The sequence below is a fragment of the Loxodonta africana genome, chromosome 6 (assembly GCF_030014295.1).
Source record: "Loxodonta africana isolate mLoxAfr1 chromosome 6, mLoxAfr1.hap2, whole genome shotgun sequence".
NCBI classification, from domain to species: Eukaryota; Metazoa; Chordata; class Mammalia; order Proboscidea; family Elephantidae; genus Loxodonta; species Loxodonta africana.
In genome coordinates, this window is record NC_087347.1 from 83,872,044 (window position 1) to 83,944,132 (window position 72,089).

Consider the following 72,089-nt stretch of genomic DNA (forward strand, 5'->3'; position numbering starts at 1 on the left):
AAGTCAGGAAAGGTGTGCGTCAAGGTTGTATCCTTTCACCATACCTATTCAGTCTGTATGCTGAGCAAATAATCCAAGAATCTGGACTATATGAAGAACAGGGAATCAGGATTGGAGTAAGACTCATTAACTACCTGCGTTATGCAGATGACACAATTTTGCTTGCTGAAAGTGAAGAGGACTTGAAGCACTTACTGATGAAGATCAAAGACCACAGCCTTCAGTATGGATTGCACCTCAACATAAAGAAAACAAAAATCCTCACAACTGGACTTATGAGCAACATCATGATAAATGAAAAAAGATTGAAGTTGTCTATTTTTACTTGGATTCACAGTCAACAGCCATGGAAGCAGCAGTCAAGAAATCAAAAGACACATTGCATTGGGTAAATCTGCTGCAAAGGACCTCTTCAAAGTGTTGAAGAGCAAAGATGTCAACTTGAAGACTAAGGTGCACCTGACCCAAGCTGTGGTATTTTCAATCACATCATATGTTTGTGAAAGCTGGACAATGAATAAGGAAGGCTGAAGAAGAATTGACATCTTTGAATTGTGGTATTGGTGAAGAATATTGAATACACCATGGACTACCAAAAGAATGAACAACTCTGTCTTGGAAGAAGTACAACCAGAATGCTCCTTAGAAGCAAGGATGGCAAGACTGTGTCTTACATACTTTGGACATGTTGTCAGGAGGGATCAGTCCCTGGAGAAAGACATCATGCTTGTCAGAGTACAGGGTCAGTGGAAAAGAGGAAGACCCTCAACAAGGTGAACTGACACAGTGGCTGCAACAATGAGCTCAAGCATAACAAGGATTGTAAGGCTCAGGGCCAGGCAGTGTTTTGTTCTGTTGTGCATAGGGTCGCTATGAGTCGGAGCCAACTCGACAGTACCTAACAACAACAACAGACAGCATAGTGTAGAACTCACTCAATCATTAAATAAATGTTTATTAACTGCCTTCTATGTACAAGTCTGTTAGATGTAGAGGTTGTTAAGAAAATGAATAAAATACTCCTGCTTGCTTTCTGAGACCTTACCGATTTGTAGGGAAGATGTGTCTGTGACATTGAAAGTTAAGTATTATAGTAAGTGCCTGTGGACTGACTGACTAAATATCTTACTGTATAGAGCTATTTCAGGACCATCTTTTTCACCTTGGTTTCTTGACTGTCAATAATGCAATTTATGTGCACATAGCTAGTAATTTTAATAAGGTTAAGAAGTTGCTCATCCAAAACTACATGCTATTTAATGTTTAACTATAAAAATATGTCAGTCTTATATAATGCATATTTGTTTCACGGTGTTCATTTTTAACCACACTCTTGAGGTGATACTCAAACTACATTTTTTCCCACTCCTTTTCATTTATTATTATCCAAAATACTTATACTTTGTTCTTTTATTTAAGTCATGTAGCATGACTCACAATGGTTAAATAACAAAGCAGCATATATCAAGATAAAGCAGTTAACTTAGTCCTTCCTTTTTCCTTTTGGTTGTGATTCTGTACTGCAAACTATGGATAGTGCTATCACTCTAAGGAAACACAACCTGTATGTGTGTGTGTGCGGTTGGTTTGTTTTTTATTAACCTCCAAGATAACAAAGTAGAATATTTTAGAAGGATTTTATATAGTAATATGTAATGGAGATATCAATTATTTGATCTATATGTACGATGTACTCTATATACTGTACATAAGTTATCTCTAAGTATATGAAACATTCCTTGTGGCCTGGCCAAGTCATATGATGCAGGCAACAAAATGAATATACTGAAATTTTGACTATTCTGTAAAGAAACAGTGAACGTTTCTTTGCAGAAATTTCCATCTATGTGATGCTACTGATGAGTAGAGAATTCCATAAGACTAGCTACCATCTTCTGCATGTATCTCCCCTATATTGGTACCTGAACTTTGAAAAGAAACATTTGAAAGTATAGAAATCATAAAAAGTGAATATCAGCTCCCTACTCGTAAACTCATTTAGATAGCTTTATTGTCCTGTTAGTTAACTACATAGCAATAAATAAGCTTTAAACTCTATTTCTTAAACTATCAACCACAAATGACTTCCACTGACTTCACATTAAGAAAGATAAAAAATTTATCTCACTTAAACCCTTCCAATGTTTGTGAATTATATCTTTATCTTTAGTTATATTGGTTACCCTAAAAATTAAATACTTTCTTAACCTTTTTTCATCCTGATCCATAACCTTTTGGTGTCCTATCTTGACTCTGCTATGTGTAAGAAGACATTGACACTTCATCTCATTCTCCATCCCTCTTCTTCTTGATGCTCCCAACTTTTGTTAGTGTGCCATTAGTTTTATATTGCCAATTTTAGTTATATTTGTATTATAATTTTGCTTTCTATACTTTATGTCTAGATTAATTCCAAAAATTGGTAACTAGTGAATAGTGTTTGAAATTATTATTATGAAAATATGAGTTCTGGGCAGAACGGAACTCAGTATACAGTGATGTCTTCTGTAGAAAAGCAGGTACAATTTTAGGTACCAAATTCCTTTCTCTTAAAGAGGAATATATACATGTGAAGGCTAACTGCCTTTCTTTTCTTGTTAGCTATCATCAAGTTGGCTCCCTACTCATGGTGACACATGCACGTCATTACCAGATCCTGTGCCATCCCCATGATCAGTTGGGGATCGATAGTGTTGTGACCCAGACTGTTGTGATCCATAGGGTTTTCATTGCCTGATTTTTGAAAGTAGGTGGTAGGCCTTTCTTTCTAGTCCCTCTTAGTCTGCAAGCTCCATTGAAACCGGTTCATCATAATAGCAACGTGAAAACCTCCACTTACAGATGGGTTGTGGCTGCATATGAGGCGCATTACCAGGCATTGAACCCAGATGTCCTACATGGACGGCGGAAATTCTACCACTGAACCACCACTGCTCCCTCTCTTTTCTTATACTCAATCAATGGCCCAAATTTATGCCATTATCTTAGTTGCATTTTTACTCGGACTAGGACTTTCTTGGACAGCTAGAGTTTCTAAATGCATTTTTTTTCCTTATTAAAAATTGTAATATATACTACTGGTTGGAAGGTAAAATTTTCACAAAACTTCTAGGTCTCAAAGCACTTCTGGATTATGTGAACAATTTCTTGGGTCTTGTGTCTTTCTTTCTTAGATTTCATTTTCTACCTATGCTGTACCCTGAACTTATTTTTTATTTTTAAGAAAGACTGAGTGATAAATTTCCAAGGCCTTGCATTTCTTATAAAAAAAAAAAAGTCTTTATTTCACTGTCATTCCTGGCCCACACACCAGTTGGTGCGCTGGACCTAGCTTATACCAGCTCACTCAATTCTGTGGCCTCATGTTGGTAGCTTGAAACTGGCCATGGAAATCATTAAATACTATCATTCAGGCAGGCTTTTTTTTTTTTTTTTTTGATAGCTAGTTGTTAAACTTTTACCAGCATATCCCTCACGCACCAGGATGCAAAATTATTTTCACTACATGCTTAAAAAGGAGCCCTGGTAGCACAATGGTTAAGCACTTGGCTGCTAACCAAAAGGTTGGTGGTTCAAATCCACCAGCCGCTCTATGGGAGAAAAGACCTGATGATCAGCTCCCATAAAATTAAAACCTAGAAAACTCTTTGGGGCAGTTCTACTCTGTCCTATAGGGTCACTATGGGTCAGAGTCAACTCAAAAGCACACAACAACAACATATACTTAAAAGTCCTGGGAAATGTTCTTCTATTGGTTACTTAAATTTATTTTTTCCCTATATTTTACCTTCTGTCTCTGCATTTGGAATGCCTATGAGTATTATTTATCCACTCCAACTGAATGTAAACACCATGAGGGCGAGAACTCTTTCTTATCTACTACCATGACAGACTTTATGAGGACAGTATGTGGCACATAGTATGCCCTCAATATATATTTACTGAATAAATGAATCAAATCCTATTAGAAAAATGTTGACCTTATCAGATTAATCTCTAAGTATGGTGAGATTTCCAGGAAATTCTGCTCTTTCTGTTGTTTTTCAATTGGTTGGGTTTCATGAACTATTTCTTGTTCTCTGTTCCTTTTTCATAGCAGCATGTTTTTGTTTTATGATAAATTGTCATCTCAATTCTCTTTAAGGGAACTTTGGGATTCTTTTAACATCCCTTTTCTTTCTTTTAATTTTTTCTGCTTCCTCTGATGTTATTTTTTCTGTTTCCTCTGATGTTATTTTTTCTGTTTCTTCATCTCACTAGTTTTCTTTTGTACTGCTGATTTTCCCTAGGTCTTATGAGTCTTCAGTGGTTGGTTTGTATTTATGAATAAAGAAAGTATTTGATTAATATAAGGAACTCCTGTGGGTTTCTTTTGTTGTTACTGGTCCCTCGCCTGATTTAAGAAGACTGAATACAAAACTAATGTGTATGGATGGAGTTTATTAACAGAAAGGCTTCATTTTGTTCTAGGAGATGGGAGGTTGCCCCATTTCACCCCATGCAACATGCCAATACTAAAAGTTCCTACTCTGAAGAATCAAAACTCTGTGTTCTTTGGTATAATCAAGCCAGGGTCACTATAAGTCAGAATCAACTTGATGACAATTCACTTTATATATATAAAGTTGCTGTTGATTCTGCCTCATAGTGACCCTATAGGACAGAGTAGAACTGCCCCATAGGGTTTCCAAGGAGTGGCTGGTGGAGTCGAACTGCCGACATTTTTGGTTAGCAGCTGAGCTCTTAACCACTGCACCATCAATCCTCCCTCTCTCTCTCTCTATATATGTATATGTATGTATATACATACACACATTGACACACATACATACACAGCACACATACATATATAACTGTCTTTTAAAATTAGTTGTTCCTTCTTTATCCATAGGTTTGCATCCATGTTTTTACTTCAAAGAAATTATGCAAAACCATTAGTCCTCTGATATTTTTGTTCTCCTTCTACATACAGTGTCCACCTCAGAATTTTATAATTTTTTTTTTACCTTTATACTTTTTTATAGTCAATTCAATGGATCTTAATGAGGAAAGGTAGTTAAAATGTACGGATTGATATAAGTATTCTGTCTTAAATCATACACTTGGTTTGCGTCTTAATTGCTTTCTCAACAACATTTTAAATTCTGGCTATTTGGGAGACGTCTTTACTTCAAGGAAATAGATCTGCAATATTATATAACACATTTGTGAGGAACAGAATTTGAATTGTCAAATTTACAGCCAATATTCTTCTTCTTCTTTTTTTTTATTATTATATGTATATTCTGAGATACACCTGTAAGTGAAAATTATCTATAGCACATCCTATGATCTCACATTTTATACCTTCTTGGGAGAACTAGGATGCAGGAGAAGAGTTTGGCATGTGTGAATTTCACAGCTAAGGAAAGCTGTCTATTCAATGTCAAAGTTCTATGTAGTATATTTGGACATATGACGTTGAGCTATCACATGAAAAAATGAATAGATTTATTTTGATCGTAGTAATTAAGTTTACAATATAAAATTAAAGCTATTTCCTTTGGAAAAGTTTTAGCCTATTATAGATATTTAAGTAACCATAACTACTTAGTGAGTTAGGACAAGAGGAAACTTAAATAAAACCTCTAAATTGTACGTGGTTGGCTACTGTGATTAGACACAAAAAAAGGGACACTTGGCTGTTAAGATTCTTTATTGGCCCTGCTCCTAGAGTTCCTGGAACTTTTCCTCTATTAATGCCCTTAGCTTGAATTTAGCTATGACAAATGATCATTGGCATGTCTGTCTGTTTCCAGTAATCGAGCAGTCTATAACTGCACATACTATAGATTTGTTGTGTCATAAGAATCTGAGTATATTAATGCCATTCGTTTAAATTTCTATCTTCTGATCGTGATGTTTCCTTGGCTTCTGGAAAAGGTGTAAATCGATTACTTAATCCACACAGCACATGCACAGTGATCTTCTGGATTGCTGCCACAATCAACACGTTCAGAACATGAGGCATTTTACAGCTCTGTCTCTAAGAGATCTAAGACTCTAAAGTTTTGGTTCAAGGAAAGTGGTTCTATGGATTACACTGCTAGGTTGCTCAATCTGGGCTAGTTACTACTTCTAAATTCAGTATCGCTTTTCACCTATAATATGAAGGAGTTGGATTAAATATGATTTTGTGTACCTTCTCATGTTAAAATTTTATGTTTGAAGGACTCAGAGGTGGTATCAGAGACGGTAACACAACAATAATATACTTATCACATCATATAGAAACATAAGAAAGTTATTCAAATTTGGGTGGATTACCTCATATAAATTCAAAATTATGAGAACAATCCTGGATTAGTGATAAAGTTTTTCAGTTGAAAACTCTTCCAGTGATATTAATGTAAAGCTTTCTTGAAGCTCCTCTTCAATTTTGGCAAAATGTAATCATTTTTCAATGTATCACTAGCATATTATCTGCCAGGAAAATGATTAATAAAAGTTGAAATCAGCTAGTAATTTCATTAAGTTAAGTGAAATGGGAGATCAGTGGTACAAAAGGTGAAAAGTAAATGCCTCTTTCATGTTCTCATTTAACTCATAAATAATGCAATTAGAGCTTTGTCTTAAATGTTTATTGAGACCATGCTCCCTCATTGAGAACTTTCAGATTTTGCTCTCCTGGTGCTTAAATGTTCAATTTCATTAATATAGTTTTGGCATGAGTAATAAAGTTTAAATATTTTACAGAATCCAAGCTCTAAGAAGGGACTGTGAAACAGTTGGTGTGTTTCTTAAAGTAGTTCCCTTCAAATTAATTTAAATTGGCTCTGGAATGAGCACTGAAAATTTACTTAAGGACCATAAGAAAAAGGTAATTATAAATGGCAGAGCATCTGACTTAGGGAGCTGTCTGGTGGGGTGCTTGGTGTGCATCCAAGTTTTATCTAACAACTTTATTAATTATCTGGAAGAAGAAATAAACAGCATGTTAATTAAATTTGCAGCTTATAATAATTGGGAAATGTTGCCAACTCCAGTGCAAAGAAAAAAAAAAAGAAACAAAGAATAAAGAGAAAACTAGAATAGGTTGATATATGGTCAGAAATATGTATTGAAAAAATAGAATAAGATGACAAATATGATAGGAGAGGAGGAGAGAGATTAAAGTGAAGAATTCCAGTCCATGAAAGAAAATAAACAAAGATTTATAGTATTGATAGTAATACAACAAATAAATATTGTAAGCTTGAATGCAGTAAAAATACACGTGGCTATCTGTAATGCCTTTATGTCTTAAAATTATGGCCTATCAATGAATTTCATACAAGAAGGGAAGCCGTTAACAACAAAGACGTGTGAAGTATTAGTGGTTGAGATCTGGGGACATTTATGTGGTAAACTGGGTAAGGTGATTGCTTATCTAACTGAGTCATGTTTAGGCTTTTCTACCTAATCTCCATTTGAATACTCTATCACTAGCTTTTACACAGTCTTTACCTATTCTTGAAGGCAAACAACTGGGAGTTTTCAAGATCCTAAATTGTTTGCTTTTTGAATGACAACTGTATTATGTAGCATTTATCTGGTATACTGTCAGGGTTCTTTGCTCACAAAGAATAGTTTCTTCATATACTCAAGCCTTTTTTAAATAGCCATAAAATAAAAAGGAGAAGAGAAGGAATAGCAATTCTTTTTTCCTTACTCCCCACAATGTATTGTTCTCTTAATCATGATATCCATATACAGGAAGGCCTCATAGATTAAACTCTCAAAACTTCTTATAAATAGATCTTTACACTACTTTTCACATCACAGAGGTGCTCTGGAGGTGCAGTGGTTAAAGCACTGGCCGCTAACTGAAAGGTCAGCAGTTCGAACTCACCAGCCGTTCTTCCAGAGAAAGAGATGGCAGTCTGCTTCTGTAAAAATTGCAGCCTTGGAAACCCTCTGGGGCAGTTCAGCTCTGTCCTACAGGGTCACTATGAGTCAGATTTGACTTGATGGCAATGAGTGTCATGTTCAGGGGTGGATTAAATAGTAAGCAAGGCACAGAGGGGCTGACATTAAGCAAGGTACTTTACTACAGACTAGTAAGTAAAAAAAAAAAAAAAAATTTTTTTTTTTTTTAGTAAGTAAGCACAAGTAAGCCAGTATGTACTTGCTTATTGGGAAATCTGTCCCTGAAATATTACATTACATTTTAAGTTTTTGCTTATTTGTCTGTCTCTCTTCACTACATAGGGAAGTCCTTAGGAGAGAAACCATATCTTAAACATCTGCATAATTTTCAGTATCTAGAGCGATGCCTGACAGCTAGTAGGTGCTTAGGTAAGGGTAAGTGATTGAATGCGTGCTGCATGGTACACTGGGAACCTCTCTTGGCTACTTGTAAGCTCTGGAATATTAAGCAGATTTTTACCTCTCTGAGTCTCAATGTTCTTATTCCTAAAAGGGAGAAAACAATATCCTATTTTATAAGAGTTTAGACAAATCCTGAGTGCAAAATACAGTGCCTGACCCATAAAATTCTAGCTCCACTCCCTTTGCTTTCCTCTTTTTTATTTTAGGAATGTTAACAAAAACAATCTGAGTGGAGATTATTTTTCCCCTAAAATAAAATGGTTCTATAAAAAATAATTTTAAATGTTCATGAATATCAGTATGTTAAAGGAATAGATGCTTCTAAGAAAATTGAGCTTAACTATATAAGCTGTAAAACCAAAAAACCAAAAAAATACAAACAAACCTGTTGCTGTCGACCCTATAGGAAGGACAGAGTAGAACTGCCCACACAGACTTTCCAAGGAGCTCCTGGTGGATTTGAACTGCCAACGCTTTGGTTAGCAGCCATAGCACTTAACCACTACGCCACCAGGGTTTCCAAGACAGCTATAATGGCCTTATACTTCTTAATACTTACCTTTTTCTTGAAACTTTTATTTTTCTTTTTTAGATTTTATCCAAATTCTATGTTCAACTCCCAATGTGTTGTTAAGTAAGTGTTAAGTGACTTACCTTGACTTCTCATAATGATAATATGTGAAAAGATCTTATGATTTATGTATTTAGGAATTTTAAGATAATTATTACTTGGAACACTATATGACCACTCCATAAAAATACACATCACCATAAAATAACTGCATATGGAGTATTTAATCCTGGACTTCTAAAGATGAAAAGTGAAAGTAGTTACAATAATCATTATTTTCAATTTTATGTAGCTAAGTGGTTTTACACAAAAAAATTAGCCTTCCAAATGACATAGTTATAATGTGTTAATGGTAGCATAACGTGTTATTACATTATGCAACATAATTTCATGGATATTATGTATGGCATTTTAGAAATTCGTGTACTTATAGTTATTAGAAGATACTCAATTTTTCAGACCATATTCTTCTTAACTCTATTACTTAATGTAATCCTTGAGTGGTTTCCCTGCCTTTTGATAAGAGATCTTTGTATGGATTATATAACCTATGTTCTAACAGCAGTTTAACTTACTGCTCCCCAATTTCTTCATTATCATCTTTTTTGTCTTATTCTTATTTTCAACAGAATGTTTATAGTATTTAGAGTCTTAAAAGGATGTCAGAATCAAAAGAAGCAGTTATGATCCAAGATATCTAGTTTATCCTTTTCAAGACCCAGTTATGTTCTGCTTTGAATTTTTGTTGATAACCGTGTGTTTTCATTAATGGAAGCTTGCTGAATCCTTGAGCATTGTTGAATTTTTGGTAGGTAATTTTTTTTTTTAGTATGGATTTTTTTCTTCTTGCCACCTCCCAGAAGTATACCCTTAGAGTCCAGGGGGACATACTTGTCCCTCTAATTCTATCCCCAGAGTCCCCCCAAGACCTCTGGGACATATGTGTCCCCCCAAAAAACTTACAAAATTTCTATTTTTTCTACCAAAAATGTCTCATACAACACCTCATACAACCTCATACGACACCTCATACAACACCCTGTAGAAACAGTAATTTGCAACACACCTGTTTTTTTCTGCTTGAAACAGTGATAAGAGCCCTTGCCTTGTGGTAGCACACACTGTCAGTGGGAAACAGCTTCCCAGTGAACCTGAGAGGCAGAAAATGTTGGTGGGAAACCATCTATCCTAATGGTCATAAAAATGATAGAAAGAAGAGAGCTTTGGTATTGAAAGTTGGCTATTTATGTCATAAATCTTAATACATTTGGGTGGAATTGGATATTTCTTTTATCTTCATTAGCACCAAAACCAGTGCTGTATTCTCCATAACTCATTCAGCTCTTTAAATACAAATAATCATTTTTCAAATTCTCAACATTCAGTTAAAATCACCACTTGGTGAGTACCAAAAGTCACTTTTTGTGACTGTATACAGTGGTTAAGAACATGGATTTTCTCTTTACACAGGCCTGGATTCGAGCCCCTTTGACACTTAATTCTAATGTTAATTTAGGCAAATTAATCTCTTCATTATTTGGGTGTTTGTGGGGTGGGGTAGGGGAGAGAGACACAATTTAACTCATAATACCAAGTAACGGAGCTCATTAACGTTTGTCCCGAAGTGCCTGCACCAGGCAGACACAAGTTTTTTCTTTTGCCATAGAAGTATTTTACCTTAAAATATAGGGATAATTCGTCAGACTTTTCCATAAGCATAAATTTAGCTCCCGTGGAAATCAAATATCTTTGTTTCTATTCTAGTCTAATCAGCCATAATATCTTCCTTGATAGTGGAAACCTATGTTACAGTAATGAACTTTTCATTAGTGAAAAGTTAAAATCATCAATGAAAATATATAAATTAACCTTCTTTTTTATCACTCTTGTAAGTCAATCCTTTAGAATTTCTTCAGTTAATAAAGAAGATTCACTGACCTGCAAAGTTGAGAAATGATCAGAACGTATCTGTATTGATTCCATCTTATGAACAGCTCTGCTTTCATTGATAACTTCTATTTCTGTAACCCTGCTGGCATACTGGTTAAGAGCTATGGCTATGGTCAGCAGTTTGAATCCACCAGGCGCTCCTTGGAAGCTGTATGGGGCAGATCTACTCTGTCCTATAGAGTCACTTTGAGTCAGAATCCACTTGATGGCAATGGTTTTTTTTTTTTTGGCCACTAAAATGTTAAACTCTTCAAATAAAATTAATTCAAAGAATGATGTTAAATCAACATGGATATGAAAAATGATGCTATGATTTGAAGTTTTTACCACTCTTCTTCAAAGCATGTATTTTTCTCTTTTTATACTTATTCCTGAGGCATATCAACCCTATATAAAGTTATTCTCTTAGGAGTTTCCCTTTTGCAATATTAAATTATTGACCACACATTAAATAATTATTCGAGACACTTCAGCAGTGTGTATTTTCCCCCAACAAATACGCAAAGTCACCTAAGACAGAAAGCCATTTGTTCTAACCATCTGTTCTATTTGTTTCAACACTGAATCCTCATCATGCCTTTGATTTCAGTTTTTGCTAGATGTCTTGTGAACAAATAAGTTATAGAACAGTCCATACTCCTGATGTACAACCACGTCAAATAGGTCAGCTAGTAAGGCACACCGACAGACTGAAAGGAACAAAAAAGTGTTAGCCGAAATCCAGGAAGATCTCGTTTATTTTAAATGAATTTTATTTAAACCTATATTACATTAAACACTGCAATTTAATATAAACCAAAAAAAAAAAACCCGTTGAATTTGAGTTGATTCTGACTCATAGCCACCCTATAGGACAGAGTAGGACGGCCACATAGCATTCCCAAGGCTGTCATCTTTACAGAATCAAACTGCTACAATCTTTCTCCACAGAGCAGCTGGTGTGTTCCAACTGCCAACCTTTTGCTTAGCAGCCAAGCACTTAACCACTGAGCCACCAGGGGATTCTAATCCACCTGCCACCTTCTGCCTGAAATAAAAATTGTTAGTGGAAATCTGCTGCAAACCTTCTGAAATAGGTTTTCTTTTCTAAGGAGAGAGAAACACTGCTATAAGGTTCTCTTGCAAGTCGCTCTGCTTTCCACTTTTGGATGTAGTTGTGCGAAGATATGATGATTAGAGTTGCAGCAGCCATGTTGTGAACATGAGGTAATATGCCTAAGAGATTCTGAGGACATAAAGACAGCAGAATGAAAAGACTGAGTTCGCGATAACACAGAGCTGATGAATTAACCATGGGATAACCTGACTCCAGATTTCTTGTTTAGTCAACAAAAAATGCTAAGTACTCATTAAGTGAAACAGTGTGGTTCAAACCCTTGTTATGGAAAGTATGATCCTCATTAACGCAATCTGGGAGGTTGTAAAAAATACAGACTCTCAGGCCCCACCCCAGACCTACTGAATCATCTATGCACTTTAACAACATCTCCAGGTGATTTGTATGCAAATTAAAATTTAAGAAGCATTAGCCCCCTAAGGAGCCCTGGCGGCAGTGGTTAAGTGCTCGGCTGCTAACCGCGGAAAAGGTGGTGGTTGGAACCCACCAGCCACTCTGCAGGAGAAAGACATGGCAGTCAGCTTCTGTAAAGATTACAGCCTTGGGAATCCTATGGGGCAATTCTACTCTGTAGTATAAGGTCACTGTGGGTCGGGATCGACTCCACGACATTGGGTATGGTATAGTTTAACCCTGGTAAATTGAGTATTGTGTTACTTGCAGCTGTAAATTATCTTAACTGATAAAACTGCTAAAGTGCCAAGGATCTATTGTAGTACCTGTTGTATAACATATGGTACCCTGACCCGAGAAATATATCCTAACATTTCTTATTTTTCACCACATTGTTGTTGTTTTTGTTAGACACCATCTAGTTGGTTCAACTCATAGCGAACGAAACACTGCCTTGTCCCGTACCATCCTCATAATCCTTGTTGGGCTTGAGCTCGTTGTTGCAGCCACTGTGTCAATCCATCTCATTGAGGGTCTTCCTCTTTTCCACTTTACCAAGCATGCTGTCTTTCTCTAGAGACTGGTCCCTCCTGATAACATCCAAAGTATGTGAGATGTAGTCTAGAATCAACTAGATACTATATTTCTGTGTTTCTTAGTCTTTCAAAATTAAAAACTGAAATCATTTTAGTTATTCTTTCTTTTCTATTGCCTTCTATTGTTGCCCACTTACTAGAGGAAAAGTTTTCATTTCCATCTTCTTTTCCTTCTTCATTTTTTAATTCATCCATTTTTTTCAAGGATTTCTCAACAATTATAAACATATAAATATATATATATTTGCTAGCACTGAGATTATAAAATTAAATAAAACATGAATTCTACTTGCATTCAAGACACTACATTTATGTTTCTTAAACAACTCACTTTGAGGAAATTAAAAAAATATAAGTTCAGATCAAAGGAAAAAGAAACACATGAGAATAGGAAAATAATTGGTCATAGTTTAAAGGGAAAGAAAATGAAATCCACCTCCAAAGCCCTTAAATGTATTCCCTGTAAAAATTTGCACAAAAGACTTCATTTTCTTCTCAGGTGTCTTTAATTAAACCTATCAACATTAAGTATACATATTATTAAGCACAATATTTCTTATTCATTGATATTTAACAAAATATATTTAAAGCAGGATTTATATCTGTTATCCATTCCTGAATAATGAGATAGAAGTTCATAAATGTTAATGCCCTTGTGGGATGGCCTGAAGCATTAATCGCTACCAATAGCATTTTGTAGGAGAATCCAATTTAACTGATCATAAACAAATTTGGGGAGTCAAATCTGTTTCTTTGCAAGTGATATCTACTGTATTGCCTGGAATGAGTTTGGTACTTGTCAATATAATGCCATTTCATTCAAGTTCGTGGGATTTTATTCCTTGCTCTTCAGAGTTAATAGTGTTGCTACTTATGGAAGGTTTATTTTGCTCAAGATCTTGTTCAAGACACTTTCTATGCATTCTTTAATTTAATCCTTATAATATCACTATAAGAAGTAGTGTCAAAGATGCAGATATAATTAGAAGATGATGCAGGTAAAATAGCAAATGAATATCTAACAAAAGAGATATTGCTCATTTTCATTATCATGTTGGATCCCAAAGATGTATTTAAGGTGAACTTTTTATGCAAAGTAAACAAAGTTTATATATATTTTTTCTCACTCTACAATGAACAAGAATTTTCATTTTCTCGATTTTCAGGAAAGAAAAAAAAAAAACTTCCTCTGATATTGAGACAGATGATTCCATGGGGTTTCTTCAGCAAAACAACCTTCATGCTCTGTGGCATTTTATGGGGTTCCTGGGCTTGTCGCTTGAGCTAGAGCTGGGAGGTGCAGGCAGCTCCTCCAAAAGCCTGTGGAATCAGGCCCACCATTGCTGGTGCCCTTTTCGCTGGCACTTCTGGGCACCAGATGCTTCTATCTGGTGTTGTGACAGTTGGGCAGGCTCTGTGTCTTGATTCTTTTCATCATCCTGCTGGGCCTGTACCTGAACTTTTGACAGTAGCTGCAGCTTAATGACAGCAAGGCTGTTGGTGAAATAGCTGTCGCCTGTGTTAAATGACCTACAAATCTATGATCAAACACTGTGGTCTGGAGAAAGTGGGTGTAGAGTTAAAGGTGGCCCAACCATTTAATAAGATGAACTGTGAAAAATGTTGCAAGGAAGACCGAGTACAAACAAGGCTTAACACCATGGTCATCAGAATACAAAGATTTCCTTATTACAACATGGGGATGACCTGGCTGAGGCTTTCAAATTCAGCAGTCAGTTGCATTTTTGATTGGGTCTCAGAAGTCAGAGGGACTTCCCAATAAGTCCATTTTCCTAACAGCTAAATGCTAGTTATCTGCCTCTTCTCTGCATGCTGCCATTCTCTAGGATCTCTGCTGGGCAAAGTAGAGAGTGTCCTTTACTTCATAAAAGTTAATCATTAAGAAGGTTTTATGTTTTACCATTTTTAAAAGATTTCAGAAAGGCTGTCCTAAAGAACTGGGTGAATATGGGAGACTTAAAGATAAGGGGAAAACCATGAGTTATTTTTAATCGGTAAAATCCATTATTGGATTTCTACACTGAAGGGACTTAGATGAACGAGAAGACTTTTTTCCCCCTTCTGCTTCAATTTTGGCCTGGGTTTTTTAGAGCCAGGTAAAATCTAAAATGCACAAATTCAGGCTTTTCTTATTCGATCAGGGCTTTGGTGCCCAACCTTGTTTTGCTGGTTAGGCCCCTGTGCACCCAGCAGCCTGAATTCTTAATAGGCAAGGAATACACACAGGGAGCAGTAACATGAGCCTGTCTCTAACAGCATAGGGGTTGCCTTGAAGGCCTATTAGTTCAGATCTGCTTTGTTGTTGTGTGCCAGCGAGTTGATTCCGGCTCATAGCTACCAGATAGGACAGAATGGAACTGCCCTGTAGGGTTTCCAAGGCTGTAATCACTGCAGAAGCAGACTGCCACGTGTTTCACCCTCAGAGCACCTGGTGGGTTCCAACTACCAACCTTTCGGTTAGCAGCTATGGCGCTTAACCACTGTCCCGCCAGGGTTCCTAGATCTGCTTTAGCAAATGGCAATTACCTGACAAGGGAAATATACAAACTTAAAGGAGAGCATAAGACTGAAGATGATTTTTGTTTTGTGTTGTTTGGAGACAGGAACACTATAGGCTAGGTTTTAGACAGTGTCAAAGAGAGAGAGAAAACAAAGGGCCAGAAAATGAGCACCTCCTGACCTTATTCCATAGCTACTTGCTGGACAGACAAGGCCTTTTCCATGAAATTTAAATGAAGTGTTTAATTTGGCTCCCTGTATAAATTACTCTACGCAGTTGTTCTCCTATTTGACATACATGCTGACTTTAGATCGGTACTACTGTCACATGGAATGTAGTTTATGTAAAATGGGTAAGGATTGAGAAAAGAGTATTTTAGCTTGGCCCAATGAGCAAGTTAAACTCATTCTCTGCTCCCAAAGCTTACATTATTTGTAAAATTAGATGCAGAAAGATCTTACATTAATGAAAAATTAAGTCTGAGCTCTTCATTATCAGGAAGTAAGGAATTTACAAGTTACAATAGGATGACTCTGTTAATAGAAGAATCTCTGGGTTCCAAGAGCTTACATTGTTTCATTTGAGGAAAAAGAGAAGAATTGTTTTAAAGACAAAATGTATCAGAGCCCTGATGGTACAGTAGTTAAGAGCTTAGCTGCTAACCAAAAGGTCAGCAATTTGAATCTACCAGCCATTCCGTGGAAACCCTATGGGACAGTTCTACTTTGTCCTATAGGGCCACTATAAGTTGGAATCAACTTGAAGGCAATGGGTTTGGTTTTTGGTTTTAAGAACAAAATGGAGCCTAGAAAATGGGGATTAGATCATTCCATGCCTCTCATGAGCCCCATGGGTTTCCTCTGTTGAGAGGTGACCATTGCCCACAATACAAAGTACAGGCTCATCCATTCTGTCATATCCATCCTTTGGCTGCCTACCTCCTCCAAATACACCAAAGCTGCTCTTCTTCCTCTCCTGTCTCACCTTTGTTTCAGAATCAGTACAATAGTTCTGCATGTGAAATTCAACTAGAAATGTCTGCCCTGAGGTCAGTTTTAAGGGAGAGGCATCAGTTCTGCAGAATAAAGATTTGCTGCCTAAGTCATGTTCATCATTAACATGACAATGCTGATTATAGAAGTATTTTTAATTGCTCTGCATTTATTGTTTTTGATAAATGCAAGCTCTTTCCTTATTGAAATACATAAGAAAAAAATCTAATAATTATACTGACTCTGAAGAATCTAGTATATTCCCATATTTTTGATTCTCTAGAATTTTAGAATATACTTTCCTCACAATACACATTTTACCTCTTTGCATACTTTAAATGTTGTTATGGAATGAATCGTGTCCCCTAAAATGTGTGTCAACTTGTGTCTTAGTCATCTAGTGCTGCTATAACAGAAATACCACCAGTGGGTGGCTTTAACAAAGAGAAATTTATTCTCTCACAGTCCAGTAGGCTAGAAGCCTAAATTCAGAGCACCAGCTCCAGGGGAAGGCTTTCTCTCTTGTGGACTCTGGAAAAAGGTCCTTGTCATCAGTCTTCTCTTGGTCTGGGAGCGTCTCTGCACAGGAACCTTAGGTCCAAAGGATGCGCTTTGCTCTAGGCACTGCTTTCTTGGTGGTATGAGGTCCCCATGTCTCTCTGCTCACTTCTCTTTTGTATCTCAAAAGAGATTGGGTTACCACACTACCTAATCTTGTAAACCTCATCTATATAACAGCTTGTTATTACAACATAGTGATAGGATTTACAACATATAGGGAAATCACATCAGAAGATAAAATGGTAGCAATCATACAAGGAAAACATGACAAAAAATATGTGTCAACTTGGTTATGCCATGATTCCCAGTATTAGGTGGTTGCCCTTTATTTTGTGATTGTAATTTTATGCTAAAGAGACTTAGGGTGGGCTTGTAACACCACCCTTACTCAGGCTACCCTCCTGATCCAATGTAAAGGGAGTTTCCCTGGGGTGGGGCCTGCACCACTTTCGTTTCTCAAGAGATAAAAGGAAAGGGAAACAAGAGTTGGGGACCTCATACCACCAAGAAAGCAGCACCAGGAGCAGAACCCATCCTTTGGAACCAGGGTTCCTGAGCCTAAGAGGCTCCTCGATCATGGGAAGTTTGAGGACAAGGACCTTCCTCCAGAGCTGACAAAGAGAGAAAGCCTCCCCCTGGAGCAGATGCTTCAAATTTGGACTTTTAGCCTACTTTACTGTGAGGAAATAAATTTCTCTTTATTAAAGCCCTCCACTTGTGGTATTTCTGTTATAACAGCAGTAGATGTCTAAAACAATGACCTAGCCAAGTGGACAGATATTTTTGGAAGACACAATTCAACCCATGACAACTTGGCTAGGCCATGATTCCCAGTTTTGTGTGGTTGTCCACCATTTTGTAATCTGATGCAATTATTCTATGTATTGTTAATCCTATCCTCTATGATGTTAATGAAGCAGGATTAGAGACATTTGTGTTAATAAGGCAGGACACAATCTACAGGATTAGGCTGTACGTTGAGTCCATCTCTTTTGAGATATAAAAAACAGAAGTGAGCAGAGAAAAAGAGGGACCTCCTACCACCAAGAAAGAAGAGCCAGAAGCTGAGTGCATCCTTTGGACCTGGGGTTCCTGTTCTGAGAAACTCCTAGACCCAGGAGAAGATTGATGACAATGAACTTTCCCCAGAGCCAACAGAGAGAGAGAGCCTTTCCCTGGAGTTGACACCCTGAATTCAGACTTCTAGCCTCCTAAAAAATAAATTTCTCTTTGTTAAAGCCATCCACTTGTGGTATTTCTGTTATAGTAGCACTAGATAACTAAGATGAATGTGGACTTGGAAAATTGTTTAAAAATACATATAATAATCTTAAAAAGCTATTACTTATAGTCTCCAACGGAATGATGTACTCATTGAACACCAAGGAACTAGTGATTTCTGAGGATATAAACATTAAGATGATAAGTCACATTGTTTTATAATGTCTGATGGAATCTGAAACTCAAGATGTCTTTAAATTGCTGGAAAAGACATACAAAATCCAGGAATTCTAAATGATACTACAGGAATTTGAGAGAGTTAAAGTCTTTCCTGAATTGCCTCACCTACTCCACCCTGAAATAGTAAACTCTGAGACAACCTGACTGATTAACTCATTCAATAATTCATTAATTAATTCAGTCTGTCAGCAAGTATTAATTGAATGTTTTCTATTCATTGCTCACTTGCTAGATTCTAGAGATACAAGAAAGTCTTCTCAAGGAATTCATGGTCTAGTAGGAAATACAGACATGTTAAAATAATTGCTAGTCAACGTGAGAGATATCAGAGTGAATGTGTTCATTCCTTGAAACATTCGTCCATTTTCTAAACCCCAAACACACTTTTTTAGATGCTACTCTGAGCTAAAGGAACATCAAACCCCCATGACAGGACATTTCAGTATGTCCATTCTCAGTGTGTATTATTGCCTGCCAGCTGGATGTCCCACCAGTGCTTCACACCTAAACCTCCACAACTGTGCTGATTATCTTCTCCAACCTAGCTTGCTCCCCTCACTGATTCCCTCATCTTTTTCCATGGCACTCTCATCCATGTAGTCATCAAGCCTGATGACACTTCTCAAACACTCTATACCTTATGCTTTATTTTAGGGCTTCATCATCTCTTGCCTAGATCACTATAGTCTGTAAGTATTACAGCCTACAACCCATGATCTAGATTATATGTTATAGTCTATAATACGAGGACTTCTGTCCTCTGTTGCTTCTAATTATAATCCTCCTGCCACATTGTTATGGATTGAATTGTGTCCTCCTCCCCCCAAATATGTGTGTCAATTTGGCTAGGCCATAGTTCCTACTATTGTGTGGTTGTCCACCGTTTTGTGATCTGATGTGATTATTGTATATGTTGTAAATCCTAATCTCTATGATGTTAATGGGAGCCCTGGTGGCACAGTGGTTAAGAGCTTGGCTGATATCCAACAGGTCAGCAGTTCAAATCCACCAGTTGCTCCTTGGAAACCCTATGGGGCAGTTCTACTCTCTCCTATAGGATTGCTCTGAGTTGGAATCAACTCCACGGCAATGGGTTTGTATGATGTTAATGAGGCAAGATTAGAGGCAGTTATGTTAATGAACAGGGTTAGGTTGTATCTTGAGTCAATCTCTTTTGAGATATAAAAGAGAGAAGTGAGCAGAGAGAAGAGGGACCTCATTACCACCAAGCAAGAAGAGCCAGGAGCAGAGCGTGTCCTTTGGACCCAGGGTCCCTGCTCTGAGAAGCTCCTAGATCAGGGGAAGATTAATGACAAGGATCTTTCTCCAGAGTCACCAGAGAGAGAAAGACTTTCCCTGGAGCTGGCAACTTGAATTTGGATTTTAGCCTCCTAGGCTGTGAAAGAATAAATTTCTGTTTGTTAAAGCCATTCACTTATGGCATTTCTGTTATAGCAGCACTAGATAACTAAGATACACATGTATAACAGAGTTATATTTCTAAAGTGAAAACATGCATATGTCACTTCCTGGCTCAATATTTTATGACTGCGTACAAGATGTAGCACACACTTCTGAACCCAGTATCCTGGTGTATGAGACCTTCCTTGTGTGCCTCTCTGATCACACTTCCCATTACTTATGTCCTAGTTATAATGAAATTAAGATTTTGAAATATTAAACATAGAATATAAACCTGATAAAATTGTTGTAGCTGTTGTTGTTATTAGGTGCCATTGATTCAGTTCTAACTCATAGTGACCACAGGTACAACAGAACAAAACACTGCCTGGTCCTATGGCATCTTCAAAAGAGTTGCTATGTTTGAGCCCATTGTTGCAGCCACTGTGTCAATCCATCTCATTGAGGGTCTTTCTCTTTTTGCTGACCCTCTACTTTACCAAGCATGATGTCCTTCTCCAGGGACTGGTCTCTCCTGATACCATCCAAAGTACGTGAGACAAAGTCTTGCCATCCTCACTTCTAAGGAGCATTCTAGCTATACTTCTTCCAAGACAGATTTGTTTGTTCTTCCTGCAGTCCCTGGTATATTCAATATTCTTTGCCAACACCATAATTGAAAGGCATCAATTCTTCTTTGGTCTTCCTTATACATTGTTCAGCTTTTGCATGCATATGAGGCAATTGAAAATGCCATGGCTCTGGTCAGGTGCATCTTCGTCCTCAAGGTAGCACTTTCATTTTTAACACTTTAAAGAGGTCTTTTGCAGCTGATTTGCCAAATGCAATAAATACATCATTTGATTTCTTGACTGCTGCTACCATAGGCATTGACTGTGAATCCAAGTAAAATGAAATCCTTGACAACTTCAGTCTTTACTCCATTTATCATGATGTTGCTTATTGGTTCAGTTGTGAGGATTTTTGTTTTCTTTATGTAGATGTGTAATCCATACTGAAGGCTGTCGTCTTTGATATTCATCAGTAAGTGCTTCAAGTCCTCTTCAGTTTCAGCAAGGAAGTAAAATTAGAGGGGTGGGAAAAGAAAAGATTTTTTTTTTTTAAGCAATTGTCAAACTGGGAGTGTGCCCATCCTGGATCTTAATATTCATGTGCCTTTTCAATATTTATGATTTGATATTAATTAAATGAAATATTGTTGTCTAGGTCTACATCATTCTTTTTATCACTATTAACCCTGCAATATGCATACAGGACTTTACTAGATGTAGTGCTGGGAAGTAGAGGGTTGGGTGGCAGGGGAGACTACACCATCCAAAGAAAAAAATTATGATTATAAATAATTGAGTAGGAATTATCTCTGTCTTAAAGTGTCTTACTATGCAAGTTGAAAAACATCGGTGCATAGAGGTGCACAACAGAGTAAGTAAATTCAATTAAATTTTCCTCAATTGCATTTGATTTTCTTAGAGACACCCAGCTATATAAAGCTACATAACAGACTCAAAGAAATGTAATCAATTAACAAATCTCCATATGCTTTTCTGACAGAAAAAAGAATTTCCAGTCAAGAATATTTTAAAGAAAAAATGAAAACATTCAAACCTTTTATACTCAATGAAGGCAAAAGGAAAATATATTCAATTTTTCATAAATGATGGAATATTATGTCTTATGACCTCCAGATTTTACATGCCATATATGACCCAGAAGCAGAACCAGGGAGTTACTGATATAGTTAATAATTTGAATAACTATTTTTTCTCACAGTAATAAGTTTGTTAAAGTAATATTTCATAAACCATTTCTTCAGAAGACTAGATATTTGGGGGAAAAATACTGACATGTTTAAAATCACCCAAAGAAAAATTCTCTCAATCGTTTCAAAGCAAAAACTGACAACCTAAGTCTTTATACATTAAATTCTCATTTTTTTCTCCATCCGAAATCAAATTGCTGGTATTTCTAGACTCCCCTTTGGCATATATCACATTGTATAAATCAATAAATATTAAGAAGTTCTTTTCAAAAGACTAACAGTTTCAGGCCATCCAACCATGAATATCGTCTTCAGAATTTCCAACCTTCTGGAGCCAGCCGTGGAATTCATGAGCGTTCTGGGAGCGAACAGTCCAAGGATTGCAAGGATGTCTGAGGATAAAGGCCCCGAATACTCTGCTAAGAAGTGCTGATCATCAAAGGGAGAAAAAGAACCCAGCTTGATTTTAATGAAATCTTTTTAAAGTGCAGGAAAGGCAAGGAATGTGGAAAACATCAGTGACTAGGAAAGCAGGTTGGAGGAGGAGGCTCCCAGTCTATTCAGAAGATTAGTTGGTACCAGATGATAATTAGATAGTCTCTTGGAAATGAGTTAATGGACAGCCCTTACTCTGGACAGGTATGCGCCCTATGAACAAACTCCAAACTACAGCCCCAAATGGATCCGCCAAAACCCTCCCGCTTACATTCCTAACAGGAAGGATAGAGCGTCAGTTGGGGTTGGAGATGATAATCTCTTCATTGTCATTTCCAGGGCTTCTAAGAAAGCTTTCCTTGCTCTACAGGTTTTATGGCTAAATGGACGTTTCCAGCCTCCAGGTTGCTAATTTTTTACAGCTTGCATGAGTATTAGAGTTAAAAAAAAAAAAAAAACCACCTTAAAAAGTGTACATTAAGCTATTTCTAAATATATATAACTAAATGATGAGAAATAAACTTCTTTGCCAATTACTAAGTATTAAACAGTTACGAGTTATTAGGGGCTTTACTGACAAGGTCATTTCAAAAGAATCATTCAATCTTGCCAGAGAAAACTGCTGCCGAACAGCGCTAACAAACACTTCTTCAGCTAAATTCTCAGGAAATGAATGTTTCTGTTATTTATATTTATATTTAGAGAAGGCACAGTGAGAATGTTTCATCCTTGAACTGAGAAACTGCCTCTGAGCTCTTTTCAGAGAAAAAGAAAAAAGTTTGATTGCAGTGGCAGGCTTGAACAATTTGGATGTGCAGAGTATTGATTTCTCTCCTGTATTTATTCTATTTTTGTGGTAGGAAACGTTAAGTATCTGGAGAGGGATGGCAAAGTGGACATTTTTAAAACAGTTTGACATGATTGAAAGTCTTCGTATTTGTCAAGGTGTTTACCTGCTCTATGGAATTGTTTTGTTTTCACATTTTTGTTCTCAGCGCATGTCATATCCCTGAAATGTAGCAGATTCATGTCTCTGAAGTATCATTTTTTTTTAGTCTAACACCAGATGAAGTCCCGCAGTTGTGGACTAAGGAGCTGCGGTTTGCCAACATACTCGTATGTTTTTGGTCCACTTTGTACTAATAAAGCAGTTGGTAAGTGCAAGGAGGAAGCTGTTTTGTGTGCTGTTCGGCGCATGGATCAAACATTGTTCTTAGCACTATATTCTAACCAGCCATGGCCATTCTTTAGTCATATCTCAAAAGGTACCACAGTTCCCAAGTTGGTTTCTCTGGCAACTGTTGAGACAGTTGAATTACAATTCGTAATTGACCAGCTACTAGCCCTGAGGATTTTGCTTCCCTCCGCCAAGCTTCCAGGTGGCCTGTGGAGTTTGGAAAGTGGCTGCCCCTCCCAGTTTCCTGAGTCCTTTGAGACAGAGCCAGTGAACCACAACCCTCTGTGCTCTGATCACTTGGAGCTTTTTTTTTTCTTTTTTGAGGTTCATTCAGAACTGCTTTGACTTTCTTAAAAGACTGTTACCCCAAAGAACAATGCAGCTTGTTTTGCATTGTTTTGTGCTCTTCATACCCGTTGAACTCAAATTATGCTAAAGCTGCCAACTGACTTTATAAAAAGTCATCTGGAAAACAACTTGAAAATGTCACCTTTTTGCTTCCTTTCCATACATCACTCGTTTCCAATATGACCAAATGTAATGAGAGTAATAACCTGCCAAGCTACTAAAATTTCTCAGATATTCCTTATGTGGAAGTCATTTCAGATTAGTTGCCTTGAGTTAAAGATAGTTAACAAAGCCACTTTGACTGTGTCTTAAATATGTGAGAAACTCCTTCTCAGCCCTTGAAAGAATATTTTGTATATTTCTCTTTCAAATTTATGTGTAAGAAGTCTTGGCATCTGAAAACATACTAGTTAATTTAGGCACCGAATGTCTGTCAAATTGGTCACAAATATAAAACAACTTCAAATAAGCCTGATATTGAGAAGCACTGTGTATTTTGGGAAACATCCAAGCTCATTCTTCTATTGGTTTATATGTAAATACATCACCAGAATTTAAAATGATTAGGGTTATTGCAATTGGAATTGCAATTACTTGGAATTGCATTAACATTTATTTTGCATTTTCCATGAATATCAATTTGATTTAGGTTGGTAAAGATGATAGATTGATGTGAATCTTTACCTTTCTTTAAGTTGCCATCAGGGTCTATATAATGCACAGATGTTAGGGGCAGACATTGCATGGAATTACCGGGTTTAGGAGAAGTGGAATCTATAAGCACCAACACTATGAAGTCATCTCACTAATGCCACTGGAAAAGAAGTACTCCTTTTGCTTACTATTGTCAGTCACATTATCGATCACCAGCACCCTCAGAGGAAATGTTACCACCAATGGTACAAATTGAGCTAGAGAAGAAACTCAATTAACACGGTTCCAATGCCAGGGCCACTTTTCAAGACATGTTCTTGCTCACTCAGTGACTTTCCTGTTTTATTGATTCTGGGCACCCGGGTTCCCTGAGAATATATATTACCAAGTGCTTTTTCTTTTGCTTTTATGGCTTACCATAGCACAAATTGCTGCAGATGTGAACGTTCTTATTGGCATACATGGAAGAATGACCTTACTTTATAGTGCTATTATAAAAGCACAGTTTAAACCAGCCTTACAATTTTTGTGTGACAGAAGAAGGGGCTAATCTTATGGGTCTTGACCTCTCTCGAGCATTCAAACTATTGATGACAGAGCACAAGGCTCTTTACATTCCCTGCTTGTCATTTTCTTGGCCTTAGATGGTTTTCAACCCATTCCAGTGTATATGCCTTATTGACGTCCTGTGTTGGAGGATAATGCATCTTTTCAGCTTCAACATCTCTGGTCTACTCTTCTGTAAGGATTAAGAAAAGAAATGATCTTCCTGTGTGAGTCCCAGAACTAGCTTTATACATCTCCAGTTCATGGCGGCAAAGATGCTGTTAGAGTGTAAGACCTTCTGCCTTATTAATAAGAATACCCAATCAATGCATTATTTCAAGCAACTGGTTGATCATCCAATTTCATGGCTCAAATTTGTTCATTAAACTGGATCTTCCTTAGAGGTACCTTTAATTTCTTTTACAGCAGATGTCTCAAATTAGTTTTACATTTTTTACTGAGCTTTCTTTCAATGAAGATCCCATCACTTATAAATACATTCCGTGTTACATATTCTATACATAATTAAGCAGGGGAGCATTTTTTAATTTCTTATAAGGATATAAAAATTAAAAAAAAAATGTTAAGGATGTGCTAAATGCAGTGCAAAGGAAAATGTAAACAATACTAAAAGGGGACACACTGAGGTATCTGCCGGTTTCATGGTTTTCTTTGGAGATTCCTTGGTCCAAAGGATCTGCCACTCTTGCATTCCCTCAGGGTGACGTCATCACCCGCCCCCGTATGATTGGTCGCAGAATGTGTGCCTGACACAAAGGCACCCATGTAGAGTGGTAAGCAGAGTGTACGGTGTCGTGGCGAGAACACTTTTATCATCTGAGTTGCCTTAAACCGGATGAGATTGGCAGACCCAATCAGATTTTCATCTCTTTTGTCAAGTTTGAATGGGACATTCAAAGAAAGCCAGAACACAATAGGGTGGTAAAGTTGCTGAGAGATACACAGAAAGAAAGCAGTAAGCAGAAACTATGGGTTGTAGGACTCAGGGTTAAGAAGACTCCTCAATAGAGCACAGAATAATGAGGGTCAGCTTGGGAGTGACAGCAGGAGCTGTAGGTAAAGAGGGAAAGAACGACCGAGCTGGCATAATGCAAAATACTAACTAACACAGGGAGGGAAGGATGACCAGTGCTGAGGGGACAACTTGGTTCTCTAGAGCTGCTTTTACCCTGGCTGAGGGTACACTTCTCCATGGTACCTGGCTGTGTGGTTGTGATCTGAAAGTTGTTTCTACCTCCATGAGCCAAGTTAGGCCATCTATTTTGCTCTTCCACCTTTCTCCATTTGTCTTCTCGACAAACTGCAGGTGATCAGAGTCTATGACTGTTGGAGAAGATAGAAAAACTAGCACAATATAGTCATTCTAGGGGGGGGAAAGTAATGACTCCTAGCTAAGTCACTGGCAATCCTATTGGAGGGAAGAGTTATAGATCTGGCAAAACAAACAAAAACTCCTTACATTAAGAGTAAAAAATTGTCAGGATAAGCATTTCTCAGACTGTGCTGTGAAGGATATAACACTGAGGCAAAATCAATAATTGTTTTTAAAAATTGGGCTTTGGGATGAGGATAATGTGGTAAGTTTGGGAACAATTTAGGATGCACATTAACTTATGATAGGCTCTGTGAAGTCTTGCAATTAAAAACAGATATTATCTACGTTTACCCCAGCAAAAGAAAACATTATTTTCATTCCAACCCAGCAACAGATAAAATCTCATCAAACTGTGTTTCCATATACACGGTTTTTAAAACCTTAATTTATATAGATGATCTTAATAACTACATCGCGTCTAAAAAAGACAGCTGTCCTTGAGACTGTATTTAGCCGAAGATTATTCTAAACTTTGGAATCCTTATTGCTTCAAGTGTTATGAAAGAAGGTCTTATAAATAATAGTATAAAAATTGGTTATTTAAAATTCTGTAAATACCGGTCTGAAAATTTCTTTCCATCTCTTTACACCCACTCTTTGGTCATCTATAATAGAAGAGAATTTCCTGCATGGATTGCCAATGCAATTTAGAGGTTTTGCACATAATTTTTCAAAACTGAAGAAATTGGAAGGATAATAAGAATATGACGTGGATATAGTTGTCTGAATCCCTTTGGAACATTGTGATAAAGATTGAAGGGACAAACAGGGATTGGAGGAATGCGTATTTCAAGATCTGAGTATGGTTGTAACTGTATTTAAATAATACTTGTTACAGGATATGAAAACACTGGATATTTTGGGATACAAATTTTGACACACAAAGTAAAATATTCAGATTTTATATTTCAGTAAGGGAGATGGTAATTAACACTATTTTAATGGAAGTTAAACCAGAAAAAAAAAGAACTTTTATTATAAAAGGAACTATTGGTTTAATCTAAAGACGATTTTCAGGAAATTGAGAGTAGAAAACCAGTTGTAAAATTTTGCAGCTTCTCCTTAATAAATCTTTAGCAATAAAATGTTCAATAGAACATAGTTGCACACAATCTTTATTTGGTAGAGTAGCTTTCAACTTTGAAATAGTATTTATCTGTAGACTTGTAGAAGATAATCATATTAAAATATTCTGTTTGTTGAAGTAATAAATGCAAATTTTGAAAATTTTGCAAAAGTGCTCATAATCACAGCATTCAGAAATATTGACTTTTTAATATCTGGTAGCTATGTTTTCCAGTCTTTTTTATTTTTTAATGCATATATGCTTTTATATAGTTATATATTTTTATAGTTATATTAATGCATAATTTTCTTTTTCCTGTGCTGTTATTTCAAAAATATTTCCACAATTTATCATAAACTCTTTCCAGTTTTCATTTTAAGAGTTACAGAATATTCTACTGCAATATACTTAACATTTCTCCTGCCTTGATTAGTTCAGGTTGATTTCAGTACTTCAGTTTTACAAATAGTACTGTGACGTGCGTAAATCGTTCCTCTTTTTAAATTGTTTACTTTAGGATAGATTCCAAAAAGGAGCTACCCACTGCCATCGAGTCGGACAAAAAAGGAAATAGATGAGTTAAATGTTAGCAATGTTTTACAAACCTGCAAGGTGTGTTTCACACTTTTAAAAAAGAAGGCTTGTACAAATTTACATGGTCTACTGTAATGTATTAGAACATTCTTATTTACTTAGATAAATTTCTAGTTCACACCATTTCTCCACTCACACGTTGGGCTTTGTGTTTTTTGTTGATTTTATGTTAAGTTTTTTCATCCTAATCCTTTTTTTTACATATTAATTCACAGTTTTGGTAAATATATTTACAAATTTTTCTTTTTTATGGTATTTTCATAAATAGGAGATTGATTTTTATATTCTAAAAGCTATTGGTATTCTACTATGATTTCTTCTATTCCTTTTATGCTTAGTATATACATTTGTCAAATGAACCCCCTCTCTGGGTTCTGGTAGTTTTGTGACATAGAATTTCTAGAACACCTATAGAGGGACTAGTCATGGATTTTATTGTTCCTTTATCCCATAACAATTTATTGAAGGTGGGGGAGAAAATATAGTAACCTCTGTCAAAGCAGAAATTATGGGTCTGTTGTGATATCTAATCAAAATTCCCCACTTTTCAGTACAGTGACAACCTAAGTTTTCCTAAAATTAAAGAGTGTAACCTATTCTGCTTCTAAACAAAAAAGCTTTGAATATGAGATTTTGTAGGGGTTATATTCTCCCCTGTCAACATAGTCTATCACCTGGAAATGGACAGCCTAGATCTTAGTCAGACTTAGTTATGAAAAATGGATGATAGTCACAGGCTGTTTATTTTGTCAGATTTATACTGCCATCACTAGTAATATACAAACTTCTTTGCAGGGTCTGTTTCTAGACTATTTCATTGGCCTAGCTGTTTTTCCTAATATTGTCACTACATTGATAATTGTAGAACTTTATGGTAACATTTAAAGTCTTGTATGGAAAATATCATATAATTACTTTTTTTAAAAAACATTTCTCTAACTACATGTCCATTTAATCATTCTAATAAAGTTTATCAGATTCTAAAATAATTTATTTGGGTTTTTTTTATTGGATTTGCATTAAATACATACATGAATTTGAGAAGAAAATTATATTATCTTTAATAGGCCTCATGACTATAGTAATTCACAAAGCAAAAATTTCTAAGTTCCCTTGAAATATATAGTGGATTGAAGTTTGTTATAGTGAAAAGAACAGTGGGCTGGGAATGAAGAGACCTGGTGCATAGGCCTGGCTCTTGATTTTCTACTTTTGTGAACCTGGGAAAATTAGTTCATTGCTCTGTGGCTCAGTTTCTTCGTTTGAATATGAAGAGGTTGTGCATGAGATAAGACATGCAAATTGCCACTAAATTCCACTCCATGTCGTGAATTCAGTGGACATCTATGCTGTTATTAAAAACAGTTTTTGTGGGCCCACAGGCTGCTTAGCAACAGCATCTTCATCTAACAATACTCTTCCTCCCATTTTAGCATGTCTTTTCTCGGTAAAGATATATTCCACAAAAATGGGTAGAAATTGGTATGCCTTTTTTTAAAAATCACCATTACCATGCAAATAGACTACTTAATTACAAATGGAATGATACTGTGCACCACACGTAAAAAACTAGAATACAAGATTCAATTAGTTTACCTTTTAGCAATTTACCCCTACCTTTCATATGATATCTTACGTGCAACTCCAATATACAGATATTAACTCAATGGGAAGGAGATTGCGAATAACCAAAAAACAAAAGGACAATAAAGTTATAAACCAAGCATAACTAGTAATATGCTACAATATAGATTTACTGCAAAACAGCTTATTTAAAATGAAATCCAATATTTGGAACACATTTACAGTTATACAGATATAAACCTAAACTATAAAAATAATAATAAAAAAATGGTTTCTAAACACTAAACATCACTCAGGCAAGATGTGCAAGCTGTTGTAACAAAACAAAACAAAAACAGATTCTCCTTGTTTTAATGCAATAAAAGTTTATTTTTTTCTCATGGCATCAGTGTGTTTTGGCACTAAGTGAGGGTTAGAGGAAGAGAGCTCTACTCCATGTTGTCATTGAGGGATTAAAGGTTCTTCCCATTTTGTGGATTCGCATCTCTGGAGATGTCATTTTCCTCTGCACTTAACAGTATGGTGAGAAAAGAGACAGGGAAAAGGAGATGGTCACTCTCATCCACCTAAACCGGGGAGTGACACATCACTTCTCACTTTCCTTTGGCCTCAATTATATAGTTCCACATAACTGCAAGGGAATGTGAGAAATGTAGTCTAGTAATATGCCCAATACTAATTTTCTCTTTTTTTACTTAGCAAATAAAACACAAGGGAGAACACACTTTCCTCAAGAGAGAAAACTCAATCCAATCATTACATTCAGTGTGTTAAGCCTGAAGTACAGCAATCTTCATCAGTCCAGTGGTGGCTTCTGCTTGTATAGCAACCTATGGACTAAATGGCAAGCTTCCTCTTCATTGCATACCTAATGAACAGATATTGTGAAAACCACCTACTCTGGGAGTTGAGAAGTTAATGCTTTCATTCTGATTCTGCTCTCTGGGAGGGATTTCTTTGTCTATTGTTTTTGGCATCCCCTCTCTCTGACCTCTGGGAACTTACTCTTTGTCACTTATTCTCCATGACCACACCTGAAATGAGCACTGGGGAGTGTGTCCTTGTTGGAGACGGTGACTTTTTTGCCAACAGCTTAGCTGGGGACCCAAATTTTGTTATAGCTTGAACAATCAAAGGATTTTTTTTTTTTTTCAGCCTGGGCTCATGGTTTCTTTGAGAGTTCTGATAAAAACATAGTAGGCACAGGATCTATTTGCTTATAATTAAATCTATCTACCAGTAACAATATTCTTTCCTAGGTGACTCTCAAGTCTGATTTACTTCTTGCTTTCTTTTTCTTTCTTCCTGCTTCTCTGCCTCAACTTAATGGTGCTCACTTCGGGGCATCTGGACCTAACTCTGACCTTTGCCACATGGTTGAGCCACTCTTTTCAACTGAGAATTCTCTGAAGGTCTTCATTGCTCAAAATCTTTTTCAATCCTATCTCTTGCTATTTGATGTTTGGAAGCAAGTTCCAGAACTTCTGAACCCCTTCAACTTTTTTTCATTTCTCGTTGGAAGCCAACCAGTTCTTTCATTTCCTAAATTGAATACCTTGCTGAATTAGCCTATAGTCATCTAACCCACTAATACAATGCTTCTTTCCAAACACTTTCCGTAGAGCTGCTAGCTCATAGGCCCAAGGTCTGCCTTCCAAGGTATCATGGCAGCAGTTTTACCAAATGATTTACCAAAGAATATCCAGGCCTGCCATCCTACCATTCTCCAATATTGATTGTTTCTTCCTTACATATTGTCCAGTCACTAAGCCTATTACCAAATATTTTTAGATGTGACAGTAGCATTCCACTTTTGGAATCATTTGGGTCAGTATATTTTAGCTGCTGTAGCAAACAATTCCAAATTTTCAATATCTTAAATGAATAAAGATTTATTTTTCACACATCACGGTCCAGTATGGTTGGCAGTGGAGCTCTACTCCATAGAACCTAGGCTTTTTCTCTTATGTGGCTCTACCATCTTCCAGGGTCTTGTTCTCCTCTATAATAATTGGCTGGGTGGAGAAAGAGGGAATCTGTGGTTGCTGTAAACAGTTAGCCTGTTCAGGTGCTAACCAAAAGGTTGGTGGTTCGAGTTCACCCAAGGTACCCTGGAAGAAAGGCCTAGTGATCTACTTCCAAAAATCAGCCACTGCGAACTCTGTGGAGCAAAGTTCTTGCCTGACACCCATGGTTTTGGGTCAGCTTTGAACCAAGGCTACCCAAAACCATCCAAGTCAAGGAATAGGAGATATATTCTATCTCTAGTGGGAGGAACTGCAAAGTTGCATGAAAAAGAGTGTGAATTCAGGGATAGATGAAGAATTAGAAAAAATTATCTACCAAAGGGCTAGATCTGTAGTTTTAGTAGATGTGATTTTAGTAGTTGCAAGCAAAGACCTGAAATGTGCTTGCGTGGTTAGGTTTGCCCATTGCACTTTTGCTTTCTTGCTGTCTCCAATGAAGAACATGCCTCAGGGAATACATCAGTCCAAGAAGAATGAGAGACATGTGAGGCAGCGTTAGATCCAGCTAGCTTGTAGCCAAGGCTCTACAAGTCCAGCTGAGCTCAGCCTGGATCACCTGGCCACCAGCCAACTGGAAGGTGTATGAACAAGAATAAATGATGATGGTTTTAGGCCACTGAGTTTTGGGATATTTTCTGAAGCAACAATTGTTGACTGATACACCTCTTAACAGTTTTTTTTTTTTTTTAAGGACTATTATTAAAGTTACTTTCCAAAAGCAAGATCCGGGATATGAGACTAGATGATTTTATTTCCAGTCAGTAATCCTTAGTTCGGTTCAGTAACCTTCAGTTCAAACTTAGTTTATATAAGGATCTACCCTATGCCGTGGCTTAAGCTCAGAGTAGCAAAGCCTATACATTCTCAGTGTAAGCAGAAATAAGATGCTATTAGAGAACTAAGCATTGTTTATGCTTTTTGTTATAGTTTGCTAGAGTGTACTTTAAGCATTGGCCACAAGCCACATTGGGATATTAAGTAATCACAATACTAACACATTTCAATATTCAGCTGGCAGCAAGGCCTACAATTATAGTTAAGCTTTCATTCTCTGTGTCTGCAATTACCTAACCAACGATAAGGAGATTTTCATGATTGTCATTAAGGGTTTAATTATGACTGAGTTAGATATAACGACAGTTGTTAGCTAGATATCTATCCATCCCTATAGGTAAATTGGCACATCTGAGAAGAAAGTCCAGAAAAATAGGCTAAAGTAGAAAAGGCAGTCAATTGGTTGCATTATTCTGTGCTCAGGACACATTCTGTCAGTTTGTTATACTGTGGTGGCTGCATGTTGCTATGACGCTGGAAGCTATGCTACCAATATTTCAAACACCAGCAGGGTCACCCATGATGGACAGGTTTCAGTAGAGCTTCCAGACTAAGAAAGACTAGGAAGAAAGATCTGGCAGTCTACTTCTGAAAATTAGCCAGTGAAAACCCTATTGATCACAACAGAACATATCTTCTGATACCTGCTGGAAGATGACACTCCTAAAGGGCACTCAAAATACGCAGTGGCCACAACAATAGACTCGAGCGTACCAATGATTGTGAAGATGACTCGCAGCACCAGGCAACATTTCCTGCTGCTGTGCGTGGGGTTACCATGAGTCGGAGCTGACTCAATGGCAACTTAAACAATAATGACAGGACACGCTGCTGTCCTAGCTCCCTTTCAGCTGCTTCATATGGTGTGGGCCACTAAGTGTTTCTGTGCCCTGGGAAGGCAGATGATCCCAGGTGATATAGAGTCTATTGTCTCATGCAGTCCTCTTGTTCCAGGTGTCTGGCTACTTACCCTTTGCCAAAGGTGAAATATAAACGTTCTTAGCGCCTAAGAGATAATAGGCAAAATAAACATTATTCATTGTGCATATGTTAAAGTTATTTTGACAGCAATGTGTTAAACCACTTTTATAGTTCTAAGATTCTTTTTTTTCCCTTAAGCTCAAGCCTGGCATACCATTTTAACTATTTGGAAAATAAATTTGATGAGATTGAGAATATATCCAAAGCATCAAAGGCTCTCATTAGAAATTTCATGCCAGAATATTATACATTTAGAAAATGCTTAAAATTTGGCTCGAGCATGGCACAAGTAATAAAAAATTTTTACACTTAAAAAAAGTTCTAAAAATTAAGTTTAAGCAGAATGGAACATATTTTAGGTGAAAGATGATTTAAGTTGAAAAGAATAAGATTTTCTTTAATTCTATTTGAAAATATTTCAATTACAATACACTAACTTTTAAACAGAGTACAAAGAATGCCTTCATGACCTACTTTTTTGTATAAAATTACAAGTTAGAATTTCAGGTGAGAAACTTGCAACTTAGAATTAAATATAGAAACAGGAAAATGTAAAATATCATCAACCACAACCTCAACATAAAGCCACATTAGAAAAATGGTCAAGTGACTAGAAAAGGTGAAACGCTTAGAAATTAAGACCTAAAAATAGTACAAGAGTACAAAAATGTATATGAGAGTAAAGAGGTTCTCTGTCTAAAGGAGCCTCCAAAGCTAAATATCATTTCTATTATACAGACTTTGAAAAAAGAAGGAAGGAAGGAGGGGGAGTGAAGAAAGGAAGGAAGACAGGCAGTGCAAACAGATAAAATGATTGCTTTAATTTATTTTTTGTTTTTTCTTTTAACACAGGCTAACCTAAGCACTAGCCACTAGCAAGATGCTGTCTAAACCCAAACCAAACCCAGTGCCATTGAGTCGACTCCGACTCAGAGCGACCCTACAGGACAGAGTAGAACTGCCCCATAGAGTTTCCAAGGAGCGCCTGGCGGATTCGAACTGCCAACTCTTTGGTTAGCAGCCGTAGCACTTAACCACTACGCCACCAGGGTCTCCAGATGCTGTCGAGCATCAATTTATACAATTTTCAAAGTAACTCAGGTAGGCATTGTTATTACCACTGAGACACGGAGTGGGTAACAATTTGCTCAATATCACACAGCAAGTAAATGATGGATGTGGGTTTCATATCAGGTGGAGGCTGATTCCAGAGTAAGAACATGTAGCCGTTATGCTTCACTGCCTCTGAAGTACCTCAACAAGTAGCCACTTCTTTGTCTTCATGTATTGCTCCACCTATTTTCTTATTTGTTATCAATGAATAGTACCTATATTACAATAAACTGAACTCCAATTTCAGCCAACGTAAGCTACATGCTATTGGTTATGGAGTGTGTTCCCTAAACACAATTGTGAGATTGTGGTTCTGCTGATCTGATAAGACCATATGTGTCCAAATGCAAATCAAGATTTCTTCTCCAAACTTTTTCCTTAGGGAAGAGGAATCTACCTTATAAATGAGTGTGTCCAAAGTTTGTTTGGAGAGGCAAAGTAGCCAAAAATAATCACAATCAATGTTAGTTCTCGATGATTATATAGGTTATCTATAATCTATATGTTTTTTAAAGGATTTACTTATTATCCCTAGGACTAACACCTCCCGATTGTTCTAGTTACCATTGTACATAATTCTTAGATAAACCTACTCACTGTAAAAAGCAAGACAGCGACTTATTACATTGCAAAAAAAAAGAAAACTCAAGCCCATTGCTGTGGAGTCGATTCCAACTCATAGTGACCCTATAGGACACAGTAGAACTGCCCCATAGTTTCCAAGGAGTGCCTGGTGTATTTGAACTGCTGACTTTTGGGTTAGCAGCTGTAGCGCTTAACTACTATGCCACCAGGGTTTCCTATTACACTGTAGAGATCACATATTATAAAAATCCATTACTCAAAAATAAACAGGTAAAAATAACATCAGCAACAACGGAAATCTGAAACTTTTCTAATGTTATGCAAATGATACTTATAATTTAGGATAAAAGTTTAAATGACAGCATTATACATTGATTAAAAAGTTCACTATATAAAATAAGCTATCTAAAAGTGAAGATAAAGCTTCCTAGAAAATCTTTCTAGAAGATAAAAAATGTAATTCAACAGATAATGTAGAAATTGATGTGGAGGATGGATGAGAGGTATTTAAATAAGATTGTTACAGGGAATGGGAGAGTGGAAAACGTTTCTAAATTAAAACATCATTTTCTGTAATATGTGGTATTAACTTGTATCTGTTATTGAATTTTAAAAAGAAACACTGTGTACATACACATCTGACTTTCTCATGTATCAACCTAAAAGTTTATGTACAAAACTAGTTGTATGTGTTAATTATGCCGTTTATCATATGTAAAACTGAGTGTGTATGATCTCAAATACTTCACATTTAGAAGCTGAGCTATTGTCTTTAGCTGCTATACTCATTGTTTGAACAGCAGAAATCAAACTAAGAAGCTCACTGCACTAGCTCTTTATCTAATTCTGTATTCTGTTGAGTACTGTTCAAGATTAAGAACCTCAATAAATGTTAAATGACAATATTGACTCTTGTACTTTACCTCGAATATGCTTACCTTTGAAGTCTGCATAATATATGTGTACTTTTATTTGTGCCAGTGTATAACTATTTTATTTTTAAAATGTTGCTGCCTGTATATCATATATGTACATATTTATATGTGTGTGCATATTTGTAAATATTAACAGTGTTAAGATATTAGAAGAATCAGGCTCACGCACTCACCCCCCAAGCTTACGTCAGCTACTTACTATGTGCATTGTGCCATATTCTTGGAATGACTCGTCAGCACAAAAACAGTAAAGCTATAATATTCTTGAGAAGAAAAGAAAACCAGGCCATACCACCTGTAGACAATGCATTCTAAAAAATTGTCTGTTGTTATTGTGTGCCAACAGTCAGTTCAAACTCACAGTGACCCCGTAACTTAGGGGTGAACTGCTCCATAGGCCTTCCTAGGCTGTAATTTTTATGGGAGCAGATCACCAGGTCTTTTCTCCCATGGAGCAGCTGGTGGGTTTGAACCAATGACCTTTGATTAGCAGCCCAGGGCTTACCTGTTGTGCCACCAATCCAAACCAAACCCACTGCCATCCAATCAATTCTGACTCACAGCGACTCCATAGGCTTTCCAAGGTGGTAAACCTCTACGGAAGCTGACTGCCACATCTTTGTGGAGCCACTGGTAGTTTCTAAACCGCCGACCTTTCAGTTAGCAGTTGATTGCTTTAACCACTGTGGCCACTTAAAAAAAAAAAAAACCAGTTCCGGTGGAGTGGATTCCGACTCCTAGTGATCCTACAGGACAGAGTAGAATTGCCCCCATAGAGTTTCTAAGGAGTGCCTGGTGGATTCAAACTACCAACCTTTCAGTTAGCAGCCTTAGCACTTAACCACTAGGCCACCAGGACTAGGACTCCTTAAATGAGTATTTGATGTCAGTATTTAAAAAAAAACTAAACTGTTGCCTTCCAGTCGGTTCCAACTCAGCTACCTTGTAGGACAGAGTAGAACTGCCTCATAGGGTTTCTAAGGCCCAGCTGGTGGGTTCTAACTGCCGACCTTTTGGTTAGCAGCCAAGCTCTTAACCACTGAGCCACCAATGCTCCAAAAGGCATACCCTCAGTCCGTTGGGCTTCCACGCGGAACGCCATGCAGAGCGGCTGGTGGATCTAAACCCCCGACCTTTTGGTTAGCAGCCGAGCTGCTTACTCACTGCGCTACTGGAGATACAAGTATTGTGTTTACAGATGTGCTATACAATGCAGGCTTGTGTGCTTGAGGAACACAGATTTATTCTTATTCAAGAAGATGGGCCTTGTGAAGGAATTTTAAAAAACTGACAGACAGCTGTGAGCAGTTGCTCCAGGGGTGCAGAAATCGTAAGTGTTAGGAAAAGAGCCTTAAGAATGACAGAAATTCTCATAGTATTTTTAAATAATAGATAATGGGACTTGCCTACCGGAAAGATGAAAAAAAGTAGCTGTGTGCCTGTGTGTGTGTGGGTGGGTGGGTCGGTGGGTTTATGTGTGTGTTTTGTTTGTATGCATACCAGTGTATTGGAATTAAGATGATGTTGGAGTTGAATATCACGTAATTTAAACTAATGCATAATAGGGTACCCGCAGAAGATTTTTGATTGAAAAAAAAATACTTGATAAAAATCCAAAAAACCAAACGCACTGCTCTGAAGTTGGTTCCAACTCCTAGCGACCCTATGCAACATAAAAATGGACTTTAAGTAAAATGATCCTTACAACTATATATGATGGACTAGGACAGCAAGAAATTAGATGGAGGCAGATAAGAATTAAAAAAAAGGGGATGTTTTTATGTCATTGACATAAAATATATATATATATATATTTTTATGTCAGTGGAGAGGAGGAGTCCATTCATAAGATGATAGGAAAAAGGGTATGTTCATGGTGCCCTTTTTGGAGAAAACTGGGAGCAATATATGTATAAATTTGTCAATACACCATAAATACCCAGAGGTGAAATTTGTGATTACTAATTTGATAAAAATAATATATACTGGTGGGTTTCAAATTTTGCATTTTTCTTTAAATTAAGAAAACACCATTCCCTATTCATTACCAGATTTGTAAGAAAAAAAAAAATTAGACAAAAATTCTTAGAGGTTGAGCCTATAAAACAGTCTAGAAGAGAAAAAGAAAATGCTTAAACACAAACTCTAAACCTAAGAGACTGGTCAGTAGTGCCACCTTGTGTTGATGATATAGTTCTGCTTTGTATTTTGTTTTGTTTTTAAAGCCTTTTTTTTCTGCTGCCAAACTACATACAGAAGTAAATATGGGCTATTCTGCCATAATTTCAAATTAGTAAACTGAAGCAATTAATTATGAAGGGAATAATTACTTTAAATAGTTCTTGATCACTAGTTAATTTTTTGGCTGGTCCTGTTGCAAATTAGTGCAATCTTTTGCAACTAAATGTGGTCAATCCACTGGAAATTTGAAAAAGGGGTATTGGGAACAGATGGAATCTGTATTGAACTAGGCCTAGAACTAAGAAAGCGTATCGTTTTAAAGTAATTGTAATAACACATTCTAATATGACTCTTGATTAACTTGCATTGGACAGTTTGTCTTTCTACATATATCTAAAAAACAGGTAGAAATTATTGATTTTTAATTAAAACAATTGTTAATCCACAGTTTGGGGAATAATTTAAGTGGGAACTGATCAAATCCAACAACTATATCTAAGTGTTCATTGTTCAAACTAACAGCTGATTACTACTTCTAATCACCACCCCAAATGAATCTCCTTCCATTAATCTCTGGAGAGTTAATAGATAAAATGCTTGGGGGAAATAATTCAGACAATAAACTACAAGCCCTGTTTTTAAACCTACTATCCAACATTATCTCAAGGCCTACATGTGTCTGGATGCTTTGGTTTGAAAACTTTTTTTCTTCCTAGAAAATCGTAGTAGTTGTTCCTTTCCTATTCCCCCTTGCTTCAATGACTGATGGACTTAAGGGAAAAGAAGCTTGAATTGCCTTCTTGTATCCTTCCTTTTCCTCCTGTTGAATGACCTTTATGTCTTTAAATTTAGCTTGGCATTAAGTTAGAAGATAAAGATAGCATAAGTAATTTATCTAGACTGCAGTATACCAAGATACTGGATCTGTCCCTGAAATAAAAGTAGCCCTCAGATTCTAACTTATTCAAATCAGTATAACATTTTAATTAAAAACTTAGACATATGACCATACCTCTATAGTCCTTATTTATTGTAACAAAAGATTTAGTGTCTTTAGTTTTATTTATATTTAATATAAATATATATATTTCTAAATTTTAATACGTAAGTTTTAAGTGCATATGTAGCTTATATGTACATATATATATACATCATTCTGAAAACTTTGTGTTTCATAAGGTTGTGGGATATGCTGATGGTTTTACATTCTATGTTCTCAGTATGTTCTCAGTACTATGGGTAATGAGATTCTGTAGGTTGTCCAACAGTAATTAACTACAGGTGAATTACCCACCTAATGAGGATGATTTTTAGATTCTCTATAAACTTTTCTTTAGGCAACCTTCTTCTCTTCCAGCATTCAAGTCAATGAAATTTTCATTTCTAGAGCATTTGAGTATATTAGTTAAAATTTTATACTCCTATGACCAATTCAACAATATGCTTAATTATTGTCAGAGTATTTCAGCTCTTCATAAAAACACATTTCTTAAATGACAAACAAAGAATTTGTCACTAATGGTTATTCAGGATGTCATGTCTTTTGTTTCCATCGTAAACATTCTGTCATTCCTTTGCAGAATGCATATTTTTTTACTATTTGAAATGCAGCATTTTTAGGGGAAAAGCTGCTCAGGAGATTAGAGAATTCTACCCAGCTGGTAGAGAACTTAACTACATCATCCCACTACACCTAATTATAAAAGATGAAGGTTTTAAAATTTGCATAATTGCAACTATTGGTAGGGGTCGGGAACATATTTGCATTATCTACTTATGTTCCATACCAGCATTTTTAAGCACCACTTAGAAAAAGAGTCTGATAAGTCAGATGCTTATAGGTGTCAGAGCATCGTAACCTAAAATGTGAGCAATGCCTTTTTGTACACATATTTCTGGGTTCCATTGGCTTTTTAAAATCAATTTCCAGATTTTGGTACTATTCTATCTTCGAATATTTGAAAATAAACAGTCTTTCTATCCATGGCTACATGTAGCAAGAGAAACGCATAGTGCCTTTAAATCAAGTCCCATTTACCTCCTTTACAAATAACCATTCCATTTGCTAAAATTTATAACAGTATTTATAAAGATGGCATTCACATAGCAATACTGCATAGTCAAAGGTAGTTAAAGATAGAAATTGGTCATGTAAATTTCCCTTTTCTACTCAATAATAGAAGAACATTTAGTTCTTGTTGGAAAAGTTTATTTAATAACCTTTGATTATGATGTGTAGATTTGATATTTTGGTCTTATGCACAGGAATTAGAAGTTTTCTACATACCTTTAGAATATACCCACTTCTCACATATTGACATGGTTAGGTTCCAAAGACCATGTAGTTATGTGAAAATTGGTGTTATGTGTAAAAGGAGGATGACCACATCAGAACTCAAAATGGAGGATAACTACATCACTACGTAACTGCCAAATTACATCATTACATAACTGCCAAATTACATCATTACAAAACTGCCAAACCACTGAGAAATCATGGCCCAGCCAAGCTGATATATAACCTTAACCATCACAGCCAGTGTTACTCTAGCCTCACACTTTGACATTCATTACTGCCAGACGTATGTTGTTAAAATAGTTGAATAGTAGATTTTTCACTATTGTAAATGTGAAATGATGGATAATAAGATAGTTGATAAGTGAGGAGTAGGTGTGCTCCAAAGAAGGAAAGATGTTTACATTTCAATCTACGTAAATAACAAAATGCTACCAAAATACAACTTTTTTTTTCTATTTGTCTTTCATCAGCATTGGTGGGAAATAATAAGCAATACATATAAAAATATTTTTGATGAAAAAATGTAGCTAGTATTACACCTAGACAAATAATAGTCATGTATTTATTACTTCCATTTTTTTAAATTTATTTATTACTTCCATTATGGTTTTAATTTGTCTGTGTTTTTGGTTACATGTGTTCTGTTTCTCATCATGTTTTCTCAAAGTACCCATTTCTTGTTTTAGAGCATAGTTTTTAATATTTAATTGAAAATTTAAAGTGGGTATTTTAGTAAATACATTTTAAAGATTCCCCAGCCCTTAGGACACTGATTTCATGTTCCTTACTGCAGCATCTTCTGCTAAATTCCTATTTGATTTCTCTTTGTTTACTTACTTTTATGAACTCAGTTCTATCCAGTCACCTATTTTTTATAACTGGTGGGATTTTGTTTATTAGTCTCCTATTACTATACTCTAGGACTCTGTTCACTTTCTTTTCGCTCTTCCCACTGTGCCTATAGTAGGTTGTACGCAGCAGTATTAGTTGAATGAGCGAGGAAATAAATAAAATGTACTAGGTACTATTTTGAGGACAACTCGTCTTTATTAGCAAAAAAAAAATCTTGAAGCAATGATCCATCATATTAACTAGGTTATTAAGGTCCTGACATGAAGGTATTATTTGTAAAAACAGTTGTAATTTTGGGGGAAGGAGGCAGTGTGGAGTAGTGGGAAAGCCATGAGCCATAGAATCTGGAAAAACAAATTTAAATCCAGGTTTCGCTTCTATAAGTTCTATAATTTGGGGCAACTTACTGAACTTCTCTGAGCCTCAGGTTCTTCTTCTGTCAAATAGGGAAAATATCTATTTTACTGGGTTTTTAATGAGAATTGAAAATAATATGAGCAAAAATGCCTGGACCTTGCACAGAGAAGCAACCAATTATGGTAGCAAATATCATCACTATTTTTTATTAACAAATTCTCAAAATTGATTTTCTAATCCCCCTTTCTATTTTCCAATTCAATTATTTCAGATGTTTAGAACTTTATACAGTAGCAGCTAGAAAAAACAATCTATTTCTTTAAGATATAGGGATTTTTTTTTAACCTCCAAAGTATAAAGGCTTATATGATGGATGCATAGACTACCTGGTATCCACACACTTAGATTTTCATGGAGACAGAAGAGTACTTGCTGAGGACAGGCCATTTTCCTGAATGTCTAACAGGAGTCAGAGGGAGCTCTCTGCCTGTAACTGGAAATTTCCCCTCTCATCTGTTCTCTATCCCCTTGAAATCGGGCTTATGTCCTTCTAAGGAAAATTTTATTATGGGGTGGGGAGGAGGGATGGAACACAACATAAAAATGATTTCTACTAAATGTCAATCCACAAGTTTCCAGTTCAAAACAACGTGCAGGGCACTAAGAAAATCACAGAACTTCATTCTCTAATACACGGGGAATATATTATTACTTCTGACATGATTTTTTTAAATATATTCATATGAACTTTAAATATAGCAGTCATGCAAATAAATCAGACGGATGACTAAAACTATAGATTATTAAACCTAAAAAGAAAAACAAGAATGCCGTCAGGTTGACTCTGACTGATGGCACCCGCGTGTGCATGAGAGTGGAACTACGCTCTGTAGAGTTTTCAGAGGCTGGTTTTTTTTGGCAGTAGATAGCCAGGCATTTTATCTGAGGCTACTCTGGGTGGATTCAAACTTCTAGCCTTTGTTAGCAGCCTAATGTGTTAACTGTTTGCACCACCCAAAGACTCCATTAAAACTAAATCTGGCCATTATTAGGACTCATTTTATAGATGAGGAATTGAAATCTCAAGAGATTAGGTTATTTTCTTCAGAAGATTTGCTAAATAAGACTGGTGAAGCTAGGGTTGGAATTCAGATCTTCTGGTTTACCAGCCAGTTGGAGCCCTGGTTGCACAATGGTTAGGAGCTTGGCTGCTAACCAAAAGGCCAGCAGTTCAAATCCACCAGCCACTCCTTGGAAACCCCGTGGGGCCGTCCTACTCTGTCCTTTTGGGTGGCTATGAGTCAGAATCAACTCAACAGGAAAAGGTTTGCTTTTTTGTGGTTTTGGATTACTGGCCTAGGTGTCTTCTACTTTGCTGTATATAAGCATGTACCTGTGAGACAAGTAAGGCTCGTTATCCTCCAGGAATGTTGTGACTTGAGGCAGCTAGCAAGTCACTGAAGGAAAGTTCAGCTCAGAGAGGCCCATCTCCAAAGTGTCTCATACCCTCTCCATTACCAGGCCTCCTCTATCTTGTCTCCCAGTAGATTTACAAGGGGCATTAACGATGCACCCTTGTGTGTGAGTATCAGATTGTGTTTCTTTGGCTTTAGGAGGTCTCTAAGAGGAAACATGTTAAGTATAATTTATACAAGAATATGTGTCATTCTTGGGCAGCTCAATGTTTTATCAAGTATAAAGACTTAGAGAAAAAAATTCGGAAAGGGAAACGGTGGGGGAGGGGGGAAGGCTTTCCACAATGAGTCATACTTTGTAGGTTGAGTCTAGGCGACCAAGTGATCAATTTTTTTACTACACGGATATACCTTGAAGATAATTTATTCAGTCATAATGCTTATTCACAGAAGAAGAAATAACGACATTTGCTTACAAATAAAATACGACAAGAAGATACATTTCCTCTAATTAAAATTGCTTGTGGCGCATTGACAATTCCCAGTAATCAAAATTGCCACAGGAAGTGAGGTTGCTTTAGCTGGCTCCTGGTGAACACATACAATTACTTCACACTTACAGTAAATATCAAGATTTTTCACTTACATTGCCAGGGTTCCTTTCAGTTTCTGCTCTCATGAGGTATCTTCCAAGCCCAGTATTTTCTGTAACTTGATTCCTCAGCACTTTCCAGGAAAGAAGGGTATCATTGAGCTTCAGGTTTCATTGTTAACTCCTTCATAATAGGATAAAGCTATTTTATCACTTTCAGCTTTTTCAAGTGTAGAAGAAAATATGTAAACAAATACTCCTTTACATAAAGGTAGACTGTCATGACTAAATATAATGCCATCTATGTTCAGGTTTCTCTGAGTAAGTGTCAAAAATATAGATAATAGACCACTAAATTCTGCTTATCGATCATGAGATGTGACTGAATTCCTTTTGCAGTTATTAAAAATCCCAGAATAAAACTTCTTAAAAGAAAAAAATGTATGTGTGAGTGTGTGCATGTGTGTACATGTGTGCATATGTGTGTAGTATACTTCCCGTCATATCTTTCATTTTGATATTAACTATACTATATGGCTCTGCACGACCGTTTCTTTCTCACTGCCGATTTTGATTCGCTGGTTTTTGAACTCTTGACCAATTTGGTGACATTGTGGCTGATCCACTTTATCCCTGCTTTGTTTGGGCATGGTTTTGCTCTCTGAGGCACCACTTCCCCATTTTCACTGACTTCAGGAAAAGGTTCATTAGGCCTGATCTCTCTCAGTCTTTTTTCTTCCTCCCCTTTCTTCTTTACTCCTCCACACTGGATTCTGGGCTCTTTATTCCTCCGGTCCCCTGTAGGTTAAGCCTCAGCTCTTATCCTCTCTTCTACTTAACTCACAGTCAGCATTGGCATCTGTATTCTGTAACCCTCCATATGAATAAATAAAAGCAGGTACCAGCCTCCCAAATCTCTAGGTCTGGCCAGACAAACAGCTTGAGATGAAGCTGTTGTCACAGTTTCATATCACCTTGGAGCAAAAGCTCCACAGTGTCGTTGAGATGCATCTGACTGTAGCTTTAATTCCTCGGTGTTTAGGTTTGCCAGGCTCCTACAAAGCCTCTACATGATCTACAAATAATTCAAACCTAAGGAAAAACAAATTATGGACACACACGATACACTAAAACAGAAAGAATGGATGTATCTGCACATGGGATAATTAAGGGTTTCCCTGGAGATCTTTATGTGTGGAGAGCTTTTCAGAGGTTTGGTCTGTCAGTAGACAAATAGGGTCTGAGCCAGTCTGAGCAGCTGGATAGGTAATTTTCATTTGTCAAGACTTTCCATTCCTCACTCTGTATATCCATGATTTTTGTTCTTTAAGAAATTCTGCATTTTTCAGTTAGTATGCACCACTGAAATGATTCCAAAATTATTGCTGTCTGAAAATAAACCTCATGGTCAGGAGGGCTAGGACTCCAGCTCTTCTGAGGACTTGTTTTTGTTTTTAAACTCAAAGTACAAAGTTGAGCTATTTATGTTATCAGTTCACAAACATTATTTTTCTCGGTATATGTAAGTCTTCTATCTTGGTAAATCATCTGATTGTTGATTTGTTCATTTATTTATTTTTTCCTTTTTTTATCTCTGTACATCTCCCCAACTCTGTGCTCTCTGAATGGGCAGTCATTTTAATATGTACCTTTTAATTACAGTGTATTGTTAAAAAATACCTAGTGTTTTATGTACATTTTAATTAACATAAATGATATTGTCGTATAACAGTCTGTTTCCTTCTTTTGCCTACTGTGTTTAAAAAAAATTCTTGTTTTTAAGTATACAGCTTCATTACTTTCATTAGTTGGTGGTTGATGTTGAATGGGCTCCGACTCACAGAGATCTTATGTATAGCAGAACAAAACGTTGCCTGGTTCTGCACCCTCTTCATGATCGTTGGTGTGTTCCAGTCCATTGGTGACGATACTGTGTCAGTTCATCGCTTTGAAGGTTTCCCTGTTTTTGCTAAGCCTCTGCTTTACCAAACATAATGTCCTTTTCTAGTAACTGGTCATTGTTTTTAACTGCTGCACGATGCTCATGATGAGTACCTATCACATTTTGCCTACCCATTAGAGGTCCGAAGTTTCACCTCTGAACAGAGAAAAACACACAAATACCCTGAAGTTTGTTTTCTCTGTTTTTGCTTGCTTTTGGATTTTTTGTGTCCATGCTGGGGGGTAGGAGGGATGGAGTAGATAAAAATAACCTAATTTAAGGATAGAAACAGGCAGTGAAAGGACATAATGAAAATCATGAGCATGGAGCAGTGGTTAAGTGTCACTATGAGTCCAAATTGACTCGATGGCAATGGGTTTGTCTTTTTTTTGTGTGTGTGGTTTTGTTTTGTTTAAGGTTTAGGTATTTTAGATTCAAGGATATTGTATAGCAGTAGGGTCTGCAGGTTTACATCTGTTCAGACTGTCTGGGTGCTATTCTTGGCTCTACCGCTTATCCGTTGTATAACCTTAGATTAGCTACTTAAACCTTTAAGCATCTGTTTCCTCATCTGTAATATGGATATAAAAATAGTACATACTTTGTATCAGTTCAGATATGCTAGATTATATGGCATTAACAAACCACTTCCAAATCTCAAGGGTTTAAAACCACAGAAGATATTTCTTGCTCATGTTACATGTCCATCGTAGGTTGGCTGGGGGCTTGCTGCCATGATGTTTTCAATCTCACTGCACACCCAGGCTGATGGATTGACCACCATGTAGAACATTTCTGGTTACTGAGTTAGAGGGAAAAGAGAGTTCTGGAGTCTCACACGGAGAATTAAATCTTCAGCCCACAGGTAACGACTATACTTCTAATCACAACTTCTTTGTCATAACTAGTCATATGACCCTACGCAACCATAGAAAGCCAGAGAGGGAAAGCTTCCTATGTGCCCAGAAGTTGGAGGGCCCAAAATACTCAGCAAACAGCCTTAATTACTACGAAGTGCCTCATATGATTCTTGCAAGGATTAGCTGGGTTATTTTATATCAAGTGGCACTTACAGTACCTAGAGCACAGTAAACATTGAATAAATATATATATATATTTTTTATGGTTTTATAGCCCTTGGTAAGATGTAAGCGCTTTCATGCTTTCTCAACACTCCTTATGGGAATACTGTGTTCTATTACTTTCAAATATTCTTTTTATTACACTCCCATGAGACAAATATGGCAACATGTTCTTCATGCTTCAGGAGGGCAGTACTTTGCAGTACCTTGATTCTCATTCCATTCCTCCTGACCTTCCTAGTCAATGACCCATTGCCTATTCTGTCTTTATAACTGCAACTTAGCCTACTGGTCAAGTTAACAGTTGGCTCACAGGTTTCTATGGTTTATCATGTAAATAAAATATTATCATATAAATAAAATTATTGTCCAAACCAGCACACTTTTAAGACTGAAAGGGGGACAACAAATAAAAGCTGAGACTATCCCAGGGAAACTGGGACAGATAGGCACTCTACTCTGCCAATTTCAGCGATAAATTAATGAGATGCTTTAATATCTTCCTGGAGCCCTGGTGGTGCAGTGGTTAGTGTCCAGCTGCTAACCAAAAGGTTGGCAGTTCAAATCCACCATTCTATGTGGCAGTTCTACTCTGTCCTATAAGGTCCCTAGGAGTTGGAATTGACTGGAAGACAATGGGGTTTTGGTATGCCTGTGGTTATAATCCCATTTGGGAATGGGTCTGGGAGTCTTTGTTTTGTTAATGAAACAGAATTAGTGTGGAGTGTTTTAAGCCAGCACCCTAAATTCAGACTTCTAGCCCCCTAAACTGTGAGAAAATAAATTTCTGTTAGTTAAAGCTATCTACTTGTGGTATTCCTGTTATAAAAGTTCTTGATAACTAAGACACATGGGTTACGTTTAAACTACCTATTTGATATGAGCCCTGGTGGTACAGTGGTTAAGAGCTACGGCTGCTAACTAAAAGGTCAGTAGCTCAAATCTACCAGCTGCTCCTTGGAAATCCTATGGGGCAGTTCTACTCTGTCCTCTAGGGTCACTATGAGTCGGAATTAACTCTACAGCAATGGTTTTTTTGTTTGTTTGATTTAATATCTTATGGTCCTTAATATCTTCCTAAAAGGGCTATATTTATTATAATATATTATAGCCCTTTTAAGAAGATATTAGGAAAATATTAAAGCAACCCATTAATTTTTTTGCTGAAATGGACAGAATAGAGTGACTTTCTGTCCCAGTTTCCCTAGGACAGTCTCAGTTTTTATTTGTTGTCCCCGTTTCACTCTTACAAATGTGCTGGTTTGGACAATTACTTTATTTATATGATAACATTTTATTCACATGATAAAATAACAAACCTGTGAACCAGCTGTCACCACAACCAGTAGGGAAAGTTGCAGATATAAAGGCAGAACAGGCAATGGGGTCATATCTTCCTCTGGCTCTTTTTGATTGTGAGGATGGTGCAGGACTGGGCAGTGTTTGCTCTGTTGTGCATAGGTTCTCAATGAGTCAGAACCAACTTGAATACCCCGAACAACAACAACACATAGCCCTTTTATTTCATAGGGTGCTGGCTAACCAGACTGTCCTAGCCTTGAGGATTTTCTGATTTTTTGAGACATCCCGAGCATTATATTTTCTTGGCTCCCTATCTCAACTCCCTCCTTTCTCCAGATAGTTAATTCTTCCTTTGTGTTTGCAGCGCAACAAGGGAATACTTCACGTTGTACTGAAATTATTTATTTACATGTCTATCTCCACTGCAATGCTACGAGGTCCTTGAACACAGGGATCCCATTTCATTCATCTTTGTTTCCCCAGGAACCTTCAGAGTCCTGACACAGGGTAGGCAATCAATGTTTGTTGCACGGATGAATGCAGTCCTAGAAATGTAATACCTTAATTAAGGGGACCAAATCTTTAATGGGTTGGGAAATGGGTGTTTCAGGAGTTGTGGCAGGACAGCTGGAGGAAGTAGGTTTTTCAGCTTTGTCGTATAATTTACATGTCAATCAACTTTTTTGTTTACGTTTGAATCCTGGATCTAATTGATTTGTATCTTTTGGAGTCATTTAGTTTGTAAGGTTTACAGTGTTTTAGAGATAGTTCTCTATAAGACAGCTTCAAATGTTCTAAAACCACAGATATTTTAATAATAATATTAAAAAACAACAACAGAAGTTGTTAGAGGAGCTTAGGACCTTTAAATACCTGGATTTATTATTATTTTTTTAATGAAAAAACAAAAGCTCTCACCCCCTACCGCTGACAGAATTTTATATTTCCCTAGGCCTTCCCATGTCTAGGTGGCAGGTGGTGAAACTTTAAAGACGCCAAAATTCCCGGGACGGTTTTATAGTCTTTTGGTTGGCAATACATAACTCTCATTGGCATCTACTTTCTCTATACTATGCTCTTTCTTTCTCGCCCTGGGGTCTTCATTATTGCATTAGCCTCCAAAACATCTTTCCTAGCTCTAGTCTCTGTCACTTCCAATCCAAGCGTCATACAGTCATTGGCTAGTTACTGTAAAACAGTGATGAAATCATGATTCTCCTCTTGAAAAATTATCAATGAGGTAGATCCTTATTATTTAAAAATTAAAGGGCAGTATGGATTCTTTAAAGTCAAAGTCCCTCTTCATTTAGACCTAACCCACCTTTCCAGATCAAGTCCAATTACTACTCACCATAGCTCTACTCTTCAGTCATGTATTTCCCGGAATACACTATGTACTTTCACCTCTTTGCATCTTTTAAAAATATCCTTCATTTCTTCCCCCATCCCCTGCCTCTAAAAAAAAAACTCTCATTTTTCATTCCAAACGTAAACGACATATTCTCCTTCCATTTTATTTCTATAGATTTTCAGTTTTACCTTCATTTAGCTTTGACATTTCCAAAAAATCCAAACCAAACCCATTGCCATCGGGTTGATTCCTACTCACAGCAACCCTATAAGACGGAGTACAATTGCCCTATGGGGTATCCAAGGAGCTCCTGGTGGATTTGAACCGCCAGCCTTTTGGTGAGCAGCCATAGCACTTAACCAGTACGCCACCACACCAGAGTTTTTTTTACATCTCCAGTGGACCTTAAGTTCCTTGACAAGAACTTGCACATTTTACTCACATTTATTTCTTCTAACGGCTACTTAAACTCCTGCAAATTGTAGTTACTGATTTTTAAAATTTAATTGAAGTAATTATTGTAAAATAACTGTGCATTATAGCTTCAATTTAGAGCAAATGCGTAGTTTTTAAAACTGCTGAATTTTTTGAGTGGGGTGGACTTTCACACGTTTTAATCTTTCTCAAATGATTTCACTCAGGTCCATAATTGTAGCCTGAGAACAACCGTACTAATTTCTTGATTTTATTTTCTTTTGATACATTAGTAATTATGAAAATCAATAATAAAATATGCTTCATAAAAATATTTTGGAAATTATATACAATGACCACAAACTCACAATTGTTAATATTGGTTGAAACTAAATACTATTCTTACTCTAAGATGTTGTGTAATGCGTATAATAGTGCCATCTGCTGGCTCACAAGTCATGTTACATTAACCCATCAATTTTAACCTCGACGGCACTGGGTTTTGGGTTTTAATGTATTTCTACTTTAGTAGGAGAGTTGCCTTTGTTCTTATAAACTGGCCCTAATCATTTTAGATATTTACTCATCCGTTACAAGAGAAAGTTAACATTCTATTGTGTTTTCTTTTCTAATATACACAAGTCTCCGTGTTTTCAGTTTAGTAAAAGTAGGCTAAATTGCACGCCTGAACTCTTATGCCTAAAAGGGGTGGTAGTTGAAAGAATACATTTATAGCACCTGTATTCCATACCACTTTAACCCTGTGCTCAACCCTCCCTGAAAAAGCCTGGTCTTTTGGATTGTATATGTCATCGTCTATCCTTTTCAGTTGGTGTGGATCATTGTGGCGGAAGAAAGGTCAATAGATCAGAAGACTGGAATCCCAGACCAACCCTACCACTACTGAGTTGTGTGTCCCTGAATCAGACTCTCAATTCCTTGGTCCTCAATTTTCTCATCTGAAAGATTTAGTCTGGAGTTCTTCCATCTTGAAAATTCTTATAATGATAGAGATTTAAAGGAGAGTGATGGTTAATTACAGTGACATAACTGTCTTCTGATATGTGGCTTTTGGTGCATAGAGAATAGGTTTGTTTGTTTATCTGTTTGTTTAATGATAATAATGCTTCTTTAAATTCATATTCTGTATTCATAGAGCATCCATTACCAGAACACCCAATGGGATAACTCAAGATTCCCAGGACCACTGGCAAGGAGCCAAAGCAATTACAGTCACATTTGTAAATAAATTAGAAATGGCTTAGGCTCAGTTCCTCACACTCAAGAACTGACTAAATATACCTGTTGCTCTCTCCCAGGTCATTGGTTTCCAAAGGCTGTTGAAGACTGGATTCATCAGAATTATCTGGACAATTTTTAAATCTAGACCTCTCAAGCTCCCCACCAAACCTATTAAAGAGAGAGGGCTGGAACTCAAATTTTTAACAAGTTCCCCCTGGTGATGACAGTGGTTGTGGTTTGTGTACTACTTACCCAACTCAGAAACCACATGGATTCAGACAGAAAGGGGTATGGATACCCATCTAGTTGATGAAAGACATAAACACAGACTTGAAAACTTAACTGTCTTCAGGGTTCAGGGAAGTAACTTAGGTGAAGAAAAGTGGTCATGTAGAAATCAAAGGCAATTCAAGAGTGTGTGCCCCATATAAAGCAGGTAGTCTCTAATTAGATGGATGATTGTTGCCAGGAGGGCAAGCCACTCCTGATTGTCCTGTGCTTTGTAAAGAGAAGATGAAAATCAGGAATCCTCATGTAAAATCTCCAATTTGTACAAGTTGAAACTAAGTCAGTGTAGGCTAAATGAAATACGTTTGTGAAGTTCAAGTTTTTGTTCTCTATTTTAGATTCATTTCTTGTGTGTGCCTTCTGTATCATTCTTCTCTCTTTTTAAGATCCATTGAATTTTTCAGTCCAATGCGTTCAGCTAGACAAGTAAGCCTATGGATCTATATGGAATGGTCATTCCATCTTTTCTGTTGTCAAATCCTTTCAAATCTTTATAAAACTTACTGAAATGTTGTGTCTTCCATAAAGCATTTTGGAACTTTATTCTCTAAGCATCTGCAAACATACTATTTCAAGGTAATATTATTAAACATATTTTCTACCTCCATTCATTTAACAAATAACATTATGAGTACTATTCATCTTCACACAGTAACATTCATTAGACGTTTTAGCTTAAATACAAAAAAAAAAAAAAACCAAACCCATTCTGACTCATAGCTACCCTATAGGACAGAGTAGACCTGCCCCAGAGAGTTTTCAGGGAGCACCTGGTAGATTCAAACTGCCAGCCTCTTGGTTAGCAGCCTTAGCTCTTAACCATTACGCCATCAGGGTTTCCTTACCTTAAATTGATGGCGTTAAATGATACTTCTGGTAATATTTTTTTGTTGTTGTTAATGAACAAGTAGATTATATGCAATTAGACTTCACATATAAATTTAAATGTTGTAACTTTATTATTTACACATTACTGATTACTTATTATTTGCTTAACATTGCCCTGATTAAAAGAAAATACTGTGTCCATCTCTCTTCACTCTAGAGCAGAATTCAGGAAAAAAAAAAAACAGAAGGCTTTCCCTAAAAGAATGTAGAAAAGAAGCCCTACTGTGAAGTGTTCTCCTGAGCCTGGATTCTAAGGCAGCATGATAGAAAGCCTCTAGGGGAAATGTCAAAGCAAAAGCCTTTAACTAGAAACTCAAAAACTTTTCATAAAATAAATACTATACCTATGATGGAGTCCTGGTGGCGCAGTGGTTAAGAACTATAGCTACTAACCAAAAGGTCAGCAGTTCAAATCTTCCAGCCACTCCTTTGAAGCCTTATGGGCCAGTCTATTTTGTTCTATAGAGTTACTATGAGTTGGAGTCGACTCTACAGCAGTGAGTTTTTTTTTTTTATACCTATGATAGAAAAGACTTTTGATTACTCGCCAAAGGTAGTTAACCAACATATTCAACCAGATATATTTTCTTGGTGTTTTTTTTGCTTGTTTGTCTTTGGTCATGGCGAATGGTGGAATGATGCTTCCAGGTAATGAGGAAACACCTCCAGACTCCTGAAGAAAAGAGAGGAGAATGAAAGCATATTACTCTGACAGGAGATCTAACAGTAGTATGAAGATTGAAGCACATCAGAACACTATCAATTATCTCCGCATATTCGAATTGGTCGTCTAAAGGAACTTGGGGATTTATCTTAACCTGGAACCCATCCAAAAGCCACTATTTCTGAATATATGATGTATCACTAGGACTCATATCATTGTAAAATGATATGACTTGATTAATTTGAATGAAGATAAAATATATCTAAATTTTATGTCCTATAATAAGCTTCAGTTATATGACACATTAGTAGAATTTATAGAGGTTGATGATTTATTAAACCTTGACTATGAATATGGCCTTAAATGAGATGTTGGAGAAAGAATAAAAGTAAACACACAAGATGATCTTCACTTCAGGGTAGCTTAAACTCTATTTAAAGAATACAAATAAAGCACATCCATAAAATACTTCACGGTAGGGTGATATTTTGAATAAATTACGCATTTTAATGAGAACTCAATCCACTGAGTTATAAGGAAAAAGGAAGTAAAAACTCAGAGTGCAGTGCAACAGCTAGAGAATTTTAGTAAGCTATTTTAATTTTTTTATTTTAATTTGACAGCATAACTAACTTTGGGCCTTTTGTGTCCACTTAATTATTTATTCATTCAACAAACATTTGTTGAATGCTACTCTGCACTTTTACAAAAAGATAATACATTCACATGGCTGAAAAATCAAAACGATATATTAAGAAGCCTCACTGCTACCCTACCCCCATCTATTCCCTGTGACCATTTTTATTAATTTCCTTCTTATCCTTCCAACTTAAACAAATTTGAGAAAATGTGAATATTAATTCCATTACGTAAAAGGTAATGCACAATACACACTGGACTCCACCTTACTTTCAGTATTAAGGGAGTTCTCTGTAAAACTGAATAGTATTCTGCTATGTGAATATCATGCTTGGTAAAGTAGAGGGTCAGCACAAAAGAGAAAGATCCTCAATGAGATGGATTGACAAAGTGGCTGCAACTGCAAGGAACAATGGGTTCAAATATAAAAACGATCGTGAGAATGGCACAGGACCAGGCAGTGTTTCGTTCTGTTGTACATAGAGTCACTCTGAGTAGGAACCTAACGACACCACCAACATGTGACTATGCCATTGTTTAACCTATCCCCTATAGATGGATACAGATATCATCCAATTTTTTGCTAATATCATAGCGATAATGTTGCTGCAATAAATAACCTTGAAGATAAGTATTTTGCTCATATCCCTTGTCTTTTTTCACAGAACTTCCTCAATTGATTCTAACATTCTAATAAGATTTACATAAATTCTTAATGGTTGAAGGAAAACAAGAGTTGGGAATGGGGGTATGGAGCATAAAGTATGTAAGAGAGAAGAGGAGAAGGGATAGAGGAAAGAGGGCAATAGAATGGGCAGACCCTTCTCTGAGTTCGGCTGTTATACAGATGTTATTCTTTCCCTTTCCCCTCCTGTGATTCTGAAGGTAAAATAGGTTATTACTACCCAGTGCTAAATGAAAAATAAAGCCTTGGTAGTCTATAGAATATAAAAGTAAGTAATAAAGAACGAATAACATAAATTCAGGGTAAAAAAAAAAAATTCAGGGTAGATACTAAAAAAAAAAATTTTTTTTTTTTTTAGATACTAATTGCTTAAGAAATCCTGAACTTTCTTCTATGATACATATATCATAGAAGAATGTTCTATATATATATACACACACACATATATACATACTTTTTAAAATCTTTTGACATATATTCTTGCTCTTGGTAGCATCTCCTAAAATAAAACACAGTATGAATTATCCTCTCTTTCCTTTGAAGTCATTTTAAAGAACCCTGATACAACTAATCTTAAGAGACATACCTGACACTGTAATTTTTTTCCCTAGTAATAATCATCTTTTCTACCCTAATCTCTTGTTGATATTAACTTGTGGATCATTACCCAGTCAAAATGCTAACTGAATCATGTCATGTCCCATGGAGTTTTGTCACATTTAAATTTTCAAAACTTGACACCAAGTAGGAAAATGAAAGGTATTAATAAAAAAAAAAAAAAAAAAAACAAAGCCCTGGTTCTTCCCAAGTTCTGACAGCTTGAAAGGGACTCCAACAGGGAAACAGAAGTAAAATGAAAACTCCTGGAGCCTTAGTCCACCCATAGAAGAATCTAATTGGCAGTCTTCATAGGATATTTGTCTGTCATTCAAATACTATATACGTGATTTCTTGATTAGCTGTAAAAACACAGGTGTTCTCTGATACTGTCATTTGTCTCAAACTTGAAATAATATTAATCTTACAAAATAATTATTTTACATTTTATGAAAGTATGCGTTTTGATGTGTGCATTTATTTTAAAACATACTTGTTACATATTTCTTTATTACCTTTCACTAGAACTGTTGTTTAAATATCTACTTTAGATCCTAGTTGTTTTTGCAAATGAGATCATGTTCATGATATTTTACTTCATGGCTCATTTAGTAAATTTGTCTTTTAAAAATGCTTCTATCTAAATGTAAAATATTTCAAAGCCCTTATATGCAGCGTGGGTGCATAATAGAACAGAAATGACATATGCTTTTGAAAACTTGTAAGATCCTTAGCTAATTGGAAAAAATTAATGCTCCTGCTTCTGAAGACCTCAGAGAACTTCAAAATTACCTGGTTTTAAAGTCCCGTACCTGCAAGGGATCAATATTATTTTGAAGAATATGTGACTTCTGAAAGCTCAGAGTCAGTGGTGAAGCTCAAAATAGAACCAATGAATCTTGACTCTCAATTTGTGTCTCTAGCTAACCACATTAACTGGACAATTTTCTTTCATCTGTGTATTATTAATAACATAATATCCTGTGACACAACAGACTAATAGCCTCTTTGGAGAATTACCTTAGAGTTATTGGTACACGTTTTTAGAGAACATGCTATGTGCAGATAGGTATAACTTATGGACTGTCACATAATTAAATAATTACTGGCTATTTAGATGAGCATTTTTCACTCCTAGCAGGCTTGGTCTTATAAATAGATATGGGCCACTTAGAGCAATGATACATCTTAAATTTACGGAATAGTTTTTTTTTTTTTTCAAGAAACTCCAGTTATACTCAAATACGTCATGAAAAGAGAAATAGCTTTCAGATCCTATCTTTCTTTTAGGTTTCAGGGTAAACTGAGGTATGGACTAAATATGTTACTGCCTCTGTGTCCAAAAAAAATTAATAGTTGACAGGACTTGGGAGCCAGGTTTTTCAAGTTTCAAATCAAGACTAATGGGTTTTTCAACTCATACAGCTTTTGGTTAATGTTATTACTGTTAGGTTTTCAAGTATGATGATAAGATTAGAATAGCCTTGTAAAATTGTTTAGCTCACTACATTTCAAACTGTTCTGTTCCTTAAAATCAGTTGCCATCGAGTTAACTCTGACTAATCGCAACCCTATGTGTGTTTGAGTAGAACTGTGCTCCACAGAGTTTTCAATAGCTGGTTTTTCAGAAGTAGTAAACATTTCTTCTAAGATGCCTCTGTGTGGACTTGAACCACCAACCAACCTTTTGGTTAGCAGACAAGTGTGTTAAACATTTGTACTGCCCTAGGAATGATACTAGGCTGTCAATAGTTCTCATTTTATTTCTCTATTTTTAATTTCTCCTCTACCTTAAATGAAGATTTTCCTCAATGATCTCTCCTTTATCTTCTGCCTTTCTTTCTCTGTCATAAACTTCCATGATTTTAATTATTGCTTATATGAAGCTTATTCCAAAATGCTTAGCACTAGCTTAACCTCGCTCCTGAGATCTATTTGCCTCCTTGTCATTTTCTCCCGGGTTTTCATTAACAGCTCAAATTCTACATGTTCTAAGCTTTCCTTGGCTCTTCATTCTTGAAGAAATCAACCTCATGTGTCTTCAGTACACCTGCTCCGAAGTCTCATGCATAAATAGTCTTTTCTTATCAAGCCTGATTTATAATTACATCTGAATATGTTTCTCATCCTAACTAAATTGCAAGCTTCTTGTAAACAGGGTCTTACTCGTTTTTGTTGTCCCAAGTACATAACACAGTATAGTACCTGGAAGATGCTCAATACGATTTTGGTAGGTGAATGAATAAATGATTGATCACTGGGTGAAAGCTTGGTAAAATTTCAAGGCAAATGAGATGGAAGAACATCAATTTTATGGAAGAAAAAAATAGTTTAAGCTCTGTCTTTTTAAAGCTTCCAGAGAATAAATTATTAAAAATCACTCTACTAGTATACTAAAACACTACTGCAATGTGTATCATTGTGTGGTTTGGGATATAATTTTAATAATAGAATTATATCCTCTTTATGTGTGAGCTTTGACAACAGATGTTAATCCCTTAAAGCCACCTTTATAAAGGGATGCCATTCTATTAAAGTTTATGTTACTAAAATGTTAGATACTAATAATCATGAAGGAAAAACATTTAAGACAAAGCATTTCCGATCAGATAGGATTTGATTATCCATTAATTCTAAATGGGAGGTTCATGACCTAAGCCTAATGGGTTCCTTACAAGTTGTAGTGGACAATTAAACGACTCAGCAGTGAAACTGACATTGAGGAGCAGATTTTGCCTGCCAGCCGCTCTCAGGGTTTCGGTTTCACTGGATCATGTTCTGAAAGGTCAGCACTGGCCAGATGACCAGTCCAGAACTACAGATGGCAATGCGGTCACCTGACCACTCTGCCCTCCCACCCCAACCTGCTGCATAGTCTCAAGTTCACTGAAAGGTCATGATAGGCCCTGTATCGCCACTAGAAATACCTTAGTTCCAGGGTGCTTTCTCTTCTGCTTTATGTAGAATAAAATAAATACTTTTGGCCTCCCAGCAGGAGGATAAAAACAGGACACTGTTGTAAGATTTGCAAGGTAGCAGCTTAGCTCTAGGGAGCAGCTGAATGTGTGATATCTCTCTTCAGAGGAATGTTCACGTTCTGTAAATGAAATGGCATTTAAATACTCACCAGAAACTTGGGAGACAGATGACCAGCATTCAAGTTCCAGTCATACCAGTTGCAAAACTGTTCGCTCTTGTGCCCGTCATGTCCTCTCCTTAACCCTCGATTTTATTTCCAAACATAAACTGGAGAAAGTCTTGTCTTGCCAATTTCCGAGTGTTGAGGAATTTAACATGTAAGTCACTGGCAAACTGTCTGGTGATATACAAATACACTAGCCATTTTCTTTCTGTTTGGGTGTTTTTGTAGGAATTTCCAAAGAAAAAATTTAAAAAAAAGGATTCTTATTTTTAAGCCATACAAGTTAGGCTTAATGAGTAGGTGAAAACTTACTTATTGCCCCTTAACTCTTTCAAAAGGAGACCCAGAGGAGGAGAGGATGACCTAAAAACACCTCTGATCAATGACTTTCTTGCCTAAATTTTGTCTATCTCAGCAGGAAAATAGGAAATCCCTGGGTGGTACAAACAGTTAACGTACTTGGCTGCTAACTGGAAGGTGGGCAGTGTGAGTCTATGCAGAGGTACCTCAGAAGAAAGTCCTGGCAATCTATTTCTGAAAAATCAGCCATTGGAAACCCTATGGAGGGCAGTTCTACTCTGACACACATGGGGTCGCCACGAGTCGGAACTGACTCAATGGCAGCTGGTAACTGGTAGCAGGAAAATGAAACTAACTTTAACTTTGGCTCTTTGAACCCTCTCAGTTTCAGAATTAAGAAATGTTTGTTAGAACTTGGCAGGATTATTGTTTTAATTATGCTAAATAGTGCTTTAAAAAGATAAAACTATGGCAGTAGCATGTACTAGAGAGATTCAAAACTGAATTAGAAATAGGGCGGAGGCCCTCATCCAAGATACAACTATCAGTCTCTTCTCATCTGAAACAAAAGACAAAGAAAGAAACCAAAGACTGAGAGGAAACCCGTCTACGGGATTAATGGTCTATACGAACCACATCTACAGTAAGACCAGAAGAAAGAGGTGGTGCCTGGCCACCACTGCTAATCTCTCTGATCAGGGCCACAATAGATGGATCCTGATAGAATGGGAAAAAATTTGGAACAGAACTCAAATTCTTTAAAAGTTCAGACTTACTGGACCAGTCGAGACTAGAGGACTCTCCGATACTATTGCCCTGAGATAGTCCTTAAACCCTGAACTAAAATGACCCTCTGAGGTCACCTTTTAGCTAAATAAGAAATTGGCTCCTAAGATGAAGAATAGTACCTGTGAGTCCTGTGTACCTTTGAAAAATTGTCTATGTGAGACCAAATGGTCAACAATTACTCCAAAGCAAAGGTGAAAGGGTAAGGGGACAGGGAAACCAGTTTACTGGTAATGAAGCGCCCCGAATGGAATTAATGAGAATGTTGACACATTGTGAAAAAACGTAACCAGTATCACTGAACAGTTTGTGAGTAACTGTTAAACGAGAGCCTAATTTGCTGTGTAAACTTTCACCAAAAACACAATAAAATGTTACTAAAAAAAGAAAGAAAGAAAGAAATAGCGTAGAGATAGATTGGGGCATTGTATTAAAATATAATTGTTCAAAGATCCCTGGGTGGTGCAAGCAGTTTGCTCTCATCTACTAACCAAAAGATTGACGGTTCAAACACATCCAGCAGTGCCATGGAAGAAAGGCCTGGCAATCTGCTTCCATAAAAACTATGGCCAAGAAAACCCTGTGGAGTGGTTCTACTCTGTAACGCATGGGGTTGTCATTAGTTGGAATCAACTTGATGGCAACAGTTTTGGTTTTTTGGTTTGGTTCATAGGAAACAGCCAAACAATATCTTTCCAGTTCTGTTATTCTTCAAAAAGACAGGATGGTTGTGCTGTAACTGTCTCTGCTTCAGCAGGGGATTTCATTTGCTGTTGGGCCCACCTCTTGGGCATTACCCATTGAAGGTAAATAAAGTGAGATTATGCCCATAATCTGAAATGCTCACCTCTACGTATGAGAAATAAAATGCTGGCCTTACAGGTGGTGTTGGAATACTAAACAATGCGGTCATTTTTTTTTTTTTTCCCCTGAAAAGCCTCTTAAGAGTGTTCAGAAATGGATTGAAGGTCTGGAAAACAACTCCTATAAACTCTAATGTACACCTAGTATAGTGATTCTGCAGAGTTTGCCCACAAACACATCTAGCAAACAAACAGTCAGTCTTGGAAATCAGATTTTAACTCTTTTGCTTTAAATTGTAATTTTCTAAAGACAGAAAAAATATTTTAACTTAGAACAAACATACAATTTTTTTTTTCTTTTTAATGCACAGGAAGGATTGAGAAAATTTTCACCAAACAGAAATCCAATTTGCATTTATGCTTTCTAAAATTGGTCAATTTTATTTCCTTGTTCTGCATCAGCTAAGACAACAGAGGCATCTGTCTGCAGTTAATACAGTCTTCTCTGAAAATCTCAGGAAAAACAACTAAGAAAACAATGGACTAGAGGGCAGATGTACAGTCCTTCAAGCCTCCAGTTGGCTTGGCTTGGCTTCAGGTCCTGGGAAATTGAGAAAATGCTGATTTGCATGGTTGATGCAGATCAAAGGGAAAGGCAGAGTGCCCCGTTGTCTTGTTGATTGTGTCCCAGTAAACACTTCTGGTTCCTTGAAGCAGAAGCAAACAGTTAATACATAGTTGTCTCTTAGAAACTACAAAGCTAGAATTTCTACCTTGTTTTTGTCAAAGCTTGAGAACAAGGCAAGTTTTGCAGCATACGTGATAGATATACAGTCTTAGACATAGACAGTTGTTGCTATTTTTTTAAGGGTCCCCTTTCAGCGTGTGGGTGGCCAGCATTCTAAGTAGCTTATGTTCTTTGTGTAGCACCTGCTCTGCTGTCAGTTTCTGAAAACTCTGTCCACCATATGTGGCTAAAACTTCCCTCTCCTGCATATTTCCTATCGGCATTGGGCCCAGGATGAGCCTCACATTTGCCTCCCAGGACCTGAATTCCTGTTTTTGGCCCAGCCACCACCCCCGAGAGGGTACTCATATATATGTCACTGTTTCTGCCACCATAACCTTCTCCAGTACCTCAAGTCACCACCAACCTTTGTGGCTAGGATTTACACGCCCTGAGGTAACTACTGGAGCTGCTGATGGGGACAAACTGTGCACCCCTATTCTCCTCCTATTCTGTCCTTTGCACCTCAGCGGCACTTCAGTTACCAAAACTATGTTCCACGTGCCTAAAAGTGGTCCTATGAAGAATGCTATAGAAATATTTGAAATGTGTGCAAATCCGTCATCCCTCTGGCTTTTGAAACCAATCCTACTGCTTTTCCACCCCCCCCCCCGCCCCCGCCGCCCCCAGCCTGGGTGTCTGTGCAGCCTTCCATAACCCAAGCCTCATTCGCAGGGTCAAGCTGTCCTTTCATAGTGGGAAAAAGCTGATGAAAATCCCTCACGCAGAGGTGTTAAGAGCTTAATGATGAACACTCCCTTGAGTAGCTTCCTTTTGAAAGAGATTGCCAGGAGAGGTTATTGATTTACACAGAGAAACTGATTTCTAATCCAGGAATTTCATCAGGAGAAGGGAAAGAGATGTACTTGGGTGGAAACAAAGAGCATTTTTTCTTTTTGGGAATTCCTCCAGACTTTAAACAGAAGCAGCCACCTAAGTTGCCTTCTGATGAGGTGGTCCAGATTATGGCAGTGCCTTAGACTCAAATGTACTGATTACCTCTGATGGACAAATCTAAGGAGAGGGGAAAGGAGAGAGAGAAAAAGGAAGGGTGAAAAGAGGAGAGTGTAGAGAGAAAACTGGAGATGTACACAAGGATCACTTTATAGCAACATAAAGGGAAGTGAGGATCCCACAGTGCTTACCACCATGAGGAAAGGTGTTTCTAGATGGACAGCTAAATTAATATGCTATAGTGCTGTCACCATGCAGTTTGGCAACTGACTCAGATTAAAATGAATGTGTATTAGCAACGTAGAAAAAAACATAGAATAGATATCCACATCCAAACTCCCTGAAGGACTGAATTGCTGGGCTGAGGGCTGTAGGGACCATGGTCTCGGGGAACATCTAGCTCAACTGGCATAACATAGTTTATGAAGAAAATGTTCTACATTCTACTTTGGTGAGTAGCATCTGGGGTCTTAAAAGCCTGTGAGCAGCCATCTAAGATATTCCACTGGTCTTACCCATTCGATAGCAAGGAAGAATGAAGAAAGCTAAAGATATAATGGAAAGATTAGTCCAAAGGACTAGGACTAATGGACCACATCTACCGTGGCCTCCACCAAACTGAGTCCAGCACAACTAGATGGTGCCTGGCTACCACCACTGACTGCACTGACAGGGATCACAACAGAGGGTCCCAGACAGAGCTGGAGAAAAATGTAGAACAGAATTCCATCTCAAAAAGAAAGACCAGACTTGCTAGCCTGACAGAGACTGGGGAAACCCTGAGACTGTGGGCCCTAGACACCCTTTTAGCTCAGCAATGAAGTCATTCCTGAGGTTCACCCTTCTGCCAAAAATTGGACAGGCCAATAAAACAAAACAAGACTAAAGGGGCGCATGAGCCCAGGGGCAAGGACTAGAAGGCAGGAGGGGACAGGAAAGCTGGTAATAAGGAACCTAAGGTTGAGAAACGAGAGTATTGACATGTCATGGAGTTGTTAACCAATGTCATAAAACAATACGTGTACAACTGTTTAATGAGAAACTAGTTTGTTCTGTAAACCTTCATCTAAAGTAAAATAAAAAATTTATAAAAACAAAACAAAACACAGACTAGAAATCCAAACTGTTGTTTAAGCAGCAGAATTAACTCAGTTATTTAACTCATCTTCTCTTGAATGTGCTTCCATGTTTGGGAGTGGGGTCATCCCTGCTTTTAATACAGCTCTTAACTTCCTACATTTCTCCACTTTCTAATTTGTGAGATTTTTAAAAGAAAGTCTCATTGAATAGAGACTATGATCCTAAGAAGAAATCAAACTAGGGCAAAATGAGGTCACTGCAATCTGCTATCAAAGATGACTTTAAAAAATAGCCACCACATATCCATATGAGTAGAGGAAAAATAAACTAGCAAAAATATTGATAACATTTATTTAAGATAGCGATTACAATGATCACAAAGCACTATTCTGGATCCTCTACGTAACTAGATTATCAATTCTGAGATAGACACTATTATTAGCATTTTAGGGAGGAGGAAAAGAAGGCATAGAAAGTTGTTCGACTTACCTAGGAGAATACAACTAGGAAGTGGCAGAGCCAGAAGGAAGCACAATAGCTCTGTGGCTTTCCTTTTCTGTCTTCTGAGACTACGCGTGAGCATTTCAAATGCAAGGTTGTCCTAAACTTTTGCTGTGTTTTTGAATTTCCTCTAATCTAACCCCTTTGCTTCAATGCTGTGGTAGCCTTTGATGATGAAACCCAAAGAATAGCATACCCTCATAGTATTTGTAAATCCTGCATATCAGTACTGCAGAGTGTTTCTTTGGGGATTTAAACTAGTGGAAGAGGATTGCTAAAACAAACAAACGAACTCATCCCAATTTTCTTACAATAAGCAACAGCAGCAAAAACAGTATTTTAAATTCTTAGTTTTGAAGTTTGGAAGAGACACTAGAGATCATTACGTCCCTCAACCTCATTTTACAGATGAGGAAACTGAGGTCCAAAGGCATTAACTAGCTTGCTCAGGTTCACACAATGGCACAAAAAAGACCAATTTCCCCAGAAGTAGCTTTAAGCAACTCTAATAATTTTGTCTTTTAGTGATTTTTGATATAGTTAACTTAAATAGGTTACTGAGATGCCTGATTTAAAATGGGCGTTTCACCAGGTTTTTGTTAATCTTCACCCTTTTGATCAACTTTGGCTTTTACCTAGGGGCTCCAGAGTCATCACAAAGCACTCCTTACAGGAGAATAAATTCTGGGTTGTAGGTAGCTGCTCCCTCTTCCCCTGTATCCCCTCCCACCGTCATTGTTCTCCTTCACTGAAGAATGAAAGCCTTTTTACAAGTTAGCTCTTTAGGGATGAAACTTTCTTTTCTGTCTTTCCTTTGTTTTCTTTTTCAAAGATGTCTCATTTCTATAATGAATAATAATTATATGCTAAGATGGTTAATTCATAAATTCTTTGACTTCTTTTTCTACAATTAAATCTCTAGCTCTAGAGTTATTTCCTACTTACATATTCTCTTTTCTATTAAATTATGTTCCCAAGAAAGGTAATCCAACCAGATGTGGAAATTATAGAACAATATCATTAATATCACACGCAAGCAAAATTTTGCTGAAGATCATTCAAAAATGGCTGCAGCAGTATATTGGCAGGAAACTGCCAGAAATTCAGGCCGGTTTCAGAAGAGGACGTGGAACCAGGGATATCATTGCTGATGTCAGATGGATCCTGGCTGAAAGCGGAGACTACCAGAAGAATGTTTACCTGTGTTTTATTGTCTATGCAAAGGTATTCGACTGTGTGGGTCATAACAAACTATGGATAATTTTGCGAAAAATGGGAATTCCAGAACACTTAATTGTGCTCATGAGGAACCTTTACATAGATCAAGAGGCAGTTGTTAGGACAGAACAAGGGAATACTGATTGGTTTAAAGTCAGGAAAGGTGTGCGTCAGGGTTGTATTCTTTCACCATACCTATTTAATCTGTATGCTGAGCAAATAAACCAAGAAGATGGACTATATGAATAAGAACGGGGCATCAGGATAGGAGAAAAACTCATCAACAACCTGCGTTATGCAGATGACGCAACCTTGCTTGCTGAAAGAGAAGAGGATTTGAAGCACTTACTAATGAAGATCAAAGACCACAGCCTTCAGTATGGATTGAACCGCAACATAAAGAAAACAAAAATCCTCACAAATGGACCAATGAACAACATCAGGATAAATGGAAAAAAGACCGAAGTTGTCAAGGATTTCACTTTACTTGGATCCACAATCAACAGCCATGGAAGCAGCAGTCAAGAAATCAAAAGACACGTTGCATTGGGTAAATCTGCTGCAAAGGACCTCTTTAAAGTGTTGAAGAGCAAAGATGTCACCTGGAAGACTAAGGTGTGCCTGACCCAAGCCATGGTATTTTCAATCCCATCATATACATGTGAAAGCTGGACAATGAATAAGGAAGACTGAAGAAGAACTGACACCTTTGAATTGTGGTGTTGGTGAAGAATATTGAATATACCATGGACTGCCAGAAGAATGAACAAATCTGTCTTAGAAGTAGTACAACCAAAATGTTCTTTAGAAGCAAGGATGGTGAGACTGCATCTTACATACTTTGGACATGTTGTCAAGAAGGATCAGTCCCTGGAGAAGGACATCATGCTTGGCAGAGTACAGGGTCAGCGGAAAAGAGGAAGACCCTCAAAGAGATGGATTGGCACAGCGGCTGCAAAGATAAGCTCAAGCATAACAATTGTAAGGACGGCTCAAGACCGGGCAGTGTTTTGTTCTGCTGTGCATAGGGTCGCTATGAGTCAGAACCGACTCGACGACACCTAACAACAACAACATTAAATTATGTGTGTGTATATGAATTTTTTTTTTAAATATGAATATATATAAAAAAAAAATATATAGACATTATATATATTGTCGTTGGGTGCCGTTGAGTTGAATCTGACTCATAGTGACCCTGTGCGACAGTGTAGAAATGCCCTATAGAGTTTTCTTGGCTGTAATCTTTATGGAAACAGATCATTAGGTCTTTTTCCCTCTGAGCTGCAGGGTGGGACCTAACCACTAACTTTTGGTTAGCAGCTGAGCGCCTGGCAGATAGTCGTCGTTGTTGTTAGGTGCCATCGAGTCAGTTCCAACCCATAGTGACCCCATGCACAACAGAACGAAACACCACCCAGTCCTGAGCCATCCTTACAATCATTATGCTTGAGTTCATTGTTGCAGCCACTGTGTCAATCCACCTTGTTGAGGGTCTTCCTCTTTTCCGCTGACCCTGTACTCTGCCAAGCATGATGTCTTTCTCCAGGGACTGATCCCTCTTGACAACATGTCCAAAGTATGGGAGCCACAGTCTTACCATCCTTGCTTTTAAGGAGCATTCTGGCTGTACTTCTTCTAAGACAGGTTTGTTTGTTCTTCTGGCAGTCCATGGTATATTCAATATTCTTCGCCAACACCACAATTCAAAGGTGTCAATTCTTCTTCAGTCTTCCTTATTCATTGTCCAGCTTTCACATGTATATGATGGGATTGAAAATACCATGGCTTGGGTCAGGCGTACCTTAGTTTTCAAGGTGATATCTTTGCTCTTCAACACTTTAAAGAGGTCCTTTGCAGCAGATTTACCCAATGCAATGCATCTTTTGATTCCTGGACTGCTGCTTCCATGGCTGTTGATTGTGGATCTAAGTAAAATGAAATCCTTGACAACTTCAACCTTTTCTCCGTTTATCCTGATGTTGCTCATTGGTCCAGTTCTGAGGATTTTTGTTTTCTTTATGTTGAAGTGCAATCCATACTGAAGGCTGTGGTCTTTGATCTTCATTAGTAAGTGCTTCAAGTCCTATTCACTTTCAGTAAGCAAGGTTGTGTCATCTGCATAATGCAGGTTGTTAATGAGTCTTCCTCCAATCTTGATGCCCCGTTCTTCTTCATATAGTCCATCTTCTTGGTTTATTTGCTCAGCATACAATTTGAATAGGTATGGTGAAAGAATACAACCCTGACGCACACCTTTCCTGACTTTAAACCAATCAGTATTCCCTTGTTCTGTCCTAACAACTGCCTCTTGATCTATGTAAAGTTTCCTCATGAGCACGATTAAGTGTTCTGGAATTCCCGTTCTTCATAATGTTATCCATAATTTGTTATCATCCACACAGTCAAATGCCTTTGTGTAGTTGATAAAACACAGGTAAACATCCTTGCGGTATTCTCTGCTTTCAGCCAGGAGCCATCTAACATCAGCAATGATATCCCTGCTTCCACGTCCTCTTCTGAAACCAGCCTGAATTTCTGGCAGTTCCCTGTGGTTATACTGCTGGAGCTGTTTTTGAATGATCTTCAGCAAAATTTTGCTTGCGTGTGATATTAATGATATTGTTCTACAATTTCCACATTCGGTTGGATCACCCCCTTTCTTGGGAATAGGCATAAATATGGATCTCTTCCAGTCAGTTGGCCAGGAAGCTGTCTTCCATATTTCTTGGCATAGACACCTCCACGTGTCTGTCAGTTTGTCGTACTGTGGAGGCTTGCGTGTTGCTGTGATGCTGGAAGCTATGCCACCGGTATTCAGATACCAGCAGGGTCACCCATGAAGGGCAGGTTTCAGCTGAGCTCCCAGACTAAGACTAGGAAGGACCCAGCAGTCTACTTCTGAAAAGCATTAGCCAGTGAAAAGCTTATCAATAGCAGTGGAACATTGTTTGATATAGTGCTGGAAGATGAGCCTCCCAGGTTGGAAGGCACTCAAAAGATGACTGGGGCAGATAGTCAACAATCAATAAATATTCCTCATTATAATTTTCACCAGTCCTACAATAAATGTTCAGTGACCATTACTATTATTGTTGTTGTTAGGTGCCGTCCAGTCAGTTCCGACTCATAGCAACTCTGTAAACAACAGAAGGAAACACTGCTTGGTCCTGCTCCATCCTCACAATCATTACTATGTTTGAGCCCATTGTTGCAGCCAGTGTGTCAATCAGTCTTGTTGAGGGTCTTCCTCTTTTTCGCTGACCCTCTACTTTACCAAGCATGATGTTTTCTGCAGGGACTGGTCCCTCCTAATAACATGTCCAAAATACGTAAGACAAGGTCTTACCACCTTCCCTTCTAAAGGGCATTCTGGTTGTACTTCCAAGACAGGTGTTTGTTCTTCTGGCAGTCCATGGTATATTACTATTATTACTATGAGCTGTTCTCCGATTGGTCATAGGAACAATACTTTATGTAACAACCCCAAATAACTTCATTTTTTATAGAGAAAGAGCAGCATGTAATATACTTGTGAGGATTACACAAGATGACCCATGTAAAACTGTCATATAATAAGTGCTTAAAAAATGTTAGATATTATTATGGCTTTGATTGCCAATATAATTGTTGTACAGACTTGCCCTGAACATTTTCCTTTCCCCAGCTGTTCTGGCTTTTTTATTAGGGTAATCAGCTTAGCTCTTCATTTCTAAGAGAAATTAAAACCACAGATGTCATAGAAATGCTAGTTACGCCTGAAATGTCCTTCGTGGCTTTAGCCAGGTCATTTATCACCTGTGAGAGTCAGTTCCTCAGTCCTAGAAGGAAGTGTCTAGATGTGGTCTTGAACGTACCTTTCGCCGCTTTCACATAGAAGTGATTCTCTTGAATCTGTTATGTGAGTGGAAGCCATAAAAACAAATCATTTGCCACAAAAGCATATGACCGCTGCTTTGCTTTCTGAGCCTAATGGGAAATAACCCAATCATGTTTCTTGTAAAAGAGACACATACCAAATACCAAACCTTGTTGTTGTGTGCCGTAGAGTCGTTTCTGACTCATAGCGACACTACAGGACAGAGAAGAGCTGCCCCATAGGGTTCCTAGGCTGTAATCTTTTGGAGGCAGACTGCTAGGTCTTTTGTAGTATGGAGCAGCTGGTGTCTTTGAACCTCCAAACTTTCCATTGGCAGCTGAGCGCTTAACCATTACATCACCAGGGCTTCTTCAAATACTAAATATCCCTGCTTTTATGTATTTATATATGTATTTATATATGTATTTATATATGTATTTATATATGTATTTATATATGTATTTATATATGTATTTATATATGTATTTATATATGTATTTATATGTGTGTGTATCTGTATGCACATGATTATGTATGTGTATACGTATATTTTCCCCTCCCTCTTAGCACACCTCCTAAGCCTAAAGTTATCCTACCTGTTCCTAACTTCCTATATGTTCCTTGTTTCCTAATTTGGCCACATGGTAGAGTATCAAGATCACAGGCAGTGTACACATGTCTGGAATCCCTGGGCGGTGCAGTTAAGTGCTGGACAACTTACAGAAACATTGGTGCTTCAAAGCCACCCAGAGGTGCCTGGGAAGAAAAGCCTGGCCATCTACTTCTGAATGGTCACAGCCTTGAAAACCCTATGGAGCACAGTTCTATTTTGACACACGTGAGGTTGCCACAAGTTGAAATGGACTCAACGGCAACTGACAACAACATAGTCAGTGAGGATCTCAGACTGTAAGTCATTCATTGCAAATTCTTTATAACGTCAGGCTTAAAAAAAAAGCTAGACCTTATCAAAATCACTGAAAGTCATAATATGATGAGCCTTAATTCAATATAGTTTTGTCAAAATATCTATTTGTTGAATAGAAAGCATTTATGGTTGCTTGCTTTAATACTGGGTTGGTGGGTGCTTTAATACATGGTGTATGGTGACATCTATAGGACATTGTGTATAATGAGTGACACTCAGCTAAAATCAGGATTAATGTGAGGAAAATACATGAAATGGAAACAGGAAAATACAAACTTAGTATTAACACTCAAGGTGGGTGGGGCCTCCCTGAAGAATTAAAGATGTCCAGAAGATATTCCATAAAATAAATAGCTTCAAATGACTGAATTGATGAGGAAGAAAGCAATTTCCATGGTAACCATATTATGGGTATTTTTAAACAAGAAGAGTGAAGTGGAGAACAGAAATAGAAAGAATGATTGACCAGAAGGAAGCATACACCTGGCTAGCAAGTAAATAGGGCAGAAGCAGCTCTTTAGTTGAAATACCTGCGTAAAATATTGCTTAATTCCCTAACAGAATAATAATTAAAATTGTTATAATTACGCTTGTGTTGTATGCTGTGTCACAGAAATTGTATTTTCCAACTGAAAAGCATTGTGTCAGAGCCATGTCTAATAAAATCGTGGCCACAGAGCATGGAGGGAAGGGCAATGATTGGTGGTCACGGGCAAGTCTCCAGGTTCCAGGTCTACTGTAAACTCCCTGGACCTTTGTTATTTTATTTGCAAAATGAAAGGGGCAGGATGAGGCAATTTCAAAGCCAAACAAGGCTCTCAATTTCTGTAACTATGACTTTAAATTAGTGGTGGCTTTTATTTTTTCATGATTCTATCATTAGTGGTTAATTTGATGCGCAACCTTGTACAAAGCACTTAGCTTTTCTTTTCCTTGGTTTCCTCACTTATAATTCCAGGCATTTGGATTAGACGACCTCTAAATTGTTAACCCTAAAATGTGATTATTCTCAAACACTATTATCATAGTCTCAGGTCCAGTTTGGGCCTTGGGTGAATTAAAATTCTATGTTTAAGTTGTTAGGTGCTGTTGAGTCAGTTCTGACTCATAGCGACCCTTTGTACAACAGAACAAAACACTGCCCGGTCTCGTGCCATCCCCACAATCATTGCTGTATTTGAGCCCGTTGTTGCTGCCACTATGTCAGTCCATCTCGTTGAGGATCTCCGTTTTCTTCACTGAGGATCTTCCTCTTCTTCACTGACCATCTACTTTACAAGCATGGTGCCCTTTAAGTAGAATTAAGGAAACCATTGGAACACCAACAATATAGATTAAGGACTGCTTATATTAAATATGAATGTGACGCAGAGGTTAAGAGCTCACTACTAGCCAAAAGGTTGGCAGTTTCAATCCACCAGCTGCTCCTTGGAAACTATGGAGCAGTTCTACTCTGTTATATAGGGTCGCTATGAGTTGGAATTGACTGGATGGCAATGGGTTTGGTGAACCTCAAGAAGATGTTTCTGGTTCTCTGGAATCCATGTACCCATACCACCTCTCCCGTTGTTTGGTTGGTAATTGGGAACAACAACAACAACAACAAAACAGTGTGTCTCCAAAGAGCTTGTCCCCTCAGCAACCCCACTCTAGATCGAGCCTCAAGTTTGGACCTGTGGCATTAAGTATAAAGTGTGGACTGTATTTCTGAGTCCAACTCCCTGGATCTTCCCAAAGCCTTTATAATTTAAACTGAGCCTCATTAAAGGGTGGCCTAAGGTTTTGAAACATAGCTAAATACACATTTCCATTACTTGTTCTGGGAGAACCCTGGTGGTACAATGGTTAAGTGCTGGACTGCTAACCGAATGTCAGTGGTTTGAACCCACCCAGCAGTCTCCATGGGAGAAAAGAGCTGGCTATCTACTCCTGTAAAGATTATAGCCTAGGAGATCCTATGGTGCAGTTCTACTCCATCATATAGTGTCACTATGAGTCAGAATCCACTCAAAGGCACATAGCAACAACACACTTGTTCGGAGAAAAGACTCTTTAGTTTATTAAGTCTAGACTATATTCAAGTCTGGAGAAAGCTACAGGTTACTAGAATTTCTCCATATTCAACAAAAGCCCTTTTTTTCTGATATTTTCGATTGAAGCTAAGCTTAAAATCTTTTTGGTTTTCAAGGTCATTTTTATTGGGCTCATATTATGTACCAGTAATAATGTTAAAACTTAAGGTATAATTTCTCATTTAATCCTTATAGTCAATGAAGGTTTTATCATTTTATAAATGAAGAAAATAAAACTGAAAGTTTAACATATTAAGCTTAAAACTGAATTAAAGATCAAGAACTCATAGCCATTCTGGGGAGAGACAGAACGCAAAACACACAGCCTGATTGGTCCTTACCATTTTTTTAATGGATTCAGTTTTTCTTATTTTACTTATATTATGACCTAATATTTAATGTCATGTTTAGAATTTCTCTATAGAAAAGGCTTAGTTAAATTTAGGGTCGCCAAATAATTTTACTTTCTATTTCTGGTGTGGTTGATTTGCTGTGGGAAATAAAAGTGTTTGCAGAGAACCTCATATAATGTTAAGAAATAGCACTTGCTGCTGACAGAAGTGAGTGAAGGGGCCAAGATGTATGAAGTAAACATAGGATATTTATTTTAATGAGCTATGTGTTAAACATCTTATTTCAAAATATTTTTTTCAGTTTTTATTATAGAGAAATTTCCACATATTCAAAAGGAGAATAGTAAAACCAAGCACAGCCACCGTGAACCCGTGGTCAGTCCTGACTCAATCACACCTCCATCTGCTTCCTTCTCCGGTATTATTCTGAAGTGAATCCTTAGCGTCACATCATTTCATCTGTATATATTTCAGTGTGTGTCACTAAAATATAATAATTTTTATAATGTAATAACAGTACATTTATCACATACCTGCCCTAAAGCAATC